The sequence below is a fragment of the Taudactylus pleione genome, unplaced genomic scaffold (genome assembly GCF_031769625.1).
Source record: "Taudactylus pleione unplaced genomic scaffold, aTauple2 ptg000615l, whole genome shotgun sequence".
NCBI classification, from domain to species: Eukaryota; Metazoa; Chordata; class Amphibia; order Anura; family Myobatrachidae; genus Taudactylus; species Taudactylus pleione.
In genome coordinates, this window is record NW_028285017.1 from 2,934,372 (window position 1) to 3,006,460 (window position 72,089).

At 42.1% G+C, this 72,089-nt stretch overlaps 1 long non-coding RNA gene across 1 annotated transcript; it reads left to right on the forward strand.

Moving 5' to 3' along the window:
* The first annotated feature begins 6,405 nt into the window (after positions 1 to 6,405).
* Positions 6,406 to 37,010, forward strand: LOC148479688 (uncharacterized). The gene is made up of 4 exons (XR_015871983.1): positions 6,406 to 7,920; positions 28,811 to 29,032; positions 35,642 to 35,725; positions 36,355 to 37,010. It is a non-coding gene; the product is annotated as an uncharacterized LOC148479688 (long non-coding RNA).
* The last annotated feature ends 35,079 nt before the right edge of the window (positions 37,011 to 72,089 follow it).

Genomic DNA, 72,089 nt, shown 5'->3' on the forward strand with positions numbered 1-72,089 from the left:
GGCCCAGCAGCCTCTTCCATGTCATCCTCCTCACCTATTTGTTTAAATGTTGAGAATTGTAAACTTCACAACTTGCACTATATTATGTTTAAAATTGTTCATTGTTTCCAAATGCCTGAAATACTTACCGCCAGACTGTTGCCCATTGTTTCCCTGGTCTGTAGCCATGTCTTAGCTCAAAACAAGAAATACACCAGAATTTTTGGTTTGGCTCATGACGTATTTATACATGCGTCCTTATTTTTCGGCCGCATCATTGATTGTGCGTTCCTATGATCCCTCCTTAATTTGTGCGGGAAACTAAACACTATTTATGGCTTGGGGCGTCTCGAGTCGAGGTGGCGTTTGTTGATTGTTGGAGGTTACGTTGGTCGGAGTTGATTGTTGGCGGCTTTTGGAGTTGGCGTTGGTGGGAGTAGTTTTTGTTTGCTAAATTTGGTTTGTGTTTTTCCGTTCGCATTTTTTCTGTTGGTTTTGTTTTTGGTGTTTCTTTATTTGGTAAGTTTTTGGCAGTCTAACCTTTGTTCAATTTGTGTCTCCTTCTTTTTCTGATTTTTCAAACGTTATTTTTTCGTAATTTCATCTTTGTTAGGTTTTTTTTTGGCTCTGCCCCAAAGACCTTTTGATCCAGAATCTGATATATTATCTATTGGTAAGTTCATTTTTTCACTTGGTTAGTAAATGTTCATGTTTGTATTTACGCAACTTTGTTGGACCTTACACTTGTAACCTTTGTTTTTCTTAGTCAGAAATGTTTCTAAAATGTTGTTTTTTTCTAGCTGCGTATTTTTTAACTTGTATTTGCGAACGAATTAGCACATTTTTATCTGTTTCTATTGTGACTTGTATTTGCGAACTAATTAGCGCATTTTTATCTGTTTCTATTGTGACTGGTATTTGCGAACTAATTAGCGCATTTTTATCTGTTTCTATTGTGACTTGTATTTGCGAACTAATTAGCGCATTTTTATCTGTTTCTATTGTGACTGGTATTTGCGAACTAATTAGCACATTTTTATCTGTTTCTATTGTGACTTGTATTTGCGAACTAATTAGCGCATTTTTATCTGTTTCTATTGTGACTTGTATTTGCGAACTAATTAGCGCATTTTTAAATGCTTATTCAGACCCGTTAAATTGTTTGTGTTTTCCCTTTAGCATTTGTTGCTTACATTTGGCCCCAATTTGACGTAGTGTGCGCAATGTCGTTTTGCTCTTTGGGCAAATGTGTGTTTCTCCCCTTTTATGTTTTGTCTTGCACCAAATTTTGAAACAGAAATGCCCAGCATAAATTGATGTATTTTTATATTGTGATTCTTTACAGTTTGCACGTATCATGACAATACCCCGGCATGTAAGCATCAATGGATGGTATCATCAAGCTAAGTTAAATTCGTTTTTTGGGGGGGTTAAAAAGCCTTACATTCAAATCTTGCCATTTCAGGTTGATCTGGGTCGGATTGTTCTGGCCATGCTCCCGGAAGCCGACCAACCTCAATCTCGTCCCAGGCGTAGGCATCGTAGGGTGCAAGGCCCCAGATATTTTGAACACGTGTCACCCTTTTTGGAATGCCCGATGATGAGGTTTTAAGACGCTACCATCTTCCTCCCAAAATCATCATAGACACTCTCTCATTAATAGAGAGTGATCTTGAGCGGCAAATTGACAGTCCTACAGCAATACCACCACTAATTTATGGCGGTGTTACATTTCTGTGCCTCAGGATCATTTCAAACAACGGTGGGAACAGTGGCGGGCATCTCACAATCCTCCTTTTCCCGGATCCAGAGGGCAGTGATGGAGCACTTTTCAAGCACCTCCATCATTTTATTCAAATGCCTTTGGATATGGGTGCCCTTAGTGTGGCCAAGGCCAATTTTTACCAAATAGCTGGCTTCCCACACATCATAGGGGTTGTGGATGGTACTCACATACCACTTCAGCCTCCAGCACGGCTGGAGGCCATATTTCGCAACCGGAAACACTATTACTCCCTGAATGTAATGGTGGTATGTGATGCCTCCCTCCAGATCCTGTCCCTGAATGCAAATTTACCAGGAAGTGCACATGACTCATTTGTCATCCGGCAATCAGGGATATGGCACAAATTAACCAACCTACAAGCTGGTGATGCATGGCTTCTGGGTAAGTGGAGACCTTTAGTACATAACAATGTTAAGCTTGATACACAGTGATCCTGATGTTGTCTCTTCTTTTTCACAGGAGACAGTGGCTACCCTTGCATGCCCTGGCTGCTCACTCCTTATTTGGCTCCCACACCAGGGCCACAAAGTGAGTTTAATGCCGCACTTACAACCACCAGGCAAGTGGTGGAGCACTGTATCGGCCTTTAAAAAGGCTCTGGTGGCGAGCTCATGTATTTGCCGGATATGGTTTCGAAAATTGTGGTCCTGTGTGGGATATTTCACAACATTGCCATAAGGAGTGGTGTCCCAATGCAGCCAGAGGATGCCTTACCTGAGGATGGCCCCCCCGAGGTTGGTCGGAGGTCAGTATGTGGGGGGGCCATACGCGATGATGTGGTGGCCAGATATTTTAGGTAATTATTGTCAAAACAACAGTGTTTATACCCAATGTGGTACGGTTTGTTTGAGAACATCTAATTAATTGTTTTTTTTTTCTCCATCTTCTGTTTGTTTGCATAATCTTTGGCACTCCAACGATAACTACTTCCTGCTACCCTTAAAAAACCTTCAGGTGGAAACTTTGGGAATATATTATGGAACCCATATTGCAACGCCACATTTGTGGAAGCATGGTCCTTCGTCAACCAGTTCTTGATTTGTTGTGTGTTTTTTTTTTAGTTTTTGGTATGTATTGTATTTATGATTATCACTGTGTGTTTTGTTTGTGAGTGACCACTTTGTTTTTTTAGTTATGTTGTGAATAAATGTCTTGAGAGTGTAATTTTGTTCCTTTTTTTGCCCGTTACAAGCAAGTGTAACCAGGTTCACACACGTTACATTTGCCTAAGGGGTAATCCAGTAATGACGCAAGTTGAGCTAAAATGTAATATGTTTTCTGGGTCCAAACCAACACCCAAAGGAATCCTGTACAATCAGTTGGCTTTGTAATATCGGCCTAAGCAGCTTGCCCCCCAAATAGGAACCTGTAAAATGTAGTAATATATAATTTTGACAACACCAAAAAAGGGAAATGAGATTGTTACTGTTAGGTGTTTCTTGTGCCTGTTTTCCTTAAAAATACAACACACAATCTTAGTGACAATAATTGCAAATCCTTGCTGGAAGAGTCTACTTATGTCAGTGTAAACAATCTCTGATTTTGAAACAAGGAATGAGACAGAATGTTAAGTTGAAAATATTAATTTATTTACATTTTGACAATAAAAAAAAAAAAACTAGTTCCTAAGGAGGACCGACATATGGTCAAGGACCACCAGCAGACCGATGATGTGTTCCCGCATACGGCCCACACAGCCGGCTAATTCAGCCCTACGCCTCTGTTCCTCTGTGGGTTAGAAAAGTGTGGGGATTAATACATCAATAATGAAACCACATTAAAAAACAAGCCAAAACAAGCTAACCAAAAATGAAAATATTCTGGCACAAAGCAGAATGACACGATAAAACCAAGCCCCCCAAAATGGTCTAGCCCAAAAATACAAGTCCAAAAATCAGATTCAGACAGGTGTGATATGTGTATGGTGAAATCAGCAGTAACAGGTAAAGACAACCCGAAAAATCCCAAAAAGTCGACCAAAAAACACAAAAAAAGGGAACGACACATGATTACATACAAACAGTTTGTGGCGCAAAAAAAACAAAATAAAAAACATACCGTTCGAAAAAATGCCCGCTCCAGAAGCCACTCCCTCGTCCTCCTCGGAGGTGCCTCCATTCCCCAAAGATCTTGGCGGGGTGATTTGTGATTCCGGGGAGGGGGTAGTTCGAAGAGGGGTGGTTGGAGGAGAGGGGGAATTGGGATGGAGGGGAAGGAGCACCGAAATATCCGCCACAGGGTCTTGGCAGGCTGGGGAGGAGGGGGAAATAGGGGAATTTGGGGTTGTGGAGGGTTGGCTTGGGGTTGGGGAGAGTGGGTGAGAGCGCCGTCTTGGATGGCGATGACGCCGTAGTCTTCGCTGTGCCCCTAAAAGATGTGAAACAAATTGTGGTTAGTTTCAACCAAATCCGAGAAAAACACTAATTTATGACAACACAAATCGGAAAACATGGCCATGCAGATATGAGTACAATGAATAAATAGGACATACATGAAAACATGGCCATGCAGATATGAGTACAATGAATAAATAGGACATACATGAAAACATGGCCATGCAGATATGAGTACAATGAATAAATAGGACATACATGAAAACATGGACATGCAGATATGAGTACAATGAATAAATAGGACATACATGAAAACATGCACACGCAGTTAGGGCCACAAAGATAAACATGAAAACCACAGTCCCAAAAACTTACTTTCAGCGATCTGCATGCGAAAGCATGCCAGCAAGCGGGGCGTCCACCGTCGCAGGTCCAACCACCTGCGCTCCAGCTGGCCGATCTGGCGGCGTGAGCCGAAGGAATGCAGGCGGCCACGTACCTCCGCATATGCGGAACGCTTCTCGTGATTTGAGATGGGTGGAGGCTGCCTGGTGATCCGCCTATCCATCACCTCGGTTAGCACCAGCAGCTCGCGCCTGGTGAATGCCGAGGCTCTCATGATGGCAATGGTGTATTTGTTAAAAATCATTTTTAATAAAGACCTGAAAATAATTTTGATTGGCTAATGTATTTGGGTAATTAACAGGACCAATTCTATTGGTTAGTGTATGAGTCATGTGTTCGACAGGGCCAGAAATCTCTTGAGAGTTATGATAGGCTTGATGCAGTGACATGCGTATGCAAATTTAAATAAAGAAATGAACCCCGGGAAATATGCGGGGATAAAAACAAATAAAACAATTGTTTAATTGGGGCTAACATGTCTTTTGACAAATAAAAGCGAATGTTTAAGCCGTACGTATTCTGCGGGTAAACACAAACAAGGACAAGATTAAAGTTTATTGCATTGTGTTAAAAAAAAAAAAAAAAAACAATTAAGCTAATTGATATAGTGATTGGCATGATACGATTGAGGGAGGTAGGCAGAATAAACGAGCAGTTAATCGAAATCTGACAGTTCCACTTCCGGTTTGTACTTGTGCGTGCATTCCCTTCAAGCCATTTCGGGGATGTACGCTCGCTATTTGGCACGCTCGTTAGTTAGAGGAGGGGTCGGTTGAGTTTGGGGAGGATGTTTGGCTGCGTTCGAAAATACGAGCGAGTGCTTGAATTTACATATTTTTTTACGTACGCCGAACGTACGAACGGCCACTTGCGTCCGGGTCTGAATGAGGGCCTTTGTGTTTGTGTTGTTGAAACAAACAAGAATAATGCATTTTAAGAAGAATTTTAAGAAATATGCAAATATGCTTAAAGATAAATTGGAAGTTCAGCTGGCTGATTTCCAAAGAAATCATAATGTTGTTTTTTCACTACCTGAGAGTAAAAATAGTGACATTTTACCTACGCCCATATATGTTGGGAAGAGAGAAGGGAGCATAAAACCTATGCAGAACAATGCATTGATAAGAAAGCCTATCTCACAGATAGAGAGAGAAAACCTGAATCTGTGGGCCTGGTTCAGACCCGCTCGCGAGCGCTGAGCACTCACAAGCGTGTCGATGTTGGGCCAGTGCGCATGAGCACGAGGGAGCCGGCCCCATCGTGCGCATGCGCGAGACCCGCATAGCGATGGGTCTTGCTACAAAGGGGGTGTGCTGTCGATGGTGAGTGACACCTCGCCCCCTTTGGTGGGCATGCCGGGGGCGTGGCTGCCCAGACAGAGGCATTCCCAGGGGAAGGCCTACCATCTGGGGCCGGCCCCACTGACATCACTAGTGATGTCAGTGGGAGTGCTTTTGGCTCTGATAGAGCCAAAAGCACTCCAGGGCTTGCGGCAAAAAGACCCTACCGCAAGGGTCTCGTCGCAAGCCCGATGGTCGCGATGGTCTTGACCATCGCAACCTTTTTTTTGGCCGCTTGCTATAGCTGTGGGTGGTCACCCACAGCTATGCGAGCGGCCAGGAGGCCGCTCTAAAAAAGAGAAGTAGGGCCCTGATTCAGAGCGAGCGCTCTGAAAGAGCGTCCGGCTCTGAATCAGGCCCTGTGTCCCCTGAATTCCCAAGGGAGGGGCAGTGAGGGGATTTATTTAGCAGCAGCTGCTAGTGAGAGTGAGAGAGAACACTGTAAAAGCACAGCTTCCATTGTGAAAAAAGTTCTCATATAGAAACTTTGAATTAATCTGTAGATTCTTGTGTCATTGCCGAATTTTTTGATAGTCACACAATTTTAGAACAAGAGTTTTATTCTGATTTGAATGGAAATCAATGTGTGGATGAAGTAGCAGAAAATAAGGTTCTGTCAAAATGGCATTGGTTTGTGGCACTCCTGAGGTGAAGGATAGTACACCTGAATTACCACATAGTGCCCCTGTTTGTGGTGAACTGAACAAGAACCAGGAAGTGTCTGAGTGCCCATTAGAAAAGGATGGGCTAAGTAATGATGGGGGAGCGATTATGATGCCCAGTGAATGAATGAGATTTACACAGAGCCAGGGAGTGGAAAATGGGCAGGATTGCAGTCAAAGACCATACCCCTGAGACAGAGAATTACCCCCATGATGATAATGATTACAAGAGAGCTACTGTGAAGTTTCACAATAATGAAAATGCATGCTTTACAAATTATGTTTATGAGTTATCAGACATTGATAAGACATTAGTGGTGGGAAACACACTGATACTGATAACCAGTGAGCCATCACATATGGCAATTCACAACAGCTTTGCACCCACAACATACAAACTGAGTGGGGAAATTAAAATGTTGTTTGATAACAGAGAGCAAGAGAGGAAAATTTGGGATATAAACACTGTGTTTTGTATTGTAGATAGTCTGATTGTGAATGGTAAGAAAGATCAGACCCCAGTGTATTCCCTGATAAGACCTTATCAGTCAGTTGTTTTAAAGCAGCTGATTAAAGAAAATGTTTAATTCTGTTTGTTTAGTTAGATTTAGTAAGGGTTAAGGTGTAGATTTTGCTGTTAGACAAATACACTGAAATAGTTAAGTTGAAAATTATATCTATATAACTGATGTATTATATTGTATTATATAGGGCCGGCTCCAGGGGCCTGAGCACCCTGTGCCGGCCCGTTACTATGCACAGACATTACCATAGGCCACGCACCCTAAGTGACATGATTTGGAGACGTGCCCACATGGCACGCCTCCAAATAACGTCAGGCAGGGGGTAAAGCCCAGCCCTCCGTCACTGGCTGGGCTTCCCCCAGCCCTCACCTATCAGTGATTGGATGCTGCACACATGTGCATGATGCATCCATTCACACTCTGGGGGTCCAGCACTGATGCAGCTGTGCGGGGGGTCTCCAACCTCCTAATTTGACCACCCGCGGGCCACTTCAGTCCACAAGTGGAACAGCAGGACAGTGGTGTCCCGCTGAAATCAGGATGTTGGGGAGGGGTGCGTCCTCTATGGGTGGCACCCCTGTGTGACCGCACTTGTCGAACACCCCTAGAGGTGGCCCTGGTATTAGATATTGAGACTCACCCTGTTTTCCTTTCTTTTTCAAGATATATTATCAAGAAAGATGGCGTCCCTCATGGTTATTCCCGGATTGTCAAACACAAGCTGTCTTGTACTACTATTTATCAAAGACTATCTTACAGTGGCAGTGATAACAGTGAAAGACTGTTAAATTGTATGGATTCACTCACAGTGCAAGGGTGGGGATATCTGGTGTGACCTCACACAGGACAATGACAGATACCATCAAGGACTCAATATGTCCAAGTGTTAAGGTGAGTACACACTATACAGATATATCTGCAGATGATGGTTGTTCATACACACTTAACAACCATCATCTGTGCCTGCTTGCAGGTCCCGGCGACCAGGGGACGTGTCACGGCGGGTGGGGGAAGTATCCCACCCCCCTCCTCATGGCTGCCGCCATGTGTGTACGGGTGGTCTGCCGACTGCCTGTACACACCTTCCGATGGACAGATATGTCTGCAGACATATCTGTCCATCGTCTGTGCAGCACAGCCAATGCGATATGTTGGTGAATGCTGACGTTCACCAACATATGGCGGGTACACACTGCCCAACGTGCAGCAGATACATTGGCTGATCAATTCATCAGCCAATATATCTGTCAGTGTGTACCCAGCATTAGAGGATTGTGGGCCTGATTCAGACCCACTCGCAAGCGGCTGTCCGCTCGCAAGTGGGTCAATGTTGTACACTGCGCATGCGCACGACGGCGGGTGCTCCGTCGTGCGCATGTGCCAGATGCGATGAGCGAAGGACTTTCCTTCGCTTGTTGTGTCTGATCAAAGGGGGCGTGCTGTCGATGTTGATTGACAGCACGCCCCCTTTGGTGGGCGTGCCGGGGGCGTGCCTCCCTGACGGGGGCATTCCCAAGGGAACGCCTACCGTCAGAAGCCGGCCCACTGACATCACTAGTGATGTCAGTGGGAGTGATTTTGGCTCTGATAGAGCCAAAATCACTCCGGGCCTTGCGGTTGAAAACCTCAACTGCAGGCTCCGGCTCACAGTGGCGATGATCGCGATGGTCAAGACCATCGCGGCCATCAAACTGCACGCTCGTATAGGCTGTGGGTGGTGACCCACAGCTATACGAGCGTCCAGGAGGACGCTCCATAATTATGGAGGGCGGCCCTCATTAAGAGCGTGCGCTCTGCTCAGAGCGTACGGCTCTGAATGAGGGCCTGTGTTTGTACATGTTTATTTACCTGATAATATGTATTATCTTAGTTGTAGATAGAACATTATATACATGTATTCCACATCATAAAGCCAGGGGTGGACTGTAATGAGAGAGCAAAATGGCTATTTACAGACATTTTTATTCATTGTCTTTATATGTGTCAGACATTAGGTGGTGTTTTAGCTTAATACATCTGTGTTCAGCAGTTTCATTTATGTGTATATATAAGTTGCTGTTTCAGGAATAGATTAGCAATGCCCAAAGTTCACTGTTTAATCCCAAGAGCAAATAGTGTCTCATTGTGGCCAGACATTACTAAGCCTCTGTCAACAGCGTCTTACCATCATAAACATATTCATATGTCTACATGTCCAACTTTCTTAATTGAGGCAACAGTGCCCCCTACTGTCTATTCTTTCCTCTTCCTTTTACCTATATTTCCTAACATGACCTTTGAACTTGTTAACCTGCTTAAAGCATGGGGTTTTCTCCCTATATAAGAGATAACCTGTCAGTATACAGTTAGCCTTTTGTCTATGCTTAATGTATGATATCCCAACTCCAAGGTGTTGTAGAGGCTCATGGAAAGACAGTAGATGTAAAAAGCAAGTTAAGTATTCTTCCTTTTACTTTGTAATAAATGTCTTTTTTAACATATATTACTTGTGTGGCTGATTAACTCTTTGTATCCAAGAATCGTATTCTTGTTCCACTGAGAACATTAGTGGTGTCAGAAGTGGAATACAAAGGGTTAATAGCCATAAATCTGCTTAGAATGTGTAGTCAATGGTTTTAGCATTGCTGTGCAAATGTAGCATTGTGCAAATGCGGGGTTGTTCAAACTCATGTAAAAAATCCTCTGTCTTATATATAATTAAACTGGGCACCCACTGTACAATTTTCTGTCAGATAACGAAGAAGAACTCCAAATAGTGTTAAAAAAACTATTTTAATAAAACATAGTTCAAATAGTAAAATCCAAATGTCACTGCCCGGGAAGTGAAAATATCCATTTAAGATTCTACATGCACCATATTCACTGGATCCTGGTAGGAAGCTTCCCTTATCAATATATCTCTCTGGATGTATCAGCTGTGAATACTTGATCTACATTCACATATTCTATGATATGTCTACAACTTTCTTAATTGAGCTAAACAGTGCTCCCTACTGTCTATACTTTCCTCTTTATTTTACCTATATTTCCTAACATGACCTTTAAACTTGTTAAACTGCTTAAAGCATGGGGTTTTCTTCCTATATAAGAGGTAACCTGTCAGTATACAGGTAGCCTTTTGTCTATGCTTGATGTATGAGATCCCAGCTCCAAGGTGTTGGAGGAAGAGGCTCCTGGGAAGAGAGCCACTGAAGTTTTAAGTAGATGTAAAAAGCAAGTTAAGTATTCTTCCTTTTACTTTGTAATAAATGTCTTTTTTAATATATATTACTTGTGTGGCCTGATTAACTCTTTGTATCCAAGAATTGTATTCTCGTTCCACCGAGAACATACATATTGGTGCACAAATCTGTCAGTACTGTGCAGCACTCCAGTATATTCATCTCATGCTGGAAGACACCGGTCCTGCAGGTACTTTGCTGTGGTCACCTAATGCATGTCTCTGCTTACTACATTTCTGAGTACAGTATCAACAAGAGAATATACTTAATGTGATTTTGGTACTCTGTCTAGTATATTCCTGAAGACTGTATTATATCTGTTTGTTCTCATATATATCCTACTAGTAGTGGTCTGATGAGTATGAGCTTTATCAAGGCCTCAAGCTTCCATTACTCTCTCACATACAAAGCTAATCCCAAGGATCCTGATCCAAATCTTTAAAACCCCAGTGATGTGGCATTAACATTCTACACCTCGACAGTGGTTGTGGTGTTAGAATGAACTCTTGATACAAGATATAGATTGCAAGTTCCAGCATCAGTTCACTTTAGAGAAATACATAGCTTTTAAATAATGTTCTGGGAATGGTCAATAATTTGATTTGGAAAGCACACAAATGTGTAGTGAGAGAGAAATGCAATCAGATGGGATTCCACCTAATAAAAATAGAAGGAACATAAAAAAGGCTCTTCTTGCAAAAATTTAATCTCTGGAATACAAACTTAAACAATCCCTTTCTATGGTGGTATAAGAAGAATCGGCACAAACTGGATCATCTCTTAATAAGTTACTTACAGTGGTGACAAGACCAAACTTGCGTTTAGAAAATGTTTCTTAAAATTCTTTAGGTGGGGGAATAAGCTTAGCAATTCATCAGACCTTCCAACCAGTAAACTTCTCTCCAACTTGTGATGTCACAGAAGTAGGCAGACAGTGGGCCTGATTCAGACCCGCTTGCAAGTGCTATGTGCTCGCAAGCAGGTCGATGGTGGGGCATTGCGCACGTGCACCGTGCGCAAGCACCGGAGCGGGAGAGAAATTCTCTCGCTCTGAGGCTTGCAATAAATGGGGCGGCTGTTGATGTTGATCGACAGCTCGCCCCTTTTTGTAGGCGGGATGGCTAGACAAACGGACAAACGAAAGAATGCCTGCCATTTGTGGGCAGCCCTCCTGACATCACGAGTGATGTCAGTAGTGAGCTTCCGAAAGCTCACTGGGGCTTGCGGCAGACGAGACCCTACCACAAGGGTCTCTTCGCAGGCCCGATGGTTGAGATGGTCGCGACCATCACCTGGCTGCTCGCTAAAGCTGTGGGTGGTCACCCACAGCTTAGCGAGCAGCCAGGAGGCCGGGTTATTCAAAACAAAGTGGCCGCCCTGATTCAGGCTCTGAATCAGGCCCAGTGTCTGCCCACTTCTGCATGTTTAAATACATTTTTAATAAATATTTGTTTGTTAAAAATGTTAATGTCAGTTTGTGCAATTATTTATTACTTTTAAACTGAGGGCGCTGTTAACCACTTAACTGGCTAATATTTTTCCCCAAAATTGTTGATTTTGGGCCTGATTCAGCATGAATCGCTATTGTGATAGTGTACGCAGATGGCGAATTTTTGCATATCATCCATCCATATGTACCGCAGTGCGCTTGTGCGAGTTAGCATTGTGATCGCACTGCTATCACTCACGCAATTACAAAGCCATCACAGATGGAGGGACGGGACGTCAGCATTTAAGGGTGGTGATGGGGGAGTGGTCGGAGAAACAGACGTGCCTTCCCATTTGAATGCCGTATTATGAGCATGCATAAATTAGCCACTGCGATGGCATACACAGCTTAAGTGCTCAATGCGTGTGACAAGGTTAGCAAATTCTGAGTAAGGTCAGACCAGTTGTAATTGTTCATGAGGGGCTGATGTTACTTTATGTTCCCAATGTATACGCAGGATTGCAAGGTATTATGGATGTGCGAAAGCAGTAGTTGGTGTCTCTATGCTGACTTTGGGCATCTCTGTAATGGCTTTGTGATTGCAGTCATTAGGATATTTTTGCAGCACACCTGCGTGCGTAATCGCAGCTGCAATTGGATATAGTGATCTATGCTGATTCAGGCCCTTTGTGTATTAGTAGATTATATGAATAATAAATATTTAAACCCTATGCAGTATTATTTTAAATAATACAGAATAAGGGCTAAATAGCTATTATTTAAATAAATAATTTAATCATTAAAAAATATCAAACATTTTGGGAAAATTTTGTTTTATACAATTAAAAATACTTGAAATTGATATATATTTACTATCTACTGTATATACACACACAAATCATATATTTTTTTAACTACTGCATAAACCACTGGTTGATAAATTAGGGGTCTGAAGCAATGTATGGCCACACAGGGTTCCAAACAGGGGAGAAGGAGCTGGTACTATATGGATACACATGTCAGGTGTTGCACAAGGGCATGGGGTGATAGGCAGTACGATAAGGACACATTGGGTAATGAGCTCACTCCTTATTTCTTACCCTGACTGCTGATCAGTTCACTCAGTGGTGTGTAGCCAGCTCTACATGGCATGAGGGTGATTTGTGAGATACACAGGGGTGGGTTGCAGGGTGTCACACTTATGCAGGGTACATGGAGCAGGGCAGGTTTGTCGGGATGTCACAGATGCAGCACATGGGGCTGTTCTCACCTCAGATTATAACATTGCATGTGATGGCTCCTCATGTACCCTGGCATCATGCCAGTTAACTCTTACACAGACCAGGGCTCCAGTATCCGGGCACCTGTAGGCAGCCCAATTATACAAATAGAGTGAAGTACTGTACCTTCAGGCATTGGGATGCCGCTGTCGGCATCCCGACCACCAGGATCCTGTACCCAACCCCACTACAGTACACAAGCACAAACCAGGAGAAAAATAATAAGAGTGGCGCTAGTCAATTAGCAGCTGTTAAAAGTAGGGTGTTGAGCTCCTTGGTCAAATTTAAATAACATAAAAGACAGAAACAGCGCTAGAGGGTATTTGAGAGAACTCAGTAAAGAATTGTATAAAAATCATACGGCTTGGTTAAACTTAAAACATACACATTTATTAAAACACAATATTACAAAAGATCCTGTTATCTAATACAAGGATAGTTTTATGAATTATTATATAAAATATTCATAAACTTATTGAGAAAGCAATGAAAATATGGTTGTCCATTGAACTGCTTGGTTAAATAGCACTCTGGAGCTTGTGGGAATCACTGATTCTAAGACAAGATTATAATGATAGTCCCGGTCTATTATCCAGCAAGTATAGAAATTGGTATTACCCCAACTGGTTTCTCCATATAAGCAGCAGCTAGCAAAGTCTTGCAAAGTTCACAGTGTGCAATATTAGGAGTCATCCAGTGGTGTATCTGCATATATCAGCTGGTCCGGATGAAGTAGGAAAAATCCAAGATGAGGCTCTACAGATGGGCTTTCAAATCCAGGCAGTCCAGTATACATTCAATATACTTTAGGATCTCATGTGGTCCAGCACCGATTAAATTTATAATAATCTAAATTCTGAGAGAAGTGTCCACATTTAATATACGTACAATATGTATAGTCTAACCTATATAACTCCTATAATGGAACAATAAATTAAATACTCGGAGGTGCCCCCAGACCTAATTTGTACAAACTACTTGCATATCAACAAAAAAAGGGGGGGAAGAGGGAGAAAGGGAAGCAAAGACAAAATTTCCTGTTCTGGTACACTAATAGGTTTAGATATAGACTGATCTCGTAACCTCAGAAAAATAAATAAAATATAACTTTTATTGGATATTTTAAAAGTATAATTGTGAGGTTCTGAATTTGTTGTGGACCCGGGTGGTGATAGGAGCAGACACAGAAGCAGACTTAAATGAAAAAGTGGAGTTTTTAATAAGTGACTTAGAGGACATGGGAATGGCAAATAAAAGTCCAGATATAGCACTAAAGTGCACTTGATAACTGTAGTGGGGGTTAATGGGAAATGTCCAGATAGTGACAGGCAGGATAAGTCCAGTAAACAAGTATGGTGAGCTGTAACTGAATGCAGGAATGATGAGCTGTAACGAGTGCAGGTATGGTGAGCTGTAACAAATGCAGGCTGAGGTAATGAAGTCCAGCTGGGAGTGAAGGGAGGCCAGGCGCAGGGAACAGCAGGTGAAAGGTATGTGGAGGGTGCAGGGTAAATCCAGCAGGTTGGAGCAGGGAAGGTTCAGGCTAGTAGCATTTACAAGCAGGCAGATAAGGCACAGGTACTCCCTCTCAGCCACAGCTGAGAAACACGTTGCACTGGCAAGGAAGGAAGGCTCTGGACCTTCCTAAATACTCAGTGCCACGCTGTGACTGGCTGGAATGAGCACATGACCTACCAGGATTGGACAGCCGGAATCACATGGCCACAGGCAAGATGGCGGCGCCCATGACAACAGAATGGAAACACCGCCAGACCTCACCAGGCCTAGTGACGTGCAGCCAATGCCCTTCGCCAAACACCTGCGCCGCTGCCAGAGACCCCCCGCTATAATGACCTCACAGGCAATACCCGGTGACTACCATGCCGAGAAACCCTGGCCTTAACAATAATAGTGTGTTCAGATGTGGGTTAAAATATAAAATAAGTAAAGTAAAGTAAAGACAGTGAAGATGTAATGAAAAATAGTGATTTAAAACACCTCCTGCTGTTACCGGATTATTAAAATCTTACTATAAAGGATTGTCACAGTAACCTCTGTATCCAATTCTTCACTATATATATAATATTATAATAGTGACAGAGATACACTGATCTGTAGTGTGGTATAATAGTTATATGTATACTCCCCACTCAATGTACTATAAACTGAGTGCTGAATAATAATGCCTGTTGGTATTCTCGCTCTATTAAAGACAAAGTTCTTATGTTAGTATAAATAATATCAATCGCATCACGTAAATAGTAACCTTGTACATATAGATTTTATAGATGTGTTTCACTGTTGTGTCGGTTCAGCCAAAGAACACAAGTATCATTGTTTTAATATACAAAGACCCTGTTAGGGCCATATATGACAGTATATTGTTCATATACATGAGGGTGACCGCACAGAAATCCCCCATATATATTCACAACTTATGTCATATGCACTCTCATTCTATAAGGAGCACAAACTATCTATATATAGATTGTTAGGCAGAGAGTCACAGTCGCTCTTAGTATCTGCTCTAATTCTTTACAAATATAACACACTTATCAACTAATTGCCGTGATATTTCAAGAGCATTTGGGGATAATCAACGTGTAGAGACTATGTTAACATTCTTATTCATTCTAACTCATATTCAGTGTTAAGGTGATGGGAACCCTATCTACCAAAAGCCTAATGTGGGGAATAAATTCAAATGATACAGTTATGCTCCACAGATTTGTTGAGGCCACTTGGATGTAAAGTATTCAACTTAAACGTCCAGTAAACTTCTTGATGACACCTCCACATGATGTAATCGGGATATGTCCCAGGCCAGAGATGGATAAATTACTAACATCACCATTATGTACTTGGGTAAAGTGTCTTGAGACACTGTGATTAGAAAATGTATTAATGATATTATGGCGGTGTTCCATAAATCTCCTTTTTAATGATCTGGTGGTGCGGCCCACTTATTTATAACTGCATTCACATAAATAAATTCACATATAGATAAATAACATAGACCAAATCACAGTTTATAAAACTCTTAATACTGTAGGATTAATTTTTTGTGTTGATATCTATCAAAGTTGTTCTTCTAGGAATGTGTGTACACATTGTGCATCTATTCTTACCACATCTAAAGAAACCCGGTGTTCTACAGGGTCACCATTGGTGAGCCTGGGAGTTAGTAGGGTTGTTTGTAGTTGGTTTTTTTTGTTTTTAAGTGACTAGGAGCAAGTACATTTTGTAGTGACTTATTCTTCCTGTAAATAAGAGAGGGTTTATTCAGTAAGATATCTCTCAAAATTTTATTATGGCCTAGTATTTTGTAGTTCCTAGTAATAAAGTATCTTATTTCCTTATGGGACAATTTAAATTTACAGATGAATGCCAGATCTCTCTATGGGGAATATTCTCCAGGATGCTTGACTTTATATTATATTAAATAAGATCTATTCTTCTTAAGAAACTCTGTGAGAGCTTTTTGTAAAATAGCCTCAGGGTACCTCTACCTCTAAAAGTATTCTGCATCTCTCTTCCACTTGTTGTTTGAACACATCTTCAAGGGAACAATCTTGCATGACCACATAAGTTGTCTCTTTGGGATGTTAAATTTCCAAGGTTTAAAATGAGCACTCTGGAAGTGGAGGTATGACTGGGTGGTCACAGGTTTAACATAATTTGAAGTGTGGATGGTAGTGCCAATGGCCTCCAGGGTCACACCCAAGAAGTAAATGCGCCTCCTATCATATGTGAAAATGAAAGAAAGATTAAAAGAATTAGAGATGAGAGAAGAAACAAAATGTTTTGCAGAAGAGTAGTTCCCATCCCAAATAATAAATAGGTCATCAATTTAATACCCATATAAGACCAGAGATGCACTGAGCTCACAACCCTACACATGTAGGTTCTCAAACTCTCCAATGTATAGGTTAGCATAACTCAATGCAAATCTGGTCCCCATGGCTGTCCCCATGACCTGCAGATAAAAAGTCTCTGAAAAAAGAGAATAATTGTGAAAAAGAATAAAAGAGATACATGACAGTAAAAAGGTTTCCTGCCCCTGTGTGAGATCCCTAGAGAGACGTGCTGCAATGCTATGAATCCCCAATTATGGGGAATATTGTTAGATAATGATTGAACATCCAATTTTAGAAAAGCATATGAATTCTTCCAAATGATGGTTTGGATAAGTTGTAAGAAATGCATATTATCTCTGAGGTGGGACCTCAAACCAGGGACATGAGGTTGTAGGTAAGAATCAACATAAAATGATAGGTTAGAGGTGAGTGAATTAATCCCAGAGATAATGTGGTGACCCGGGGGTGAACTGAGGGATTTGTGAATTTTGGGTAAATGATAATACACTGGAATAGTGGGAAAGGGTTGTGTAGTATCTTCTGGCTGCAGCACAGATGTTGTGCAGCTGCCACTGGCCACAGTCCGGTGGTGCAGAGAAGCAGTCCTTGCTTTTGTCAGTAAGTGATCTCCTGCAGCCTCCAATATAACATGACTGCTGTCACCGGCTGATTTTCAGAGGCTCAGGCAGGCTTGTGAGTGTAGTGTTGTAAGTATAGGGGATAGTGTGTAGGAGCCCCAGGGTGACCTGCCATTAATCCTGCTTTGGTGGCTTTTGTACTTGAGGAAGTGCAGTACCGCTTAGTACTGCGGGGATGGGGGGTGCAGTGCCAGTAGTACTTTGGGTGGGGAGTGTAGTGCCAGTACTACTGTGGGGGGTGGAGTGTGCAGTGCTGCTAGTACTGTGGGTGGGGAGTAGTGTTGGTAGTACTGTGGGGGTTTTAGTGCCGGTAGAATTGTGGGTAAAGGTGTAGTGTCTGCAGTACTTCAGTGCCATGGGGTAGTTGGAGGTACCATCTTAGCTGCTGCTGCTGTCTCTCCCCTCTGCAGTAGTAGCTAAATGGCATCACTCAGCATAAGAGCCCAGGCACATTTTCCCCAGCCAGCCACTCTCGCTCCAGACTGGCAGGCTGGGAGCCATCAGTACTGGGCCAGGATGATGCAGAGAGGCAGCAGTGGTACTTGATTTCAGAGGTGAGTAATGACTGTGACTTAAAGTAGGCTGGCTAGTGTCCGCCTACTTATCATTCAGTTGGGGGATAAATTTGAAACTTTCCCCCTACACTAGAGTGATTAGTTGGGAAAAATCAAGCAAGTTTGATTTTCCCAACTAGTTGGACAGACCATTTTTGGCCTTTTTTAGGCAAGTGGGAGCAAATGAATGATTATTGTTTGCTTCCACACACAATATCATTTCAACCAGCCAACTTGTTGTCCTAATGTATGGCCTGCTTTAGAAAGAGCAAGTAGCTGTGCACCTTGGTAAAACCATGCTGCACTGCAGGTGGGGCAGATGTATAATGTGCAGAGAGATTTAGATTTGGGAGGGGCGTGTCCAAACTTCCAAACTGAAATCTAAATTGCAGTGTAAAAATAAAGCAGTCCAGCATTTGTGGGCTACATGCAAAAGAAACCACTATTTACCCCACATGCAAAACAAATGTATGTATTTACACCACTTGCATTGCAGCATGGTTTGTCCAGGTACAGTTACAGTGCTGTCTATATTTTACTCTATTCCCAACTCTGAATCAGGCCCTAAATTCATAAGTACAAGGATGACAAGGGTCCCCTAGGTCATCAAAGTGCAGGTTTTGCTAATATTTTCCAAATGCTTTACACTAACATATAATTTAAATGGACCATTATCAGAGGAAGATCTTTTACATGATAGATGATAAATGCTTATCTGAAAATTATCATCCAAAAATTCCTGCAGAAATTAGGAAATGTTTAGATTGCCTATTTTCAACAGTTGAGCTGAATGAAGCTATAGCATCCTGACATCCGTTGAAAGCTCTGGATATGATGATTTCAGTGCATTATATTATAAAATGTTCAAAGATCAGCTTAGTCCTATGCTTCCTTAATCAAAAGTGGAGAAAGCTCAATGTTAAGAATAGGAAAATTGTTACTGCCATTTTATTATCATTATTTCGGAGGGCTGATTGCTGTCCATTTTTTGTTAGTTTTTATTTTTAGTAACCCTAGGATTGACAGACAAAAGTTATCCTGTATTCCTTTAGCTGTAAAAATGCAATAAAACTTTGCTTTCTACAATGAGGCGTGTTTTTATTTACTTAATTTAAAAAAATAATAATAAACAGTCATTGTTTTGTTATATTTTTCTCTAGTGCACTACAGATGCCAGCAAGCTCAGGTGTCAGAGGATGCTGCCATTTGTGGTTCCCAAGTGGAGGCATTCCCTTGCAGCTATTTTTGCACCCAACCACCATTTTTGTTCTGGGCACAAAACAAACTTTCATCAAGCCTCAAAAACTTAATGCATTACCTGACAACTCATTTCTGTTTATCAAATTCCAGAATCACCCACATAACCTATACAACCTCCATAAGCTTTTCTACCCCATTATCTCCCCTGTACACAGTTTACACATATCTTTATGTATGTTATCTTTCTACACTTACACAACCTACAGACCTTAGGACAACATTGCTTTGTGACTGGCTCATATAGAGCACCAAGAACCTTTGCATATGGCTTGACCATTTCAAGTATATAGTATTTATCTTCATGTATCAAAATCTATTTCTCTATAGATAATAATTTTGTGAGAAGGAATTTCTTAACTGTCTGTTATTTTCCAGTCATATTTTATTACTGTTCCCCATTGTAAAGCACACCTGAATATGTTGGTGCTATAAAAATAACTGTTAATTAATAAATAATAGTGGCTATGACCCCCAAACGATGGGTCTTCCCAGCCCTGGATGGTTAAGCCTTGTAGTGGCCAATAGAAAATAGGGGGGTGTACATGCTTTTTGTTCAACAATTTTTTTAAGTACCAGCATACACTTCAAATCCTAGGTCTGGTTATTAGGTTTGGGGGTGACCACAAGATTATTATTTTTAATTATTCAGTTTTTGTTAAATATAGAGTCACATACAGATTATAGGTATCTGTGTGGTGCTTGAAAACCACAGCCAATTGGTGGCGGGTTTGTGATGGGATAAGGGTTTAGAAACGGATAGGGAACAATTGCAGGTCCTTTCCTTTTTGGAGAGGGAGAAAAATAAAATATGTCAACAAAGTTGTTCAGCTGTTGCTACAAATAAAAGCAAGTGTTGGTGAAGGGATGCAGCAGTGGGCAGTCAGAGAAAGGGTTAATAGAAGAAAACCCAAGTGTATTTCTCATTAAGGAAACAAGTGATCTCATTAAAGTTGTGTGTAAAGCAGAATAAGATTTGCAAAGACAATTAAAGGGATAGTAACTGTGACTCATGCTGGTAGTTGTAGTACCACACCTGCAGTGTCAAGGAGAAAGGATTGCCATGTTGAGAATACTTTTGAAAGCAAAGTGTGACACAGTAAAACGAGAAAAAACTGTGTCCAGATAATCATGGGGAATAAAAAGAAGCACGCTATTAGAAAAGCAAGGTTACCTGCAAAGGTTTACCATCAAGCTGGAGAGTTGCAAATCCAGAACTGGAGTCTAAAGTCTGAAAATAAAACAAATAAGCAAGTGCAAGGAGATGATTGAAAGTTTTTGTATTTCCTCTGTGATATGATGGAGGATAAAGCTGGCCATACACCAGACCATCTTTCATCCAACTATTCAACTAGTTGGTTGGTTGGAATGAAAATCTGGTAATGCATGGGAGCAAATGACAATAAGCTTTTTGCTGCCAAACACTGGAAAACAGAAGAAAGCTGTTGTTCAAACAATTTTATTTTTAAATCAAACAGATTTAACCAACTTAGACAGAAAAAGATGTTGTAGCGCTCAACCTGCGTGAAAGCTAATATAATAATGGAGTGGTGTTCTCAATTAATCCTTCCTGTGATATAAGTCCAAATATATAGACCTGAAAGTGCCTGATAATAAAGTATATAAACTGGTAACCTACTTAGTTGGCTTATACTAAATCACATACAAGAATGGAGGTAGAGACAGTATGCTGTATGTTATACAATAATATGAAAATATGCCAATACAGATAATAAAAAATATATAGGTGATTTATTGAGTCATGCGCTACACCAAAGTAAGCCAGAAAAGATGCACATGCAGGATGGTAACAATGTCACTCAGTTCAAGATGTAAACCAAAGTGATGGGTGATTGATATCTGGACTGCAATTGGCAGTAAACCGGTGTATGGTTAGATGAGTGCTGTCCAAAAAATGAAGAAGGGGGAAGGAAAAGGAGGAAGGTAAATCTGCAAGCGGCATCCCGCTAAGGCTGTATCTAAGTGGAAAGTTGGAACATGGGTGCCCGGTGTGATCTTCTTAGGTCAGGGAGTATGGTGTGTACTGTAGGGGAGGAGAGGCTGCCTCACTCCAGCACGTATGTAACCCTCCGGCACAGCGCCGGATGGCGCCTGACTGAACAGGCTGCCTCCGGCGGATCACACCGAGGTGTGCGCTGTGGTCCCAGCAGGAGACAGCACGGCCCCACCGCTTGTTAGAGTAATGAGCGGTGGGGCCGTACTGTACTCTGAAACTCCTTGAGGAGGCTGAAATATTGAAAGAGTCAATGGTGAAAAAAGAGCATTAAAAAGATGAGCATCTTGCAGAGATAGAACAAATTTCTGATTTGCTGCAAAAGTGTGTGGTACTTTACTTCATCAGGAAGTGGAAATATTTAAATTATGGGTAAAGGTATATCAGAGTGATGCAGTGCACACACAAAGTGGCAGATTTAACTTTGGTGTTGAACGAAAAAGACTCTTTAATTGTGTCCACACAAGCAAAACTTGCAAAATGTAAATTAGAGACACATTATCTAAGTGAAAAGCTCCATGAATGCTCTGGGGGAAAAAGAGGAATATCTCCATAAACTGCAGAATCATGATCAGTGGGAAAGAGACAGGGATGCAAAAGTCATGAAGTATGTTCTGTGGAGCAAATACAGATGTTCCAGTCCAATTTGGCTACTTCCAGAGGGTATACAATCGGGAAGCCAGCTGCCTTAATACTGGCAGCCGGCTTCCCGACTGTCATATCCCGGCGAGGGATGAAATGCCGGCCGTCTAGATGTAGACATCTGACATTTCCCAGATGCCGGGAGACCGGCATCCCGATCGAAGGGATGCCGGGCGCCGTGAGCAGACAGCCACGGGGGGGAGGATTAGGTTTAGGGCACCCGGGGGGGTCTTAGGGTTAGGCACCCCCCCGGGAGGGTTAGGGCTAGGCTAGGGGGAGGGAGGGTTAGGGTTTGGCACCCCCGGGGGGGACTTAGGGTTAGGCAGTGGGAAAGGGGGGGGTTAGGGTTAGGCACTTAGAGGGGGGATTAGGGTTAGGCACTTGGGGGGGAGGTTAGGGTTAGGCACCCCTAAGGAGGGTTAGGGTTAGGGGGTTAGGTTAGTTAGTACTTACCTATCCACGATCGGGATTTCCAGCGATGTCGGGCTTCCACTGCCGGGAGCTCTGCTGTTGTCGGTCAGGTGCTGCCAGGAATCGAACCGCTGGCCATTCGGCCAGCGGTATTTCATACCGATTCCTTCCAGAGCAACTGTAGAGTGTCTTGCTGAAAGAAATACATTTGTAGAGAAAATTCTGCATGAAGTAGCAGAACAAAGTGAAGTTTTGGAGAAAGTACTATAAACTTTGAAAATTGTCTATCAAGTGCACATAAACAGTTGTACAATCTCCAGATAGATTTGAATGCCAGAGAACAAGATCTTGAGTGTAATATAAAAGTTGCAGAATCTGATATAGCTGAACAAAACTTGGGACTTGTTAAACTTGCAGACAGGGGTAAATGTAATAGGCTGCGGAGACATCGGCAAGTCCCATGCAAGATTGCCTGATGTGTTAAAGTAGCAGTCTTTTAGTAGGCAAAACCAGGTTCATTTTGCCTACTAGAAGACTGCTACTTTAAAACATTGGGCAGTTTCGCACGGGACTCGCTAATGTCTCAAAGTCGCAGCCTATTACATTTACCCTATGGAGAGCAATCTTCTGCAAGCACAGAACAAGTTGGAAATGGGAAACATTATCCATCTGGAAGAACAGTTCTCTGCAACTGTGGCAAATGCAGAAAAAGAAAAGAAATTGGACTACACTCTGGAATATGAATCTGGCCATGTTGATATGATTCATCCATTTTACTATTAATGAGTCAAAGCTGAAAAAAATTCCCCAAATAATATGTAATAGGAATTTAAATTGAAATGCCTTGCAGTGACCTACAGCTCCTTATTATATGTAAAAGTGTTCAATAGTTTCCAATTATAAAGCTGTACCTAAAGTTATTCATGTATTGGCTAGTCTTGAGAGGGTTTTTCCAATGATGTTGGTTTTTGGGATTATAATAATTTATATCAATAAGTCATTTCAGTAGGAAAATGTACCCCCTCTTCCCTTCTTCTGTACCTATTATTATGTGTTCCTTTATATAATAATAATAATAATAATAATAATAATAATAATAATAATAATAATAATAATAATAAGTAATAGAAAAAAAAGAGGAAGAAGAAGAAAACTTTGTGCATCACCTTTTCTTTGTAAACTGTGCTGGTACTTAATAAACCTGAGATTATATTAACATTTAAAAAGAAAAAAAATTGGGCTTTTTGGTTACATTTTTGTTTGATGTTAACAAAGGAGCAAAAGGTGTTTGATTTTTTTCTGAAAATTACTTGGAAGAAACCATGTAATTTGTGTGGGTACTGCGTCAAAATTTAATGTGGAATATGATGGACATCAACATAAAAAATGGGCTCAGCACATGGGTAAAAAAAAGTCTCAGCAGCAAGAAGGGTTTACAATAATTCCAGGTGCAAGAATCCCATAAATTTTTGAGACCCGGGACAATTAGCAGCTATTACTTTCTAAATTAAACTTATTGTTCGATATTAGCACCTCCAGTGTGCTTCAAGGTGTAATTTTGCATTTAGAGAGTAACTAGAATACAGAAAAACATGGTACTCATGTTCTCACACATTTAAAGAAAAGCATTAAGCAAAGTAAATATTTCAGTAAGAAGCAAACCACAAATCAGCTTCTTGCAAAATCCTTCCTATAGGTCTATTGCATTTCTTTTCATTATAAAAATCTGAACAACTGTCTTAAAATGGAGACATGCAGTAGATGTGCCTCTATTATACCAGCACTGTGATTAATGGGAAAGACATACAGAGACACAAAGGAGAAGGCAGAGGAAACTGGTGCAATACATAGCCGTGACAAAATCAGTACTGAGGTATGATGGATGGTTTCCACTGTAAACTCTCTCCATCGATTTTTATTTTATACAAGCTCAAAAAGATACATTTTACTTAGGAAAAAAAAAGAAAAATAACCAATGTGCAAAAGGTCACTGCCTGATTCTGGATAAGAGCAAGGGGTTACTGGTAAATAATTAATTTAGTCTGTATTAAGGTAAAAGTGTGTGGTTTGCTAGCTGCAGTCCTGAACTAAATGTATTGAAAAGTGTTTTTGAAACAAGTTTTGCCTGGGCATAAAAGTAACTGCATTCTTATCTAGTTTTTTTTATATCTTTTCTGGAGGAGTATCTATGAGAAGACAGCATACAGTACTGTAGATGGGCATTCATGATGTCTCCTTAAGTGGGAAAGGCAAGATCTACTGTATGATAAAGCTCAGTGTTCACGGGTTGATGCAAATTGCATTATTAAGTTGAATGGGTATGGTGTATGATGGCACTCAGCTGCAGTCTGTATCATTATGACACATCATTTCCCACTTTACAGACAGGTGTCTTATTTTATGCAGTAAACTATTGTCTTTGATCTCTTCACTTGCTACCTGTATTGAAACAGAGATAAATATATCAGCTGCTCATTTTTGAAATGTGAACACATGTGGTGCTCCCATTATAACTCAGAAAGGTCAATTAATAAAAATTGCCTCGGGAAAGGTTAATGAGTTCCAGTATTTGGAATGGTGCACTCTGATCAAGTTATTTATGATTAAAATATAAAAAATATTTTATTGGTATTTGTTACTCACAGACAATCTAATTTAACATAAATGTTTTTCAATATGTCATAACCCCCAAATGCACAGTATAATTTATTAGGTTTAGAAATATGTTTAAAAACAAGAATAAGATAGAAAAGAAAAAATAACAATAAAATTGAACAGAGGCTAAAATTGTTGAACATTGTTCTAATTTGTCCTCCCATATTACAATGTATGTGTTGAATCCTAACATTCCATGCCCAATGAATAAAATAAATACATACACTGATAACTGTATCTAATTCAGGTTTTAGCCTTCACAGTTTGCTTCATTTCACTAGTATCAGATGAACAAGTGAAATATTGTTAAGGTAGATTATTTTATGTTGATAATCCATATATTTAGTCTGGAACACTGGTCAGATTGTAAAATAAAGTGCAGTGTTATAACATAGGAAAGGTTTATAAAAACACTAGTCACAATATCCATGTAACTCAGTGTGATAAGAGGAGATTTGGAGAGAGATAAAGTACCAACCAGTCAGCTTCTAACTGTCATTTTTCAAACTGAGGGGCCCATTTATCAACAAGTTTTATCATATGCAACAAGTTTTTATTTTATCATATGCAATGAGAATTTACTGTGGGCGGTGCCAAAATTACAAGTGGGGTTAAAATTATTTTTTCGCAGCAGTGCAAAAGAAACAAAATAATTACATTGCCACTACCTACATTTATCTAAACTTTAGAGTATTCAAGTAACTGGCAAACAATACAGAGAGCATTCTAGTATAAAAAACAGACTATCCTAGTGACAGCCACACAATACAGAGAGCATCCCAGAGACTGCCATACAAAGCAGATATCATTCTAGAGACTACCATATAATGCATATATAATCCAAGTAACATTTGGAGGTGTACTCTACATGGAGGAGTAGAGAATGTAATTATTGTAAAGGAAAGGGGGGAACAAAAATGGTGACAAAGTGGAAATATACAAAAAGTGCATCACAGGTGAATATGGCTAGCTTTAACCCCTTTGTCATCAGAGTCCAATTCTTGCACCAAGCACAGACCGTGACAGTCCACTAACCTAGGTTACATACTGCCATCCATACACTACATACATGTACATTATAGGACAAAAACACTGGAAAGGTTGTCAGTGATATATATATATATATATATATATATATGTGTCTGTAATCAGTAACTGAATAACAAACTTGTCAGTCTCTCACTGCCTGGGTAACAGGTCAGAGGCCTGTGCTAAAGACTTCAGTTTTTTGAATGGGATGTTAGGTCCTTCCACTTTAAGATAGTGATTCATTTTGTTTAGAGAGATCCGGACAAGCCAGAATTTACAGTTATATGTTTTGTTTACTTTTGTGCTGCTATCAAAACTAGTGCAGAAATTTACCAAGGCCCTGGACTTGTGTACCACTACTTAGCTGCTGCATGGAATGCATGTAACCCCAGGGGATGGCACCCTTACCCTGATCTTGCCATAATTACATATATGTCACTGTAGTTTCATCATGCAGCCATCTGCGATGTATATTACTGGAAGCATTCTGATGGAAAACAACATCAGGTAGCCAAGTGTTGGCTGCCCAATATGCCTAACACAATTTTGAGCCATGTCTAGCACTATCTTCTTGGCATCAATACCTCTTCTAATCAACATGTCCTCCTAATCACCCAACATATCATGTCTCACACAATCTTCCACCACATTATCATATCACTATCATCACTATCAATTCGCCTAATTCACTTGCCTATGACCATATTATTCCCCACGGTAGTACCCCCAATTCATAATATGCCAAATAGATGCATATCTCACTGCATTGTTTACTTACTCACTGATGTCTGACTGGGCACACACTCTGGGCCTGATTCAGAGCCGCTCGTAAGCGGCCGCTCGTTCGCTCTGAGCGATGTTCACACAACTGTGCATGCTATGGGTCATAATGTGCATGCGCAAACCAGTTATTGTGGTCGGAAATCGTGCGCTCGCAAAACAGCGAGGGGCTGCTAATTTGATTGACAGAATGTACCGTTTGTGGGTGGTAACAGGGGAAGGTGCTTGAAAACGGGGGAGTGGAGATCCAAACGCAGGCGTGCCTAACGGTCAATAGGGCGTTTAATGGGAGTGCATAATTAGTAAAGGAGCGTCATCGACCACGTCACTTGGTTGTCTTGTAGCCTGAACTGCTCGCAGTGATAGCAGTAAGAAAAAGCTACCACAAGCACTGCAAGCAGTTCAGATGCCTTTCGATGTACCTGATTAATCTAATAAATACCGGAGATGAAGTGTGATGCGAACGGCAAAGGGCGTCTTTACAAAATAGCGAGCGCATTTTTCATTCGCTCGCTTAGACATAGAGGCATCAACAAACCGCAAAGAGCGAGCGCTCAATTTAAATAACCGGCCCCTCTTTTGGAATGACCGTCCGCAAATAGCGTCTGGCTCTGAATCAGGCCCTCAATACTGTAGTGTATGTCTATGCAGTAAAGGGGTTAATTCTGTTCAGCCTCTAATGTGATATATGAGGACTACAGATAATAGCAAAAAAGTCAATGTTGTTAACACTATGCCTATACATTTTAAAAAAATCTTAAAATCATTTGAGGGAGTGAGATATGAGGGAGAGAAAAAGTGAGGAGTGTTGAAAGAGAAACAGAGAGAAATGATAGGGTAATAAGGAGAGAGAGAGATGGAGGTATAAGAAGGAGAGAGAGGAAAAATGAAAAGGACAGAGATGATGGTTTAATGAGATGAGAAGGCAGGGTTATTAGGCAAAGAGACAGGGGATGAGGAGAAAGAGGGGGCTGAGGCAAAGAAAAAGAGGGAATGAAAAAGAGGAGAGAGATAAGGAAATAAGGCAGTGAGGCCACCATTTACTAACGAGTTTTATCACCAAAACGAGTGATAAATGTTACTGTGTATGATAAATGGTGCTCCAGCTAATCAGCTCCCAACTGTCATTTTTTTAACAGTTGACAGTTGGGAGCTGATTGGCTGAAGCACCATTTATCATACACAGTAAAATGTATCACTCGTTTTGGTGATAAAACTCGTTAGTAAATGAGGCTGAGTGAGAAGAGTGAAGATGGGTATGATGGAGAGAGAGATGAGAAGTAAAAGGCAAATAGAAGGGATGCAGAGGAGTGAGAGGGGCAAATGAGGCAGAGAGAGAGAAGAGGGGGAATGAAGAGAGGAGCTAGGAGGGATAATGAGGAGAGAAAGCAGGGGGAATGAGGCAGAGTAAGGAAGAGATAGAGGGGGCATGAAGCAGAGAGAGATGGGGGAATAAAGAGGAGAGAGAGTGACTGAGAAAGAGAGGGGGAGGGTGAATGAGGAGGTGAGATATAGAGAAAAAAAATATATATATTTATATAAATAGAGAGCGAGAGAGAGAGAGGATAAAGCAAGGGGTATGATTGAGGCAGAGAGAGAGATAAGGGGGATGAGGAGGGGAGGGGGTGAGGCATAGAGAAGGAAGTGGTATGAGGCAGAGAGAGATAAGGAGAGAATGAGTAGAGAGACAGAGAGGGGGCAATGAGGCAAAGAGGAGAGGAGGGATGAGCAAGAGCATAAGATGAGATAGAGGCAGGAGTGAATAGGGAATGAGACAGTGGGCTCTATTTACTACAATCTGCATTAAAATGCAGATTGTAATGTGATTTGAATTCTGAATTCAGGCAATATCACAGGGATTTATTTATGAAATATCCCTTGCAGGGACAGAGCTTGCGATAAAGCTCTGTCCCTGCCAATCCCCTCTGCAGCCTTTTCACTGTACTTTTTGGAAAGGTACAGTGAAAAGGTTCCGCGCATGCTGCTTTAACCTGTCACTCTTTTATTTTCCCAGAGATCTCACTCCTAAAACAGGCAAGCCAATCAGTAAAAACAGAGTGGCAGCTATAATGGGAAATCATCTGCCTGGCACCAAGAGGTCACTTTTGGAATGTGAAAATAGAGGAGAGAAAGTGAAAACACTGTGAGGCCTTGAAAAAAACCCATAAACAGTTTATGTGGTGTCAGGAGAGTCAGGCTCATCATGTAGGTGGAAAAGCAGATATATGTATCGCAGGTAGGTATGACATTTTGTGACTTGCAAAATATATAACATAAGCACATGATTTGCTGTGGATATAAACAAAGCACTATGAACACCTACTGTAGATCAACCTTTGACCTTATCTACCTCTCACTTCTGCCTATAAGTCTTTTCTCATACCAATACTACTTATGGAATTCCCTACATAGGTATTCAAATATGAGCCCGTATTCAATTAGTTTTGCATACGCGATAAAGTTTCGCTTGCCGGATTGTTCGCCTACAACGCGTATTTGAGCCGCGGAAACTTATCTTGCGTGTACCCGTGATTCGCCCTATTCAATTCCAAAAGACACGAAAACGGCGACATGCGATGTCAGAACAGACGAAAAGTGGTGTCAGAATCGGAGAAATCAGCCTGAACCCCAAAAAGAGATGCAGAAACACTGGGGATCAGTGCCCAATTAGCCCTAATACTACTGTTTGGGGTACTTAAGTTTGCAAAACTGCCACTTATTTGTGTCTTTGCACAAGTGGTGAAGTATAGCATAAAGCAGTATTTATGGGAGAAAACAAGTAGTCCTGTCAATTTGGGGTACCTGAAAATGGGTGCTAGCATATTCTAATGTCTCTAAAGTGCAGTTTTAAAAAATTGCAAATTTCCACCCTCATAAAAGCACCTGCAATCCCCAAAACACTTGACCCCTTCTTAGTGCACCCCCAGAACCTTATTTTGCTGGTTTGAGAACTTGTACCCTCACTTTGTGCTTTGTCACCCCATAATTCAAAGTACTTTTTTGGGGTGTTCTTAAGGTTTTTTTTAGGAATTTTTTGATGCAGTTGTCCATTGGGGGGCTGCTCCAAGGGTTCTCTGTGGTTTCCCCACCTTTGCACCCTCAAACAAAAAATTTGCACTTCTTTTCTCCAGCTATTAAGAGGCAAATCTTTTTCGCCTACTACATTGCATTGACTTTCCGCATATGCGAAGAGCGGATGGAATTGAATACGGAGATAAGTTTTCACCTGGCCAAAAGTTGCAATCGGCGATACTTTTTCATGGATCTCGGCTTTTCGCTTCTAATTGAATATGGGCCATGGTGTGCATACCCCCTAAACCCTGCACATACTGTATCATAACTAAGCACAAATATCAGTAGTGTACCACAGAGTGGGACTGTGCAGCAGTGATGTCACAGGCATTCAGTCCAGTGCTGCTATGTCATTGGCTGGCCCCCAAGAAGAGCACCTATGAGTGAAGAGCTGAGGTGCAGATGGAGCATGACAGAGCAGTGATCTAGGAGCAGATAAATGGACTGTGGGCCTGATTCAGCAAGGATCACTATTGCGATCGCAGCTCCATAATCGCACGCAGGACTGCTGTGACAATATGCTAATGAATGCAATTGCAATGCCGTCGCACTGCCAGCATAGAGACGCCCACTGCCTTCCACTACTAATACTTTGCAAACCTTCACAAGCATTGGTAACATTGAGTACCATCGGACCCTCATGCAGATTCACAGCAGCCCTGACCTTACTTAGAAATTGCTAACTTCATGCACGAAGAGTACTCAAGCTGCGTATGCAATCATAATGGCTAATTTATTGCCGCCCATGCAAAGCCATTCAAATAGTCAGGCACATCTGCTTTTCTCCGACCAACCCTCAAACGCTCACTTCCTGTCAATCACTCTGCAATGGTTCTGCACATGCGCAGTACACAACAATTGGTCATCTGCGTGTATAATCGCAATAGCGATCCATTATGAATCAGGCCCTGTGTCTGGAAGGGAAAAGGTTCACACAGGTGAGCTGTTTGTGTCCTGGAGGAGCTTCATGCAGCAGGTGATTGGTCTGTGTCTGGGGGGAATGGCAACTGTTTAACAAACACAACCTTTATCAAGACCAAGATATGATTCGTTACCACTCCAATCAGACTCTCCGACAGCCTTCAAATCTTTAAAAGCTCCCTAAAAACACTTCTTTTACTAGAGCTTACCCTACTCCCACCAATACTACTATCTCTAGTGCATCCTTAAAACTGCACTAGTCTTCACTCTAAACCAAACTCGCTATGTCTGCTGTGCTTTCCTTCAAAATGATTGTAAGCTCTATCATGAACCAACAATTTATATTTATTTTGCCTACCTTGTATGCCCTTTTATTATGTATGTCCTGTTTTTCCAACAGTCCTTAGCAGAATAGTAATATGGTGCCTTACAGATAAAAAACAATAATAATAATAATTTTAATTTGCCCAGTCATCTGCCCAACAGCTTCTATGACAGCCAACATTTTCTTGTGGTCAGAGCCTTTAGTTCAGTGAAAATTGGAAAAGACCAGGGCTACAGGCAGTCACTAGGGCACCATTTGCTGGCCCCAACCAATAAAGTAATGTTACAATGAGGGGGCTGGGCAACTGTTACCAGGGGGAGAAGTTGGTCACCCAGAGTGTCATTAGGATTCTCCAAGCAGCTCTGCGGCAGCTTGCCACTGGGGCTAGCGGGGAGATGAGCACCCAGAGTGTCCTGAGAATGCTTCAGATGAGTTTGCCGTGGCTTGTTTCCAGACTAGGGGAGAGCTGAGTGTTTGTAACATCCAAAGGATGATGCAAGCAGCTGCTTTCTAGGTTGCTGTTCTAAGTACCCTGCAAGCCAAATTGTGTTTCAACAGGGCAGCACCAGTGCCTCCCTCTAGGCTCTAAACCCTCAGCAGCAGCACTGCTCATCCACCTCTAGTTAAGGGTCTGGAAAAGACCAATATAAGTAGTAGGTACAGATCAGCATAGTCACTGCAACATTTTCTGTCAATTGATCTTTGCGAAAGAACAGCCAATTTTGTATAGGTACAAAGTTCTTACTATACAATCTTCAAGTTTGACTTTTCCTTTGCTATTACTGTAGTTACACATTTGCATTTCATCAACTCAACAGTCTAGGACTACAGCTGTGATGTGTGGATGGGGTAATACCGGGAACACTTAGGCCAAATTTCATTGTATAAGAAAATTCATGGCCAAACGCAGAATGGGCCAAATATTTTGTGGAATATATTTGAAAATGTCACTTTTCTCTAGTGTCAGGAAACTGTGGGAGGAAAAAATATTACATAGATTGTTGGCTAACTGAAACAATTTTATTAGTGTTTTAATTTTAATATTGATTATTATTATTATTTATTATTATTACTAGTATTAGTAGTAGCAGTAGTTACTATTGTTGTTATTATTATTGTTATTATTATTATTATTATTATTATTACTGTTGTTTGAAAATTCTCTAATAAAGTGAAATTTTATTAACAATACAGTACACTAACCAGCAGAAATAATGTGGTAGTTTTTTATTAATCAGTTATTTATTTGTTTCATTATTATTTTGTAGCTGCATATTATACATCTTCTCCAGCTTCAGTAGATGGACAGCATAGGGCTGTTTTGCTAAATTATTACTGTTGGGACGCTACACCACTCATCACCACTTATCACAGCTCATTGCACTACATTGGAGGATTTAAACTTGACATGGATCACCAAGTATAGCTTTTCTATAGCTATTTAGTAAATTACCTCCTAGTGTGATGCAGTGAGCATCGATTAGTGGCAATTATGAATTATTAGTATGAGGATACCATTCAAACTGGTGCTATGGTTATCTTTTGCATCAGCCTGCCTTTATAAATAAGCTTTTTATTATTTTCTATGAGTTTTCTCTTAATCTTATAACAAGAAAACAGAAATAACTTCACCTTTACAAAGTATATATATTATGCGATTCTGTTAGCTAACATGCTGATGACTTCTGGTCAAACTAAGGGCCTCATTCAGCAAGCTATTTCTAAAGGGTATGCAGATGGCCAATTGTTGTGTACTGCGCATGCATATGCATCGCAGTGTGTGTGCACGAAGGCCCACTGTGATTGCACTGCGATCACAGAGGCCACGTAGAGCCATCATAGAATGGTTGACAGGCAGTGAATGTTTGGGGGTGGTGACGAGGGGGTGGTCAGATAAAAGCTGGTATGTCTGTCCGTTTGAACGCCGTTGCATGGGTGTTGACAAATTAGCCACTGCGATTGGATACTCAGCTTGAGTACTCAATGCGTGCAACGAGGCTAGAAATTTAGAGGTAAGGTCAGGGCTGCTGTAATTCTGCATGAGGGGTCGATGGTACTCGATGTTTCTGATGTTTGAGGAAGCTTGCAAGGTATTACGGATGTGAGAGAGGGGAAGTGGGCATCTGCATGTTGTCCGTGCTAGTGCTTTGTGATTGCAGGCATTAGCATAGTTTCGCAGCAGACCTGCGTGCACGATTGCAGCCGTGAACGCATCAGTGATCCTTGCTGAATGAGGCCCTAAATACAAATCTACTGTGTAGTTTACATTTATATACCACATAAAAATATATCTCACTGATACCGCTTTAGTGAGCATTACCAAATAGTTTTACAGTAGGGCCATTCTTTTGTCATTGAGTTCTTCAACCTAGTGTTCACAATTTACAGTGAACTAAAGGTTTCTGGAATTTAATTCAAAATAAACCAACACATAAAGAGAAACTGAATGAGATTGCAAAAATAATATATTGCTGAGCTTCCATTGACATTTAAATCTGTAATGGAGCGTACACACGGTCAGATTTGTCAGACTTGTCAGATTTGTCAGATGAACGACTGAACGATTGAACGATTTGAACGATTTTACCAAAGTTTTGAACGATTGAACGATTTTTGACTGCATTAAAATGAATTTAATCGTCCAAGTCTGACTGCAAACACATCAGATGTCAGAAATCGTTATCTGACCATCGGGAACGCGCATCGTTGATCGTCCATCGTTCAGGCATGTCAGATATGAACGATTTTCCTTCAGATATGAACGACTGAACGATTTTTAAATCGTTATCGTTCATATCTGAAGGAAAAATCTGATCGTGTGTATGCACCATAAGAGTGCAAAGTTCAAATGATTCATGGTAGGTGGAAATGTAGTAGTCAAAACTATTTATTTCACTGATTCATAATCGGGAAAACTGAAAAAAATGTTTGGTAAATAAATGTGCAAAACAAAATGTTGTTGGATCAAAAAAAGAGTTTTGAATGATATATGCACCTGTGAATGATGCTCTGTAACACAGTATAGTTTATGATATTACAGTATTAATAAATACATGCAACAATATTTATTTTTCAAATGTATTACAAAAGTAATTTTATTAAATTTTTAAAAAAATGTACGAGGTGATCTAGGCTTCCTTGTGGCAAGTGGTATCCAAATCCGCTAGTTTACTCTATGCCTTTGTATACCCACCAGTTCTGAGTTAAGCTCCTTTGACTGCACTTGATGTGCCATGTACCGTATGTGACCGTTTCCATGGATCTTTGTCTTACTGCATTGTTCTCCGAGGGTCTCTTTGTAACTCTACAAGCCAAACATCAGTATTTGAGAGATGACACTAGCATATGTAAGAATGAAATCCTGAACTAGGGCACATATTTGGCTTTCTAGCCCTAATGAGGGGCACACCTCTGTGGACTGTTTTGTGTATGGCAATGCACACACCAGTGGTATTTGTATTTGACTTATTCACAAATCCAGTGGCTTAACCAGTAGTGTAGTTTTTTGATAAGTGAGGGTAAGCCGTACTCACTTTTAGATTGTTAGAGGTATGAATCAGAGCTTTTAGTGGAGCGGGGTTGGGACAGCTCACCAGCTGATGACTGTCTTCTATGTGTGGGGAGCGGTGCAGGGTGCAGGAACAGCAGTATATCAGGTTAAAGCAGCAGGTGTCTTGGAGTTAAGGGGGAGACGTCCATCTCCCGCTATGTTGATCTACACACATGAATCAAGATAGCACCATGAATGCACAGTAGTAACTCTGGCAGTCATCTTGGTAAAGGTATGAAGCATCATCTCTGGAGGAGCCATATTGGAGAATGCGTAGTAACTCTCTCCCTATCCAAACACCACCCTCGCTACAAGTTTCTCCATGTTACTGTACATAAACTCACAAATGAAGCTTTCATGTAGCAACCTGTAAGAAATATGAGGTAAGACACATAAAAGAACATCAACATATCTAACTACTTTGGCTTGACCTTCTTGATAGGTACATCAGCAAGACTCCTCATTCTTACAGCAAATGCCTTGGCAACAGTCTCTTGACTCACAAATGTTGGACTGCTGTCACTGTCACAATTCTTGATGTCTTTTGTACTTTTGATTTCCAAATCCTGCAAAGTCTGTTTCCTACATTGGTCTTCCACTCACACCAATCAGTCTTTGACTTTGGCTCACGAATATCTAAAGGTTCACTAAATGCTATATTTGCAAATTCCTCATCATCTTTTTGGTGGCTTGCCAACATTAGGTCTAGCAGACAATCTTTCTGTGTTTGAATTTCCACACTAAAAGTCTTTGGTTCAGATATAGCTTCAGCTACAGGCGTGTCCAGTGACACATACTTTTTCTGCATGTCAAAGTCCTGCTTTTTTTGAACTTGTTATGTCTCTTTAAATACAACATCCCTTCACTTTACAAGTTTGCTTGTAATTGGATTCCACAATCTTTAGCCTTTACTGTGATTGCAATAGCATTGTGCACTTAATTGATTTTGAATCCAACTTGCATCTTCTCTCTTTTAGTTTATGGACATAAGCAGTACTTCCAAAAGTTCTTAGAAGTTTCACACTTGGCTCCTGGAAAGCCTTGTTAAAATAGAAAATAAGGTAACTTTCATCTTCTATAGTACCATATGTAAAGTATAATGCCAACAAATAATAATTCATTGTAGCATTGAAGTTGTTTTTTGGGGTGGCTTGTATATTGCCAATTTCTGGTCCTCTCACACTCCTCACAAATTACTGTTTTTTGTTAAGTCAGCACAATTCCACCCAACAGTCTTTTGTATGGCTGCCTCCTTCCATGTTTAGAAACTTTTGTCTCCAGGAGGGACAGGTAAAATCCCAGAAAAAAATCTCAGACTACCATTACATCCCTCATAGTACCACCTTCCATTGGGTTTAATTTTGTTCAATAAGAACCTCTAATATCAAATTAAAGATAGTGTGGCAGACCCTGAGAGATGCTTCCTTTTTGTAATGTTAACTCTTTATGATTCCCTCTACACTTTGGCTGTTATTTATGCCCTCACTGGCCCTAATGCAGGTTTCTTCTCTAAGCTCTATGCGCAGTTACAAGACTAGGCAGAGGAGGAACTTATAGTAGGGGAAGACTTTAATTGTGTACAATCTTATGGCCTAGATAGGTCAGCAGCAGCATGTGGTGGTGATACACTCTCTCTAGATCCATAATTCATATATATACCCATTTATATACTCTGTATGTATATTCTTAGTGGGATCCTGGCTCCAATTTCCCATTCAAAGATGGCCGATGACATTACAGCAGATGGAGGATATCTTCTAAGATGGCCGACAAACCAGAAGTCCATGCATTCCATTGTGTGCTCAAGATTCAGGAAGTGCCCCATTGACAAGGAAGTAGAGATCTGGCTTATTGCGTTCACTGCTGGGAGAGGCACTGTGAATATAATTGAAAGGGCACTGTTAATGGAGAACTTGTGACACAAATATGGTTATGTTGATGGCCAGGGTTTCTAAAATTGCCATCACCGGAAGTTAGAGTGACGCACTTCCAGTCCGGTGTGTATTAATTATCTTTTATGATTGTCCCTGCCATTCCTGTTACACTACCTTGAGGAAGGGAGAGGCCACTCCTGAAATGCGTAGGTGAAGTGTGACAGGAGAGTACTCCATACTAGGAATTGACTAGAGTAGCCCCTGCTAAGGAACCTGGAAGAGGTTGTTGTAGCAATAAGCTTAATGATTAAATACATACACTCATCTGGAGACCTCATCTTATAACATCTATGGGCCCTTATGAGAGGGATTTTTGGTAATTCCCCATTGTTTATCATAGTAATATGCAAAATTAATTTGGAATGTTTTTAGGAGTGTGTATTATGCTAAATACACTATTTTTATTGCCAAATGTGGATAATTAAAATTCATGTCTAAATAAATTTTATGTTGCTATGTTACACGATGTCAGCTGCTATGTGTATGTCTTACATGTGACGAATCACTATCATCTGTGAAAGATCTAACTATTCGTGGGACCATACTTTGTTATATTAAGAGAAGTATTCTTTTTTAATCACTTAACTGTGTGGCACTAGCGCATCTTGGTTATCAGTATTTTGTGCATGTTTGAGTGGCTACAAGGGTATAGCCTATTTCTAGCTTCTAGGTTGCTGCTTTATTTTGTGTCAGAGCATCCAAGGCCACTTCAGTAACCATTATATATACAATTTTTAATTATGTAGACGATAATGTGGAACATGTGGATGATAGAAATTTGTTCTGGGCCGGTAATGGAATATGTGTCCAGGAAGCTTAAGTTATTGGTCTCCCATCTGGAGGTTTTTAGTAAAAATGAGCAGGTTCGGTTCTCAGAGAACTGAACCCACCAGAATTTGGCAGATCCGAGTCGGATCCAAGCAGACTCAGAGTTTCCTGCCTGACTTAGATCTTGAAACGAGGCAAAACCATAGAGTCGGAAATCTCACGGTTTGCGAGCTTATGTCTCTATGATCAATGTAGTATATAGGGACTATGCAGCGGATGTCATTTCATTCCAGCTGTGGAGACTTAACAGGGAGGGTGGGTAGTGTAGGGCTGGGAGAGTGGTGCTGTGCTGTCTGCTGTGTCCTTTGTCCTGGGCTGGTGCACTGCTGATCCATTCTGGGCTGGTGCTGCTGAGTGCTGATCCATTCTGGGCTGGTGCTCTGCTGTCTGCTGTGTCCTGGGCTGGTGCAGAATACATCTGGGCTGGTGCTGCGTCCATCTAGGCCCAAGTTGTGGACAAAAAAAAAAATATATATATATATATATATATTGTAAAAAAATAAAAGTGTCTTTTAGTGTAATATTTTTCTATGTGTGTGTGCATGTTAGGCTTAACCGCACAAGATCCAGCCAGCAATGTAAGTTGCAACCTAGTGCTGCTCGACTCCAGTCGTGATCAATCGCTGCTCTGGGCCCAAGTTCTTGAGCATACAAAAAATAAAACTCAATTGTCTTTTTTTTTTATCTTTAACTTTAAAAGTCTGTGTGTGTGCATGTATCCAGCCAGCAACGCAAGTTGCAACCTAGTGCTGCCCCACTCCAATCGTGATCAATCACTGCTCTGGGCCCAAGTTCTTGAGCATAAAAAATTTAAATCAATTGTCTTTTTTTGATCTTTTACTGTCTGTGTATGTGCATGTATCCAGCCAGCAATGCAAGTTGCAACCTAGTGCTGCCCCACTCCAGTTGTGATCAATCACTGCTCTGGGCCCAAGTTCTTGAGCATAAAAAAAATTAAAATCAATTGTCTTTTTTTATCTTTTACTGTCTGTGTGATTGCGTGTATCCAGCCAGCACTGCAAGTTGTAACCTAGTGCTGCCCCACTCCAGTCGTGATCAATCGGTGCTGTGGGCCCTGGTTTTGAGGCTGAAAAAAAATAAAAATCAATTGTCTTTTTTTGTCTAATATTTTTGTGTGGGCGCATGACTGGACATGTGTGAAATTTGTAACCTCACCTTGGCTACACTATTGGTGCTTGTGACACTGCTTCAAGACTACAGAAAATATGGAGGGCTGTCACATGACAGGAGAGCAAGGCCAAGAAACACATGTTGTAGCTGCCACCAGCAGTGCAAGGCAGTCAATGTCCTCTATGAAGGCCCATGCCCCAGGGTTTAAATTGTGTCATTGGTATGGTAAGGCAAGTTTTACTGAAGTTAAGAAAAAAAACTTGAAAGGATATTCGCCTTTAGTTAAACAAAAAATTGGCAATATGTCATTCACTACATGAAGTGGCAAGGAAAGGATAAGGCCTTGGCCTTTCTTTATGAAGACTGCTGATTCTGATAGCCCTTCTGCTTGTAGTAGTAGTGGTGGTGGTCCGATTAAAAATGTGAAAGTTGTTAAGACAGCTCCAGAAAAACCAACTGTGTATCCTGAGAAGTCAAAATCACAAATCCCCGAGGAGAGTACAAGTGTGTCTGCGGTTGCCATGTGTGAGCTAGACCTAAATACTAGTGTACTGGAGGATCTTCCAAGTTCCAACATTTGTGTGCCCTCTGTAAATGTGGGGAAGGGTAGACAACAACTTGCAGACATAGGTATTGGAATAGGGATATAGTTGTTCTTGTTTGCACTTTAATTTCCACAGCTCAGAATTGGTAAAGTAAAGTTGGGTGGGTATATGAGTGCTGGTGTAAGAATATACAATTTCTGCCTATGAGTCTAAAATATGTTGGTAGATGATGGTGCGATTGCTACTGAAGTCAAAATAAATAATTGGATAATAGTGAATGCAAAAAAAAAATTGAAAAAAATAAAAAAATATTAAAAAATGAAAAAATAAATAAATAAATAAAAACATAATGAAAGTTCAGAAATAAATAATTAATAAAAAGCAGTGAGAAAATGAAAGAAGGAAAAAAAGAAAGGAGTCAAGGAAAGAGATTGGCATACAAAAATATTAAAATAATGTTAAAATAATGTTTATAGTCTTAATAGACTATTCAGAGGTGTGACAGTTCTGTAAGTAGCCCAGTTGGATCCACTCTGATGCAATCCTAGTGCCACCTAACTCACCCTGAGTACCTTTGTGTAATAGTAGACTTCAGCTGCGGACTCCCGTCGGAGCCGTGAGCAGGTGACATGCCGGGTTGGCGCCGCTTGATGACGTAGCGTGCCGGGGGATGTTCGGTGGACTGGTAGTGGTGGATGCAGTGTTGTTCTCCGGGCACTTCCTCAGACTCTCTAATGTGTTTCAGACCTCCAAGGGTCCTTTGTCAAGACGTAGTCATTGAGGATGCTTCTGTGGAATTGCATATGGAGGAGGATATTTTGGTAGTTTAAGGCGCTAATGATGATGAGGATGTTGATGATGAAGATGTTGATGATGAGGTTGTTGATGCGAAGGATGTCCTTTGTGTAAGTAAGGCAACAGCTGTTGCACATGAATTGAAAAAGCCAAAGCCCATTGTTGTCATGCCAGGACAAAAGACAAAAAAAATCTACTTCTCACGTGTGGAATTATTTCCACCCTGATCTGGACAACAGTTGTCAAGCCATATGTGACCATTGCCATGCAAGAGTGAGTAGAAGGAGGGACCTAAACCATCTAGGAACCTCCTCCTTGTTACGTCACCTGGAGCGCATTGCTCAAATATTAAAGTGTTTGGCACCAAGTTCCAAAACTCAAAAAGTAACAAGTCCTGTATCACCTACATCATCAACATCCTCATTTGTCATCGGAAGTAGTCCTGCTGCATCCAATGTTGGTATTCAAACCATGATTGACTCCTTTTCTATCCATGATTCCTTAGAAGGATCCTTGTCGACTACACCTGTTGCCGCTGCTGTTGCTGTGACTGGATCTTAATCCCAGAAGGGGACCAGGAGGAAGACTACTTGTAGCGTATCCTCCAAAAAACAATTAACGGTCAAACAATCGTTTGCAAAGTCAAACAAGTTTGACAGCAACCACCCAGTTGCACAGCAGATTACTGACACCATAACAACTATGCCGGTATTAGATGTGTGTCCAGTATCCACCATTACTGCAGTGGGTTTTGAACAGGTAATTGAGGTCCTGTGTCCTCGCTACCAGATCCCTTCTAGTTTCCACTTCGCTAGATCAGCAATTCCAAGTCTGTACAAGGACATTAAAAAAAATCCTTACTAATGTCCTCAGAAATGCTGTTGTACCCACTGTCTACTTGACCACTGATATGTGGACAAGTGGGACAGGGCAAACTAAGGTTTACATGACTGTGACAGCCCACTGGGTAGGTGTATTGCCTACAACAGCAGCAGCAACATCTACCAAAAGACAGCTGATACAGAGGTAGGCTACTCTCTGCATCACCGGTTTCACTAAGAGGCATACCGCTGAGAACCTTTTAGAAAAACTCAGGGAAATCATTGCTAAATGGTGGGATTTGTGATTTCGGACAATGCCAGCAATATTGTGAGAGCATTACATGTTAACCAATTCAAACACGTCCCATGTTTTGCTCACACAATTAGGTTGGTGGTGCAATGTTGTTTAAAATCTGACAATCTCGTGCAGGAGATGCTCTCGGTGGCCTGCAAAATATCCGGACATTTTAGACATTTGGCTACCGCTTGTCGAAGATTGCATGACCAACAGGTATTGTTAAATTTGCCCTGCCATCAGCTGAAGCAAGAGGTAGTACCTCTGTGGAATTCTACCCTCTATATATGCTTCAGCGGATGGAGGAACTGCAAAAGGCCATCCACGGCTATACAGCAGACTATGACATAGGCTGTGGAGGGGGAATGCACCTTACTCAAGCGCATTGGAGAATAATTTCTGTGTTGTGCAAGGTTCTCAAACCCTTTGAACTTGCCACACGTGAAGTTAGTTCAGACACTGCCAGCTTGAGTCAGGTCATTCCCCTCATCAGACTTTTGCAAATACAGCTGGATAAACTGAAGGAGGAGGTGAAATGGAGTAATTGTGCAAAGTATGTTGGACTGGTGGAACAAGCCCTTTATTCACTTAACCAGGATCCACGAGTCGCCAATCTTTTGAAATTTGAAACATATATTTTGGCGACCATTCTGGATCCTAGGTTTAAGTCCTACCTTGTGAGTTTTTTCCAACAGGTCCAAATCTAAAACTATGCAATGAGCTGTTGGTAAAAAAAAATTGGTAGCTGCAGCTGCATGTGAAATGCCATCGTCTCCTCCTTCAGTTTCTGCAGCTGCCAGGAAAAAAAACAATTTTCTTCACAGCATGCCTTCTGGTCACGCAGATCGCTCACCAAAAAACTACATCTGGTTGGGCCTGAGAGAACTGTCTACTAGTGACATGTCTTTTACTGTGGTCTCCATTCACAGAATGGTGGAGGACAGTCCCTTTCAGTACTGGCAGGAAAAAGAGGCATTTTGGAGTCCCATACACAAACTGGCTTTTCATTACTTAAGTTGCCCACCCTCCAGTGTGTACTCTGAAAGAGTATTCAGTGCAGCTGGCAACCTTGTCAGTGATTGGTGTAGGAGGTTACTTCCTGAAAATGTGGAAAAGATACAGAGGTGCCTATGGTGGATTCCAGTGGGGACAAATTTATATTGTGTGAAGAAGAGGATGTACACACTGATGGGGATTATGAGGAAAGGATGATGACAGCTGGTGTTGTAATGTAAAGCCAGTTTGTGTATGGGATCATTTCCATGTCCAATGCACATTGGTAGATTGTTTTAAGGGGGTCCAAACAAACCAATCATTTTAGCCACAATTGGCAGTCCTTGTCGCTGAAATGATTGGTTTGTTAAATTGTGAATGTCCTGTTTCATATACAACACAATTGTAAGGGTGGGTGGGAGGGCCCAAGGACTATTCCATCTTGCACCTTTTTCTTTTCCAATATTAATGTTATGGTTGTTTTAGGAACCAATGATTTGTTTTAAAATTGATTTATTATAAATTTTACAGCTGGGGCCTGCACCAATTAATTTCTTTTTATTAATTATTCAGTCAGGGGCTGCACCCAATGAATTGTTTTTTAATTAATTTATTATCAATTTTAATGCTAGGGGCTGCACCAATGAATTTCTTTTTATTATTAATTATTCAGCCTCTCGCTGCACCAATGAATTGTTTTTTATTTAATTTATTATCAATTTTAAAGCCAGGGGCTGCACCAATGAATTGTTTTTTTAATTAATTTATTATCAATTTTACAGCCAAGGGCTGCATCAACTATGAACTATCAATTCTTCAATCCTCAAGGGTATCCCAACCATCATCTTTGCACAGTCCTCAACTCTATTAATAATTATATCAATCAGTTTTGAGCCAGCAAGCTGCATGCAACCTTTTGGTCCTTTAACTAGATGGAAAAATCAATATTGTGAGCTGTGAGGTGGTCAAAATTGACTGGAAATGAGTGGAAATAAATGTTATTGCGGATATTAATACTGTAGGAACAAAAAAATGCCAATTTTATGTGATTTTAGCTGTTTTTTTTATTTTTTAAGAAAAAATCCAGATCCTAAACCAAAACACAAAAACAAAACACGGAGGTGAGGTTTTGGCAAAACCAATCCAGATCCAAAACCAGGGGGGATCCAGATCCAAAACCAAAACACGGGGGTTGGCGCACATCTCTAGCTTTAGTCCTGACTTGACTAAGGCATATGATGCACTCTTGATGAAAGACTCTTCTGAGAAAAGGGAACAATACAATACTGTGAACCAGTTAAATGATTCATTGTGCATTGAATGAGCTAAATTTTCCTATGATAGTCAGCTAAATAAGTTTTTTCATAGTGGCAATAAATCAGGTAGATTATTGTCAAATTTAATTAGGTCTTATTTGGCCCCTTCTAGAATGCTACAACTGAACACTGATACCTCATCTGTTGCTACTGATTCAGCGACTATCACTGAGGCATTTCTGCACTATTATCAAACATTATATGCGGCGCCACTTGATGACCAAGCTTTAGGTATGCAAATTCTTGAGAAAGCGGGCATACTGGTTTTGACGTGTGATGAGAGAGAGCTTTTAATAGAACCAGTTACAGAACCAAAACATCTTTCTTTAATTAAATAATTAAAAAAGGGGAAATCCCCTGGCCTCGACGGGTTTGGAGAAGATTATTGTTGGCTCCTCACCTAACGCCTAGCTTGTTAATTTTAACTCATTGATGGAAGGAAGTCCTTCACCTCCAGACTTTAATGAAGCTAGAATTGTAGGCCTATATCACTGTTGAATCAAGATTTGAAACTGTTCACCAGATTGATTACTCAACGTCTTCAAAGTATTTTTCCACATGTTCTTCACCCAGCCCAAAATGGGTTTGTAAGGGGCCGAACTTCGGTGCACAATGGACCTCATTCAGAGCCGGACGCTATTTGCACTCGCTCGTTCAGAAAAAAGGTGTGGCTATTCAAATGAACCGTTCGCTCTTTGCGGTCTGTTCACGCCTCTAGGTCTGAACGAGCGAACCAAACATGCGGTTTTTTGGAAAACTACGCCCCCTGGCCGCTCGCATCCTACGTCATGTCCGCTATTTATTAGATTAATCGAGTACATCGACCAGCGTCTGAACTGCTCGCTATTCTTGTCGTTGATTTTTCCTACCGCAATCTTGCAAGCAGTTCTGACTATAAAATAACCCAGTGACGTGGTCAATGACGCTGCTGTATTAATTATGCACACCCATAAAACACCTGTTTTGACCTTTAAGCACGCCTGCGTTCGGATCTCCACTCCCCGTTTTCAAGCACCTTCCCCTGTTACCACCCACATACGCCTCCTCCTGTCACTCAAAATAGCAGGCATTCGCTATTTAGCGAACAATCGATTTTTGGCCGCACTGACTGGTTCGCGCATGCGTATTATGATCCGTACACATGCACAGTTGTGTGTTGTCGCTCGGAACGAACGAGCGGCCGCTTACGAGCGGCTCTGAATCAGGCCCAATGTTCATACTTTACATGCAGCTATGGCTACATGCAGTGTTTGGCTATTCTTGGGGCTATTATTGTCAGTTTTGATACAGATAAAGCCTTTGACCGAGTTCCCTGTTCCCTGTTCCCATATCTTCATATTCAGCAGTTTCCCTGTTCCCATATCTTCATATTCAGCCGTTTGGCCTGGAATTTATCCATATATTTTTAATGCTTTATGCTCAGCTTATGGCTTTTCTCTGAATTAATGGTCTCAACAACCATCTTTTGTTCCGCATAGGGTCACCCACCAGGGGTGTCCCCTCTCTCCATTTTTGTTCAACATAGCCCTGGGTCGGTTGATCCTTTCATCCGTGATGTTTTGTAGAGGATTAGGATGCCCCCAATAGTAAGGCCCCTGTAATGCCCCCTGTAGTGGGCCCAGAAGTAAGCTCACCTGCTCAACATGCACACAACACTTACCGTAATCCCTGCTCCAGTGCCTATTTCATTCCGTCCCCGGTGCCCGCTCCTCGGAACTATGGGACTGACATCATGACCTCACACCCATAGTGCACTGCGGGACCCAGAAGCCGGAGCTCAGGAGTGAGGTCCATCCTCTGGCTGTCGCTGGCGCAGGTGGGGTGGGGAGAATGTAGAGAAGGAGCACCGATCAGCGGCGCTCCTTCTCCATGCAGCTCCTCTTCAGCAGTGCCAAGAACGGCCGGGTGACAATGGAGCCAGGTGCCCCCTTCAGGGCTGGCGCCCGGCGGCAAATGACTCCATTGTCTCCGTGAGTTCTGCCACTGGCTACTAGTATTATGTGTAATTAAGAAACCCTCAGCAGCTATCCTTTAGGAGAGATGTGGGCTCTCCATATGTAGATATAAAGGAAAAAGATGGGAATTAAGGGAAGCATTCAGAGTTTCTATAACAGTAAACTGCAAACTGTAAAAATTATCCACTTGGAGTAAGTGATGATATATCACACAATATTTAATAATAGCAGTCTAAAAGCAAAACAAGTAAAAACTGTGGTCATTTGATATAATATATTCACTTACAGTCAGACTTCTGTTTCAAATATCTAATTACAATGAAGACGATGAAGGTAATGATTGCAGTATTTAAACTTTTCTTAAAAATTTAAATGTGTAGACAGGATAAATTAATTTCCAGTAAAGTTCATGATGTTATGACAGTTTCACACAAAAAATGGAAGTGCATATTCGGCAATTTCATGGAGTGAGATGCTGTCAGTCAAAAAATGATGGAGCTTCTAAGTCACAGATTTGTGCGCTCACTGAATGCACACATGCAGTCCATGCAACTGAAGGTTAGAGCAGTTGTGTGGCACACCCATCCCACTCAGTGCCCACAAACATCCCATCGGAGCACCTCTCATTGGTCCCACCCCTTCACTGTGACATCATGATGTCAAATATTTGGAAGAGGGTCTGGTACAGGGCAGATTATCAATTTGCCTTTGGTGTTATGTATAGACCATATCTGGTGCCCAAAGATAGAATATAAAGTTAACTACCACAAAGTATACTCTGGTGGCTACAAATAAATAATAGATTTCCATATACAGATGGGGTTATAAGGAAAAAACAGTTGAAACTGCCTATATATTTTATATTTCTTTAATATACCTGACATAAAATTATAATTAGGAAATTAGTACTTAGTATAATGACAGTCATCTTGATAAGACATGAATGACCATGTTCAGGTTATTGCTGTACAATTTATATTAGCAGGATGCAACAAAAGAAAATGTATTTCCAATAACATATTTTCAGCTGAATAGTCTGTTATATGTATAGACTTTTATTTACTTTTCAACACTGACAGAAAAATGGTAAATGGGCATTATCTTTTTCCAGTCTTGCTGGACACTTGAGTCACAATTACAGATAATTAGAGATACTTAAATACCAATTAACAGTGTTTTGTCTAGCCAGCAATTATGTGTGTGTGTCCAGTTGTTTACACATTGCCCTGAGGTCATCAGAGGAAAAACAAGTTATTGAATCACAACATTTTTGTTTAGTTGAGGTAATGTATTATATAATGAACTTTTGTCAAAAAATGTTGTACATATTTTTCTGCTCGAGACTGTCTGTGTTTAACAAATGTGCACCTGTTGCAGAAGTCACATACATAAACCTACCTCTCTAGTGATACATTTCAGAACCCTACTTTGTTATGCATAGTGCATGCACAAGCCGGTAAGTCTGCTCATAAGCACAAAACATGCTTCTGTTTTAGGACTGTGCATGAATGAGTTGGTAATGCCACATAGGCACCAAATATATTCTGTAAGATTTTGGACTGCGCTTGCACAAGCTGGCAAGAGTTGAAGTTGTGATTATATGTATATTCGCAAATATGCAAAACGGTGTGCTTCTCAGGATGCTAAAAGTCATCATCGCTAGTAAATATAGTAAGTACTTGTATTTGTCCTATACTAGGTGCAAAAGATATGCTTCATAAAAGGTGGATATTTACTAACGTCCTGGCCTGCTTAGTCTGCTTATCCACATGAGGTACAAATAAAGTAGTAGCGATGGTCTGTAATTTTTGCAGTTTGTAAATGACACTTATGATAACTTTTTGATTAGTATGCAGACAATCAGTTTAAAATTTTTTTTTGCCAGAAACGAAATAAAGACTTACGTATTATTTTTACTCAGTACAGTGCCCAAAGGAGCAGTATTCTAAGTCAAAAACAACCAAGGTGTAATTTTACTAAGCAGCTACTTGGAAAGCATTGCTTGGAATAGTTGTGCCATTTCACACTAAGAAGCATGTTTAAAAAGGTTTAGTAAATATAGAATAGTTAGTAAATTTACCCCCAAATCTTGTTCACAATGTCTCAGAAACACAAAAAACAGTAATTGCATCCTCATGGGGCTATACTATCATTTAATTTGACTATTTCAAATATTCTCATAACAGGATAGGTTGGGTATGATATATTGGCAATCATAATCTCAACATTTATAATGTTGACATGAGAATGTTGACATGATCTAATGTCGATGTTGGCTATGTCAACATTCATCATGTAGACAGTCTTAGTGGCCAAGTGGTGACTTACCTGCTCCCGGCGGCTGCAGAGGCTCTAGCGAGTCCTGTCAGTCATGTGACTGTGACTTCCGTGTCAGACCTCCAATCCTCTGATGTTCAGTTGAGTATTGCTGCACTATCCCTACCCCTAGTCCCTATCCCTAAACCCCTCTAATGCCAAACCCTATCCCGTAACCCCCTACAGTGTAATGCTAACCTCCCTTGTAGCCTAACCCTAACCCTCCTGCCCGCAGTCTAACCCTAACCCTCCCACCAGCAGCCTAATCCTAATGTCAACATTTGGACAATGTTGGCATTTCACCTGTTGATTTTCTGAGAATGTCGACATATTAACTGTTAACATTTTAGCAATGTTGACATTATAACAGTCGACAAAGTAGAGTTCACATGAATGTCAACATTGGCACTGCCGACCTTATGACTATATCCCCCATAGGATAAACTGGGGTATTGGATGCAATTGCCTTGCATTATGCTTACAAGTGTTAATGAACAATATATACCTGGTCTACAGCTATCTCCTAACCAAATCCTCACATGGGTGTACTTGAACACTTGCATCCATTCCAATAAAAACAATATTAATAGAAATTAGAGATGTGCGCAGACCCTCGTATGTTGATTTTTTCAAAACCACCCTCAAGTGTTTTGGTTTTGGATTTATTTAAAAAAAATATATTAAAACAGCTAAAATCATGTCACTTGGATCTGTTTTTTTTTCTTATAGTATTATTTACATCCATAAGATTCATTTCCAGTCAATTCTGACCAATTTTGGCACCTGACTTACATGCAACCAAAAACAGACAAGGGGCCAAATGTAATAGGGTGAGAGTTTAGAAAATGTAAGAGTTTAGCAGTAAAATCTTACACTATTACATTGGTCCAGTTGCATCGAGTTTACAGTAAATCGTGAGAGTTTTATGAGTCTGAAAAACATACGAGTTTACCTGTTCTTGGACTTTATTACATTGGCCGAGTTTAAAAAGTGCGAGAAAAGTCTCATATTTTCTATACTCTCACCCTAATACATTTTAGATCCAAGATCCGACTTGCGGGATGACCCAAGCCAGGGCCTGGTTCTATGCGGATCCCCAAAGTTCAAGTGTGTTTGGTTTTCAGTAAAACTAAGTCACTCATCTCTTATAATAATCTCTATGTGATATGTGCATTTGTCTGTATGTACAGTAATACTAAAACACATTTATAGTGTTCTAGGGGAAATATGTATCAAAAATCAGGTTTTAGACCCGATAATTATGATTTCTTATTGCCACTATTCACTACAATAAAAAGTTAACATTCGCCAGGAAGTATAAGAAAGAAGCCCGTCACTGTGATGTGCTACAGGTGAAGTGGTTGCATTAGCGGTCAGTTAACTTCTCTTTTGTGCCTCCACAGCTCTACTGTGCATGCACGCTCTGCCGACCATGCATATGCAGCGGCCATTGCCGGTGATAACCCTCTCCCAGTCATTTTTGTGGAATGTAGCCCATGGGCCAAACTACAGAACGTGAAGGAACTGCAAATATATCTGTACCTGTTATGAGGCTTGATCCTGGACACTTGATATGTGTATTTATATATCAAAAAAGATCACTGCAGAATACTTCAATCTGTTGCCCTTCAGAAATTCTGAGACAAGGTACAAACATCAAGTGCCAAATATAATAGGGTGAGAGTTTAGAAAATGTGAGAGAAAACTGTCACATTTTTAAACTCAACCATTGTAATAAAGTCACAGAACATGCAAACTTGCATGTTTTTCAGACTCAAAAAACTCTTAAGATTTAGGGGCATATTCAATTAGCCGCGATAAGACGTTTTTGTGGAAAAGTTTTGCCGATGACATCATAATTTGCCAGGCTAAAGTTTATCCCCATATTCAATTCCAAAGACTTTTCGCCTACGCGGAAAGTCAAAGCATTGTTTTAGGCGAAAAAGATTCGCCTATGAAAGCAGGCGGAAAAATGTGCAGAATTGCGGTTTTGGGGTGCAAAGGTGGGGAAACCACCCTGCACTCTCGGGACAGGCTCCCAAAAGGTTAACTGCATAAAAAAATTGAGGAACACCCCAAAAATTTACTTTTAAAAAGGGGGCGAAAAAAAGTACAAAGTTGGGGTACAAACTTAAAAACTAGCTAAATAAGCTTTTGGAGGGGTCTGCAAATATGGGGGAGGTGTTTTTTGACTGCATGTGCTTGCTGAAGGTGCCTTTTTAAGGTTTTTTAAAACGTCACTTTTGCACATTTTAACCATGCTTGCACCCATTTTCATGTACCCCAAATTTGCTGGGACTAGTTATTTTCTGCCAAAAAAACTGCTAAATGCTATTCTTCACCACTTGTGCAAACACACTAATTAGCACCAACTGAGAGCATTTAAGTACCCCAAATCGCTTCAGTAGGGCTATTCGGGAGCATCTACATTGATCCCCAATGTTAGTGCATCTTTTGGGGGGTCTAAGGCTGATTTCCCCAAGTCTGACAGGACTTTTTGGCTGTTTGAGTTTCGCCGGGTTCCGTTTTCACGTCCTTTGGAATTGAATAGGGCGAATAGCGCGACTGCGCATGAAAAGCTTTCACCTCCAAAATACGCAAAGTCAGCAAAAAGTAAGGCAGGCAAAACCTTTCAGACTTTTCACGTCTAATTGAGTATGCCCCTTAGGAGCCTATGGGGTCTATTTACTAAGCAGTTTTAGGAGACAGAGTGAAAAGTGATAAGAAAGGTATAAAGTGATTTATATCTCACAATTTTCTCTTTCATCAAGCTTTGATACATAGGCCCCTTAAACTTTCAACCAGGTGTTTCCTGTTTTGAAAATACAACTCGATCAATGTATTAGGGGCCTATGTATCAAAGCTTGATGAAAGATAAAATTGTGAAAGATAATTCAACAATCAATCAGCTTCTAGCTTACATTTTATAGGCTGTGTTTGAAAAATGACAGTTAGGAGCTGATTAGTTAATACTTTTTCATAATTTTATCTCTCATCAAGCTTTGTTACATACCGTAGGCCCCTTAGTGTGAAAGTTTTACTGCTAAACTCTCACCCTATTACATTTGGCCCTAAATGTGAGAATAGAACAGGCAGCACTCAAGCCTAAAAGTTAATCAACAAGGGTACCAAAATGTGTCACGTGTGTATCCTTGTTGATTGCTCACCTGGTCTGCCAGACCAATGACTCTGAACACCTTCCTATTTAAAACTGCACCTGGAGTCAGCACATTGCCTGAGCAACTTCATTCCTTCCAAGATAGTTCAAAGCTCCAAGTCTCAGTACTCCTGGTTCCCGTGTCCCCATGAACTATTATCTATTCCTCTGCGGACTGCACTATATCTACAGCCTCCAGGTACCTCTGCTTCATGCATTATTTCAAGTGGACTCAGGGCCTGATTCTGACCCGCTCGTGAGCGCTGAGCGCTCACAAGCGGGTCGATGGTGCCATAGTGCGCATGCACACGATGGAGGGAGCTCGGTCGTGCGCATGCGCGAGAACCGAATAGCGATGGCCAAGCCATCGCTATGGGTCTCGCACCAAAGGGGGCATGCTGTCGATGTTGATTGACAGCACGCCCCCTTTGGTGGGCGTGCTGGGGGCGTTGCTGCCCAGACGGAGGCGTTCCCATGGGAACGCCTACCGTCTGGGGCCGGCCCCACTGACATCACTAGTGATGTCAGTGGGAGTGCTTTTGGCTCTGATAAAGCCAAAAGCACTCCTGGGCTTGCGGCAGCGAGACCCTACCGCAGGGTCTCGTCGCAAGCCCAATGGTCGCGATGGTCTTGACCATTGCGACCATTTTTTTGGCCGCTCGCATAAGCTGTGGGTGGTCACCCACAGCTATACGAGTGGCCAGGAGGCCGCTCCAATAAGAGGTAGGAGGGCCCTGATTCAGAGCGAGCACTCTTATCAGAGCGTCCGGCCCTGAATCAGGCCCTCAGTTATCTGCTTTCCAGCCACCATACTGTACTCTATCTAGATGCCTCTGCTTCATATGAACTTCAATACCTGCACTTCAGCCACCATACTGCATACAACTCCATTTAAGTGCAGTTGCTATACCTGTCTCTGACATCCACAGAGTCGGCAATACCATCTGTGGCTTACTACCATATGCTGCTGTGTTTCACTGCCAAACATCCATCGGCATTGGGTAAGGGATGCCAGCGCTCGGGATACCACTGGTCAAAATCCTGCCGCCGCCATTCTGACAAGGTTAGGATACCAACACTTGTTGCTTAATATCCTAACACTCCACCTCTCCCTAACCCTAAAACTTCCCCCTGTTGCCTAAACCTAACCTTCCCCTCACCGCACCCTAAACCTAACCCTACCCCCTTAGTGCCTAACCCATGCCAAGATCTGACAGATGTTGGGATTACGGCACCGGTATTCTAAGTGCTGGCATCCCATGTGCCGGTATATTGACCATATCCCCATCCATCACTGTGGAAGTATGCCTTGCATCTGAGACATCTGGATGCTGCACTTTTGGGACATTGGACCTCATTCAGACCCGCTCGCAAGCATTGAGCGCTCGCAAATGGGTCAATGCTTAGGCACTGCGCACGCGCAGTGGCCGCACTGGGCGTGTGCAAGCCCCGGAGTGAGAGAGAAATTATCTCACTCCAGAGCTCACTACAAAAGGGGTGGCTGTCGATGGTGATCGACAGCTCGCCCCATTTTGTAGGCGTGGCGGGGGGGGTGGTTTCACAAACGGAGGCGTTCCTTAAGGAATGCATGCCGTTTTGAGGGCAGCCGCACTGACAACAGCAGTGATGTCAGTGGGGAGTTTCCTGCTCAATCAGAGCAGGAAGCTCCCTGGGGCTTGCAGTTGCCGAGACCCAACCTCAAGGTCTCGTCGCAAGCCTGGTTGGTCCCTAAAGCTGTGGGTGGTAACCCACAGCTTAGCTAGCAACCAGGAGGCCACACTTCAAAAGAGAAGTGGCTGCCCACATTCAGAACGAGCGCTCGCATTTTGCGAGTGCTTCTGAATGAGGGCCATTGTGTGCTAGCCTTATTCTGTTCTCCATTGTTGCACTCCGCTCTCCGCAGGTCTTTCTCAGGTAAGCAATTACATTATTCTGTTGACAGAATATTGATTTCCCCTTCGCTGTGTTATCTGGGGGTGGCACTGAGAAAGGTGTGCACATCCCAGAATACAGTATTTACACAGGATGTAGTTACCGACATCCGAATCCCAACAAAGGAGTTAAGATAGACATTGAAATACCGATGCCTATCTTAATCCTGATGCCGTAATGCAGAAGGATGCCAGACCAAAAGAGGTAAGTCCGGGGTGCCCTTAGCGTTAGCTGCAGGGGGAGGAGGGTTAGCTTTAGGGACCATAGCGGGGTTAGGGTTAGGTTTTCAGGGGGGTTGCATTAGGTACCTCTAGGGTTAAGCACCCATCAAGGGGGAGGCTTGGGTTAGGCACTAGGGGGGGAAATTAGGGTTAGGCACCACTAAGGGAGGGTTAGGGTTAAAGGGGAAGAGGGGTAGGGATAAGGTGCATACATGCCATGTCGGGATATTCTCACTTCGGGCTGCCGACGTCAGGATATGAACCGGCGGCTAATCAGCTGCTGGGGACTTCATACCCATTCCTAATTACACTGGGGTGATTGGCAAATCTGTATTTCTTATCCTGATCCCTCAGTGCCTGAGTTGCTAACCGGGTTCAGGTTACAGGTCTTGTGCAGAGCAGTGCCAGAGTACTTGCTTCCTCAAGCTTGGCTCTGCATACATAAGTTCTTAGTTTCACTCTGCTGATACTATGGGGTCTATTTGCTAAGTAGTGTTAGGAGATAGAGTGAAAAATGATAAGGTGCCAGCCAATCAGCTAACTGCCAACTCACAGGCTGTGTTTGAAAAATGACAGTTGGGAGCTGATTAGCTGGCACCTTATCACTTTTCACTCTGTCTCCTAACACTGCTTAGTAAATAGATCCCTACATTTTCCTGAGTCCTGAGGTGGCCACCTTTGTCCCTGGAGTGTGTCCTTAGTGCTACTGGCCTTATGTAGTCAATGGCCTAAGGGCCACGCATAGGACCATGAGTTGATTCTCCTCAGTTCCAGGTCATATCCCAGCATAACTCCAGTCTTTGGTTCCTACTACTGTACCTGTCTGACTCATGAGCAAAACTTATATACCTTCATGTCTCCCCTGTACTTCAGTTTGACCCAAGAGTCCCAGGCGAGATCTACAGAATTCTAAACCCATGGCACCTCCCATTCAAAAGTGATACCAGCAGTCATAGATTAGGCTGGTAGCAGCAATTGCCAGTAAATATACATTGTGGGCACCCACAGCAAATTTTTTTTAACTAGCGTTTAGACAGGTTGTGCTAATGACTCTATTACAAGAAACCTGTGGTGTGTGGCCCCCAATAATAATATCAAACATTCATTGTCTGTTCATACAGTGGTTGTCAAACTCGGTCCTCAGGACCCCAAACAGTTCACGTTTTCCAGATCAACTAGCAGGTGCACAGGTGTATTCATAATTCACTGACACATTTTAAAAGATCCACAGGTGGAGCTATTTATTACACCTGTGATTCTTGACCTAATTCAGAGGCGGTCGTTAGTTGCAAGCGGTCGCACTGAATCAGGGCGGCCGCTTGCATCATGAACGACCGCCTCCTTGTCGATCGTTAAGCTGTGGGTTACCACCCACAGCTTAATGACCAACCAGGTTGATGGTCGCGATGGTGATCACCATCACGACCATCGGGGCTTACGACCAGACCTTAAGGTTGGGTCTGGGCACTCGTTAGCCCCAGGGAGCTTTCTGCTCTGATGGAGCAGGAAGCTCCCCACTGACATCACTGATGATGACAGTGCGGCCACCCACAAAACGGCAGGCGTTTGTAAAGGAACGCCTCCATTTTGGAAACCACCCCACCGGCCCGCCTACCAAACGGGGGCAGCTGTCGATCAACATCGACAGCCGCCCCTTTGGTAACGAGCTCCGGAGCAACAGAGTTTCTCTGTCGCTCCGGGGCTTGCGCACGTGCAGTGCAGCTGCTGCGCTTGCGCAGGATTAACCATCAAGTCGGTAACGAGTGCATTGGCGCTTGCGACTGACTCTGAATGAGGTCCTCTGTGAGGAGACCTAGAAAACATTCAATGTTATATACAATCATCCCTCATCAAAAATCACCACTGAGGGGGGTGGAGAAATGCAATAGAAATTCGGTGTATATGCCATTAACACCTGGAAAGAAACCTGCCTCTGTCTGCATCAGTTATTTGAAAGCCAGAATCCACAGTCGCACACTTCCATCCCTGCACCTCAGCATGTGATCCAAGAACAGCACTATATCCCGGCTGGAGGTAAGCAGACCAGCTGCTAACTGCCGAGTGCTGGAGAAAAAGGAAGGTGGAGCTAGATGCTGTGCTGTAGGCTAATTTGGGGACTGCACAATAGCACTATTACCAGCTGTCCCATCTGGTGTCCTGGGATTAATTTACCATGCAGGTACTGCCACATGATGTTTGGACAGAAAGCTAGTTCTGCAAAACTCCTTTCTGTTGAAAGATAGTTATTATTGGATTTAACTGGCCAATGAAATTCTGCTAAACACATCTGGAATATATAGAACTTTTATCCTATTTGGTAAGTTATATTTAAAGTACTAGCACATAGCTTCATTTCCTCAGGTGGATTTAATTGTATTGAAATACTTTTTTGGGATTGTATTTACAATTGTATGTTTCACTATTAATAGAATTACATTAACTTTTATTACACATTCTCAATATGTGATCTTTTTGAAGGTTATATATACTTGTAATTAAATTTACATTTATTATCAAATAATTATCAGAATTACTAAGTAGGAGCTGCTATTTGTAAAAGTGATCATCAAGTATAAATTTATATATTTGCTCAAATCTATATATATATCTATATATATTACGCTGTATGACATACTGCCACTTACACCTGCCACTTCCAGGCACTGCTGGCTGCTTCACTGAAGTGATCAGCAGGACATAGCCATGTACTTGATCTAGGGAGCTGGCAGCCACTATATCTTCCTGCACTGGTGGCTGATGCAAAAAAGTTTTTGTTTATTGTTGGGGCAGCATGCATTATGTCATGACATCACACCCTGCTGCACAACTGAAAGGCAGAGGAGGCCCAAAAAGAATGAGGAGCATCCAAAAGACACAGTCGAAGAAAGTAAGTGTCTGAGGGCATGAGCTGGAGGGATGTGGGGGCTGGAGCTAAAAAGACCCTGGGGCTAGAGAGACAGAATGGGCTGGAGAAACATAATGGAGCTGTTGGGCTCTGCTGAAGAAACAGAAGGGGACTGGAGCTGGAGAGACTCTGGGAGGCTGCAGCTGGAGGGACTGGAACAAGACTGGGGGGCTAGAGTGACACATGGGGGGCTGGAGACAACTGCCAGGATTAGAAGGAAAATGTTTGGGGACATTAATCTTCATTAATGCACCAATTCTAAATAATCTTTACTGATACCTACATTAGCAAATACAGTTTAATAATATCACATTTATTGATCAGGAAAGTTCACATTTTGCCCAGCACAAGGTCTTCTGTTACTATGTATTATATGGTTGAATCACTGCTATATGATGATTGTATTGGTTATATTCCTACACAAACAAGTGTCATCTGGACCATGTGATCTCCTAGGTGAATAGTGAATACCGACTGAAGTAACCATCTGCCCAAAAAAATTAAATTTCTTCAGAAGTTCCCTGTTGCAGAGAAACCACATATAGATAAGGAAGATTCTTAAGCAACTGGCCTGTACCTGCCAGAAATCTGGGGATTCATCTCATATTATCAAAATCCTGAAAGCTACTCGGATCTAAGGCAGCCCCCGACCCTTGCTGTTCTATTCAAATTTCCATACTCACATCTCTAAATTCCCACTTTGACAGATAATTGTACAAATGTACCTATTTTATGTGGGTTGGGTACAGGATGCCAGCGCTCGGGATCCCTGCAGTCAAAATCCCAACACTGGCATCCCAACAGGCTTAGGATACCGACACCTGTCAGTAGGTATCCTAACCCTCCTCCTCTTCCTACCCCTTACCCTAACCCTCCCTTCCTATTGCCTAATCCTAACCTCCCCCTTTAGAGCCTAACCCTAACCCTCCCCCTATCGCCTAACCCCTAACCCTAATGCTAACCCTCCCCCTAACCCTGCTATTTACCTTCTGGATGCCAGCACCGGGATTCTGACATGTGTTGAGATCCAGTGCCGGTATTCTAAGTACCAGCATCCCCTTTGTTGGGATATTAACCGTATTCCTTTTATGTCTGTGTTTGCTGTGTAAAATGCATCCAATTCTACAAGACTCTTGCAGCAAATCTCATTGACTTCCTTACTTCAAAGTCTGGTGTCTGTGTCTCTGAATAATCCAGGATAATGCTCATAATATGCTAGTAGCCCAGGTTAAACAACATAGCAGTTAGTAATTCTCTGCATTATTATTTTTATATCATTCCCTTGAGGTGTTTAAACATATCTTTCATTATTTATCTTTTTTTCTCTCAATTTCACTTCTTTTGCTACCAATGTGTTTATCTTTGAAAGTAAGAGATATAAAATAAGAACACAAATCCTAAACTTTAATCTCCAATATTTGTAACGCATAATCTCTTGCCATTTCATTATTTTAAAACCTTTTTGATACAGTTTTGCTTACACAGTATGTAACAATACAAATACCAACAGGAGAAATATATCTTCTCAGGGCAGACGCTGAATGTGGTGCTGAGCCAATCTACTCTCTCGTCAAGTAATTAATCGAGCTTCCCCTCATTAGTCTATCTCTTGATGGAGACTGGTGCGGCCTGTTGATATGAGGATATTTAACGTCGTCATTAAAGAGCTGATAATCACTGGACAAAAGGGAGGTGGCTCAGACCATTAAGCACACAATGGAGCGTGCCCATCATTATTAAGTGTCATCACTAGAGCAGATTACTCATCTCAAAAGAATTACTCTGAAACATTGGTACCATGGAACATATAGAAAATGTACATAATACTATTTTGACTATCATAATAAAAAAGTTATGTCAGTTGTATAGCAACTATGATTGTTCTAATTTCTTTGGTTTAATTGTGTTACCACATTTCTTATTCAAAAGATGCTAATTTAGTCACAGATGAATACTGATTTGATTTGTGATTCACTGTTAATTTAACTAATCAGCATTACAAAGTGAAAACTAATATACAACTATGTCTTCGATAAGAAACATAGGCCTGATTCAGCACAGGACGGAATTGCAAATTCCATCCTTGCAATTATGGTAATGCAGGAGAAGGCATCAAGGACGCAGCATCGGATAATCTGCAATAACATCAGCCGGCTAAGTGACCCATGGGGTCAGGCAAGCCAGCCGCTGCAGATACAACAAGGAGGCTAGAAAATCTCCGTCAGCCGATGGAGATCCTGGCCTCTTCCCTCCCCTGTTCCCCCCCACCGGCGGGGTCATACCTCTGTTTTGGGCTGTCTCTGTCCCTTCCTGCCCACAAAGAGCAGCAGACTGTCAATCACTGACAGTGTGCTGCTGGACTGCGTGTGATCACGCAGAACCTGTACTGTACATGCGCACTACGGGTCTGGAGCCTGCGCAGATTCCCGTCCATCGGAAATCTGCATTTGGCAGCACACTAGCGTGCTCTGCTAAGTAAGGCCCATAGTGCAATGCTACAACAATAAAAAACATTACTGCAATATGGACTTTAATCCTTTCAAATTTTCTTCTCCCAGTCTCCCTTCTTCACAGTGGAAATAGTGTTGAGAATCAAAGGGTCTACACTGTTTTAATGTGAAACATAATATGTGTACCTGTGTGTTGAATACAGAAGTGCCAAGAGGGGAACAAATACTTAATACCCACACCCATGTTTGTCTGAGGGGCCCGGTTGGGTCCTGGCCAGCTATGCAGGAAGAGAAATGACCTCCTCTGTGGCAGTATATCTTATTTATTTTTTCTGAGTCGGTGTGACAATGCCTCCTGGATTTGGCCATGGCCCCTGTATCACTCAAGCCCATGTACAATATGTCGGTAGCCCTGATTAAATATATAAGTTTGTTATGGTAATTAGTGTAAAATGTTTTGTGGTAAATGTACTATAGAGTTTTGTGCATTTATAATTATGTACCCATCTTTCCGCTAGCATTTCCATTCTGGCTGGATTTTGCAATGCATCAAAAAATGTGAGCAATAGAACCACATGGGGCCGTATTCAATTAGGTGTGAAAAGTTGCATTTGGCGAAAAGCATTTGCATGGTGAAGTTAACGCCTCATTCGTCAGTTTTGATGTGATCTTTTAAATGCGCATTCCCACTTTTCGTCCTATCCAATTGCAGAACAAGAGAAAACGCATTTGTGCAATAATTGCGTATGGCGAAACTAGTGAAAAGTACAGCACATTTTTGGGAAATCAATCTGTACCCCATAAAAACCTAACTGACACTGGAAATCAATATAGAAGTGTAGTAATAGCTCTAATACAAGTATTTTGGGTTCATAAATTGAGTCAAATGGCTGTTATATGCATATTTGCATAAGTGTTGAAAAATTATATAAAGCAATATTTTTAAAAAAACTAATAGTTGTAGTTAAATTGGGGGTACATTAAAATGGGTGCTAGAATATTTGTGTGTCTATAAAGTGCAGTTTTAAAAAATGTTAAAAATACACCTGCTGCAGCCACCTGCAATCCTAAAAACACCTGTCCTATACGTACAGCCCCAAAAATACCAGACCCAGTACTTTAAACCCATTTTCCAACACTTTTTACATTTAAGCTAATTTTATTTTTTTTACCTAATTAGCCATTGGGGGAGGTGTCCAAAGGGTTCTGAACAAAGGCCCTGATTCAGAGCCGGATGCTCGCTCTGAATCCGGGCCGGGCTATATTTTTTTTAGAACGGCCTCTTGGCCGCTCGCATAGCTGTGGGTGACCACCCACAGCTATAGCGAGTGGCCAGGAAGATGGTCGCAATGGTCAAGACCATAGCGACCATTGGGCTTGCGACAAGACCCTTGTGGTAGGGTCTCATTGCTGCAAGCCCCAGAGAGATTTCAGGCCTTTTGGGTCTGAAACCCGTGACACCCACTCATCTTAACCACTCGTACACATACGCCAGCTGTTGTGTATGCGATGTTATGCATGCAACTTTATAGCAGGAAATGTGTATAATATTGTATAATGTCAATAGTTGTGTATCATAAAATGCAGCTGGGTGGCATACAGTAGCATAGAAATGGCAGGTGGTAGGAAGTTGAGAGCTATGTTTGGAGTTCACTAGAGTTCCTTAAGAATTTTGAGCTTCAATTGCTCTGTCTTTATTTAATGCTGGGCATGCATTTTCTGGCCAACACATATACTGTATGTATTTTTATAAATGCCAGAACTCACACTCCAGGTGATTTATTTTTAATCCTGTAGTGAAGATTCAAAAGAAAAAAATAGAAAGAAAAATACAAAGGTCCATTGTTCATTCATGACAAAACACAGTCCAGCACTACTGTATAGTGTAATGAAAGACAGGTTCTGTCAGCCAATCAGCAAATGATGCTACAAAAGCTTTGTTGGCTATTTCACGCATGTTCTGTACAGTTTAGGAAAAGCAACATCTGGTGGACAGAAAGTTGAATTACACACTCCGGCTTTCCCAGCACTTCAGTACAGTACGTTGTGCCTTACTGCGGCATTTTGCGAGATACATCTCCACGCATGGCAAGACTAGCATGGCGTGCTACATCGTGTGTGGAGCAAAGATGTTGCAGGACACATCTGTAGTTTATAGAACTATTTATTAGCTATATTTCTTGTTGGTGGATAATTACAAAGTAATGCACCAGAACTGTGTTGCAAAAATAGTCCAATAGAGACATTGGTTATATATATATTTTTTAAAGTACTTATTATATTTGTGTCACTTGGATCCATCCACATTCCATTTCAAGGAGTATTTGGTTGTCTTCACTGCAGGGTTCTTGAGCTGGTGAACTGAAACCCCAAAAACCCAGTCACTGCCCACCACCAGGAATGTATTGCCTAGGCACACACAGCTTGATTTTTTTAAAAGGGTCAGAGAAGCTAACTTCAGATATGCGTGCTGGATCAGCATAATTGGTGGAGAGGGCTGAATGCATAGGAAGGGGAAGAGAACTTGGGGTGATATCTGAAATGACAGGTGGCCAGAGCCATGTGGCATCCATCTTTTAATTAATGAATATGTTTTCTGATTTATGGTATGTTCTTTGACTAGAACATAGCGAGACCTAGTTACCAGTAGCTAATTGATCCTGAAACTGCTAACTCATCCCTGTGGGAACTACAGTATAATTACCACTTCTAAAAGACAAATCAGTAGGAGGTATTGAAAAAGGGGAAAAGCTGCTGACTTATGTGGGCTTTGGTAGTGTGGGACAGTCAAGGTCTTCCTGTGAGTGTCAAGCTTAGCACAGGCTTGGTAGTTGGAAGCAGTTTTGCCATGTAGTGTTGATAGTGAAGAATATGGGGAACCACACCATTATTTTTATTGGAAATTCCAACTTTGTCTTTCACCTAAAAAGATGCTTTAATAGACTTTCAAGGATGCAAGATAAAATAAGATGTATTCATGGCATACTTAGCAACTCTCCCTAAATATCAAGGAGACTCCTCTCAAATAGCAGTGATCTCACTGACTGACAACATAATGATGAAGTTATCATTAGTTCAAAGCACAGGTACCTATCATATTTGTACCACTATTAAGAAGCTGTGCTGTAAGGTAGTACTCAAGATAATATACCACATTATTGGCTTCGGTTCCATAACTAAAAATATCATACTCATTAAACCTAGCAAGGAGAAGAAGGAACAGCACTCATATTTAGATAAAACGTGTAGACCTATTGAAGCATACCCAGGGACATGCCTAGTGTTTGTTTCATTCACTAAGGGCCTGATTCTCAGGTGAGAGCAAAGCAGAAAAGAGCAAATAACTTTGAATCTTGGTAGAACCATGCTGCACTGCAGGTGGGGCAGATGTAAAATGTGCAGATAGATTTAGATTTGTGTCCAAACTCAAATCTAAATTGCAGTGTATAAATAAAGCTGTCCAGCATTTGTGGGCTACATGCGAAAGCAACCAATATTTACCCTGCATGCAAAATAAATGTATTTGCACCCCTCACAGTTCAACATGGTCTTTACCAGGTACAAAAATACTTGCTTTTTTTTTCTTTACTCCTATCTCAGAATCAGCCCCTATGGGCATACTAACCTACTTTCCCAGAAGCTGCAGTAGAATTTGGAAGAGTGGGTGGATTTTTCTAGTAAAGTGGGCAGAATGGGGAGATAATTACCAGGAATTGCAAGTATTTACAGATGTGTCCTCGTACATCTAGCCTCCTTGCATGCTAAACAGCCCTTCTAGTCGCTCCATACCGTGGCATCTTTTCGTGCAACTTTTTACCTTCAAATGCATCTTATCTGCACAGTGATGTGAATAGTTATCACAAGCAGCTTCAGTCAGTGGCTGTAACACTGTAACGTAGCATTTCGCAAGCAGATACAGACGCACAGAGAATATAGGCATGCTGCATATCATTTTAATCAGCAGAATATGCTTGTACTAAATATTCACATTACTGTGCAAATAAGATTTGAAAGTAAAAAGTTGCATGAAAAGACTATAGGCTCTACCAAGTCACACGGAGCTCCCGTGTTATGTGTAGCGCTACTTGTAGTTCACCGAGGGTAGATGTATGTGGACACATCTGTATGGGGTAATATAATGCATTTAGTCGTGATGGGATGCAGCCTAATAATGTAAAGAGCCCAGCCCCAACCCCTAAATTGTAAGCTGCACCATCTCTCTAGGCTTCTCTCTGTTTTAAGTAATACGCATGCATCTGAGGCACATTGCGCATGCATCCTGATTGTTACCACACTGAGACTCAGGAACTGTAGATTTTAGCTGAAGTTCCTGGGAAGGAATAGGGGTGGCAATGCTGACTTGGGTGTGTCTTGGGTGTGTTGCTGACAGCAGCTGCTGTCATGGGTGTATTAATGCCCGAGGTGGTCCGTGTGCAGAGGGACCCCCTCCTGTGAGCAGCGGGGCCCCCTCCTGAGAGCAGCTGCTCCCCTTCCATACCAAGCCCCGCATCTTACCTTGCTCCGGAAAGCAGGGCCTCATCTGATGTAGCGTCATCTTTGGGTTAAGGGCCCATGTGCATCACACACCCTGCACCCATGATTAATATGCCTATGCTGCAAATGGGATTAGCATAAACACGCATATGTGCCAAAAGACGCAACAGCATCTGCGTGTGACTCAGATTCAGGCATTATGAGAGATTTTCAAGCACTACTGCTAGCGGAATTGTCCCTTCTATTTTGAGTCTGAGCCAGCCGGGGATATAAAAATTCTGGGATCAGAGTAGAACCTGTAGTCGTATTAGATATGACAACTTTAGGAAAAGCCCATCTGCCTGTGGTCCCATACCAGGCAAGTGGTTAATCTTAAAATAAATACATATTTTAAAACGTGTTGGGTACGGGATGCCGGGGCCCGGGATCCCGGCAGTCAGAATCCCAGCGCCAGCATCTCAACAGGTTAGGATACTGATACCTGTTGGTAAGTATCATAACCAAAACCCTACCCCTACCCTTAAACCTAACCCTCCCTCCGTAAACACTAAACCTAACCTCCGCCCCTAGTGCCTAAACCTAACCATCCCATCTTAGTGCCTGACCCTAACCCTCCCATCCTAGTGCCTAATCCTAACCCTCCACCTAGTGCCTAACTCTCCACCTAGTGCCTAACCTTAACCCCTAACCTCACTATTTACCATCGGGATGTCAGCCCTGGGATTCTGACTGGTGGCGGGATTCCAGTGCCGGCATTCTGAGTGGCCGGCATCCCGACAGCTGGGATAATAACTTCACCCCATTCAAACTCCACATATTCATTTATATATGCTTTGTATTATGTGTGATTTGTAAACAGGTAAACAAATTAAAAAGCAGGAAAATTCCTAATAAACGTTCTGCTGACAGTGCCGTTATGGGACATACAGAAATGCACAGTTTACTTAATGAAAAGATACTTGGCAAATTTCCAGTCACACAGATTCCCAGATCAAGAAATATCTGAAACTTCAATATCTGTCCACATCTCTGTTTTGTTAGAACAGGGCAGTCAGCAACCTGGATGTCTAATGCTGTAAGATAACAGAGAGCATTACACATCAGACATCCGCTGTAAACAGAAAATTATATTGCAACATGATAAGTCCACCAAAATCATCAATTATGATTATATTTTACAGTGAACATTAATCAGCTAAATGGAAGTGTAACCTTAGCCCCTTTTCCCTTTAGACATTTATAATAGTTAGTTTAATGTGACACAGTACATAGCCATATGGAAGAGGTTACAGAATGTGCCATACTGAGAGAATGGTAAGCCAGGGGATAGAGAGACAAATCATCAAATTGTTCTGTTTTTGTCATAGATGAATACAGCAGGGACCCAGCCATCAACAAACAGAAGACAATAATATCTGAAATACCTGAAATAAAATAAACAGTAAAGTAGTTTTATATTATACTGTGTAAAAATTATGCAGTTATTCTAGAACCTCCTGTTAGTTTTCTTATAAATTGTTTAATTCAAAATTAGCATTCTTTTGATATTGATCACATATTTTTTTAGGGTTATTATGTTCAGCCTCCAAGTGATGTACTGCCATATTTCTTCATTTAACTGTAACACTGACCATAAGCTGACTGTGTGGAAGTGCAGGCATGGTACATAGGGCTGATTCAGCAAAGGAGGAAATTTCAAAGCCGCACACTAGTGAATTTGCAATTCTGTCCTGCTAAAATGCAAATGCAGCAGGAGGTGTCTAACACCTGCTTGTTGCAGCTGTGATCCCAGCGCTGTGTCTGAGGTTGCAGTCTGAGATCCCCATCACGAATGATGAACGCGATGGTTGCTCCTTTAAGCAGGCAGCAGAGGCTGAAGCCTATCGACGTCCATGAATGCAGACCCTGGCCTCGCCACTCCTGGAAAATGGGGATGACAGGCCCCTATTTCTGGGAATGCAGGCTGTCCAGCCCCCGCACCGTCCCGCAAACGCGTCTGCCTGTTAGTCAGGCAGAGGCATAGCAGGGCCTGAGTGCAATGTCGCAGGACCTGTTCTGCACATCATCGGGAATCTGCGTGAGTAGGATCATTTGCGTCCTCACTTGAATCAGCCCCAGAATCAGCAAACAGGAGAATTGTCAGAGCAATTAAAGGAGGTGCAGAATGAGAATATAAATTGAGGTTGGGGTCACAGGCAGAGGTGTAAAACAAGGAATCAAGCCAAAGTTGGGGTCATATACAGAGGTTAAAAATGAGGAAACAAGCCAAAGTCGGTATCACAGGCAGAGATGCAGTACATAGATACAAGTTCGGTTGGTACACTGGAATAAATAAGACAAGTAGAGAAGCAACTGGAGCACAAGCAGGAGACCTAATACTCTTGTGCACAGAGGGGGGTCAAATAGGCAGGGCTGTTTGAATGAGGAACAAACAGACACCACATGTCATCTGCAGCAACTCATAAAACGGCTGCAGTTCACGCGCTGACCACCAGGAAACAGCAGAGCACAGCAGCCATCCAGCGTATGACAGCCATGATTCACTGCACGTGCTATGAAGAGGAGGAAGCCAGCAGCAGACCCCTATGGACTCACCATAGAAAAGCAGACACCACAGACCTACTACTGGATGGCAGCGCAGCAGCACCAGAAACGCCGCCGCCATAGCTGGTAGGTAGTTATCCGTGCTGGCCACATAAGTCAGGTTAGAATAGATACAGTGCCATGTTTATATTGATTTACTATCATTCTGTGATTAGTGTTATACATAATTCTCTTGAGCTCTTCTATGTCACTTAGCACAGTGAAGCTGCTATTCAGATAAAGCACTTCAACTACTTGTGATTACTGAATTGATTAAATAAACCATTTAAAGGTACATTACTGTCTGGAACTAATTAGCTACTCCCCAGAGCCCCAGGGTGCTGCTCCATGCAGTAGTATTACTTAGGAATCCATGGTTTGGCTCCCAGTCCTGTCTAGAATGCTGGCTTGTGTAACAGTGTGGTGAGTGGTGAACAGGAAGGTTATAAAGGAGAAGAGGCCACTGCCACTTCTTCAGCCATTTTAAAGTGGTGTACAAAATATTTACAGTGCCGGCTTACAAAGTAAAAGTTTAAAGCCAAATTTTCCAATTGATGATTTGCAAACATTGTTATTAATTGTTGTGCTACATCGGAGTCGTTCAACATGCGGCCCTCTAGCTGTTGTAGAACTACATCTTAGCATGCCCTGCCACAGTTTTGCTATTAGGGTATGCTTAAACATAAGGAGGCAGTCAGGTCAGCACAGTGGGGGGCATGGCGAGGGGCATAATGTGTGATTGGGGGAAGAGCAGGGGTGTGACTGTGCAATTGAGTCATCATGGCCACACCCCTGCTACACAATGCTGAAATCAGCCCACAAGGGGCTATAGGGGTGGGTGTAGTGGGTAGTGGCTGTCCGGGAGAATTGTCCACTCTTCTGGGCGACCGAGAGAAACACCCGATTTTCAGGAGCCTCCCAGTCATTCCGGTTAGTGTAATAAATGCAATACAAATGAAATTAGTAACCTCATTTGTCCACATTTCTTAGATATATGCAAAGCAGACTGCATCAGACTATCATTTTATTTTTCTTAGTTTACAAATGAAACTGTCTCACTTACTATTAATATTGTTGCTGTAGCAGCAGCAGCTGTATAGTGCCCACAGAGTGACACAGACAGAGTGGCTCAGTGGACTCCACGGAGTGGAGTGCAGGAAGGTGAATGTCAATGCCACTCCAGAACTGTAGCACCATTCCCCCTGCATCTCACTGATTCCCCCTGCATCTCTCCAGCTCCATCCCACCTGCTTCCCCTCAGCACCATCCACCCCACATCTCATCAATGTAGCATCTTTCTAGTGCCAACCCTCATGCTTCTCCCCAGCACCATTCTTCCCTGGTCTCATCAACATTAACCCCACTGTCTCTCCAGTGCTACCTCCCTATATCTCTCCAACTCACTTCCCTGCATCATTTCAGGTCACTCCATTGTGTCACTCCAACTTAGTCCACTGTGTCACTTCAGTTCACACCCCCGGCTGTCTAGGACCAGTCTAGCCCCAGTCACTGACCCACCCCCTTTATCTATATTTATTGATTTACTGCCTGCACTTTCTGTATAATTATTGAGTTTTTCAGTCACAGTTACTGCCCTCCTCCTAATGATGAGATTGCTTTGTTGTTCCCATAACAGGAGGAAGAGGTATAGCACACATCTATTGGGTGACGCATGAGACTCCTCTGACAGGAGAAGTCAATTAATTGCAGCCAGCAGGGACTGTGCAGGGCTACAGTGGAGGAGGTGCTGGAGGTGAGAGGAGGAGAGGGGTGGGGACTCAGGAGGCAAGAGCTGAAGGTGAGAAAATGGAGGGGCAGGGACTCAGGAGGTGGGGTGGTTGCTTTGTTATGGCACAAGGTCAACCATGGAATACTATAGTGAGTCAGTCTGACTAATAATGATTGCAGTGGGCCCCGGTACAGTGGACTTGCTGCACCACTGACAATTCCAGCTCTGAGTGGCAGTATGCATGGGCATCAAGGGTCCACTGTCACCTTCCACGAGTAAAGAGCACAAAAATATTAGACAAAAGACAGTACACACATGACTGTTTTAATATCTTATTAAATAAAGACACCCCCACACCCCTCTTTCTCCATTTTATTACTCACAAATCCAAGGAAACATGTTCTTTTCTTTCCATGTAGCATCCATGGGACTTGGCAAAACAGACACAAAAAACAACCCTACAGCCCCGCCGCGTAATGTCATTTAAAGAATTTTAACATGTCGGCATTAGAACTGTAATTATGGTAGAGAATCGTGTTTACAGTTCTAATGCACACAGTAAAATGCTTTATATAACATTACTCCCATGTTGCGGCATTCTGTACTTGATATTAAGCTGTCAACATTTTGTCTGTCAACAGCATAACTGTCGACAAAACACAACAATCCCATTCTAACTTTTACTCCCTACCCTCCATTCTGTTTTGCTTTTTTTCAGTTGTGTTTACTGTTATCATATATATTTTTGCAATATTTGTAACTTTGTATCATTGTATTTTGTCATTCTATGGTGCTGCAGGCAATTTGTGGTGCCCTATAAGCATACCTACCAACATTTAAGTCCGGCTAAAAGGGACAGTTGCGTGCACCGTAGGTGTGCACCTAAAAAAAGGGGGCCTGGCCAGGTGGAAAATGCCGCACACGTAAGCCATGCCCCCATTTGTCATGCTGGGGTCTTGCCCAGTGCTCCGGGATCTGCTGGACAGCCCCCAGCCTCTTCAAGGCCGGCAATTTGTATATGGATGACGCGCACCTGCTCAGCTATGCAGAGCAGTGGTGTTAGTGGGTCCTCCTCAACTTCCCCTTGCCCATGGGTCACTGCGGCCCATGGGTGCCTCTAAAACGGGACTGTCCTGCTGAAATCGGGACAGTTGGGAGGTATGCTATAAGTAAAAGTTGATAATAAGTAGGACTAGTAGTAGCAGTAATAAAAATAATAATAATAATAATAATAACAAAAATACTAATAATATGCAGATAAAGTAAACAGAGACATATCTCACAGAGAAAACACTGTATAATTTATGCCCATTACAGTAGGTGCTGATATAACTATAATGTCTGGTTCTCCCAAGATGGTGGAGATTCTACACTATCTACCACACAGTTGGTGGAGTCCATGGATGCAGCTCGGAACATTAATGAATGCAGGAGGCATGATGCCTCATGCTGCATTACCATAATAGTGCTTTCGCACCTGCTACAATGGTAGCAGCTGTGATAGCATTACCATCTGACCTTGAATCCACCTCTAGGGGTAAATTTACTAAGATCCGTGATGGTCCCGATTTGTCCCGTTTTTCAACTCGGGGAGAATTGATTAAAAACTGCCATTTTTTTCACTTAAAAAAATTGAAATTTACCAAGATCCCAGTTTTGAAGGGATCGTTTTGATTGATGGTGTATTTGGTCGATGCTGTCCATTTTGAAGTTCCGATTTGAACACCCGAATTTCTGTCCTGAACAAGCAGGCTGCACATATCAGTGAAATATGTGCAGACTGTTTGTTGTTTGTTTTTTTTTTAGGGTTCATTTTTTGTTAAAAAAATTATGTGAAGTCCCCCCCAAAAAGGCTAACCAGCCCTGTACTTGCCAGTCTGTCCTCATGCCTAAAATTACATTGAACAAAACTAGTAGAGTTCCACTGTAATTTAGGTATCAGCACCAGGCTGCAGGGCCAGTCCTGGTTTTAATTATAGGGGGAAAAAATTGCGTAGGGATCCCCCTATAATTAAAACCAGCACTGGACCATTTCTAGCGGGGGGCTGATGCCACAGCCAGGGGAGCCCTTTCACCTGGCCCCCCAGCAACAGCATCAGTCCTGACCGCTATTCAGCCCAGGCCAGGGTTCCCTGGGGAGTTGGGAAACCTCACAACAAAGGGGTCCCCTTCTCCCAAGACCGCTGGCCTAGGCTGATAGCCCAGGGCTGTCCCTGCCACCCATGGGCGGTGGGTGGCAGGTTGATAGTGTATGTGGTGTGTAAAAATAGAATTAACAACATTGTCTTTACAGTAGAACTGCAGGCCGCAGCAAGCCTCCCCTGCATGCTGGTACTTGGAGAACCACAAGTACCAGCATGCAGGGCATTAAGGGTCCACTGCTACCTGTAGTTCACCTGTAAAGAAATGTGTATAAAAACTCACAACACACACACCATGAAAGTACAGTTTTATTACATGCATACACACACACATGCACACATAATCAGTAGGCACCAAGGTCTTCTTAAAACAAAAAAACAAAAATCGCGATCCATGCAACAGATACCAACAAATGGTGGGAACCGCAGAATGAACTTTAGTAATCTGCTGCTCTCCATTGACTTCAATTGAAGAGCCATTCATTGGCTAAGAGAGGCAGGGGCTCACGTCTCTCAGCCAATGAACGCTCAGATATGGCTGTATAAAGTCAAAAGCCGCATCTGAGCATTTCATTTGGGAGATATCAACCATCCTGGTTGGTATCTGTTGTGTTGATAGCGATTTTCATTTATTTGTTTTAAGAAGACCTTGGATGCCTACTTTGGACAAGGGGACCACTCCTGGTAATGTAGGTGAGTGTGTGTGTGTATGTAATAAAAGTACGTTGTGTGTGCTGCATATTTTTTTAAACATTTCTTTACAGGTTAACTACAGGTACCAGGGGGCCCTTAATGCCCCACATGCTGATACTTGTGGCTCTCCAAGTACCAGCATGCAGGGGAGGCTTGCTGGGACCTGTAGTTCCACTGTAAAGATAATGTTGATATTTCTATTTTTTTAGACAATACATAAACTATCAACCTGCCACTCACCGCCCTAGGGTGGTGGGGATAGACCCGAGTTATCAGCCTAGGCCAGGGATGCCCTGGGGAGGGGGACCTCTTTATTGTGGGGGTCTCCAACTCTCCAGAGATCCCTGGCCTGGGCTGACTAGTGGTCAGGACTGATGCTGCAGCTGAGGGGCCTGGTGAAAGGGCTCCCCTGGCTGTGGCGTCAGCCCCCTGCTAGAAATGGTCCAGTGCTGATTTTAATTATAGGGAGACTCCTACACAATTTTTTGCCCCTATAATTAATACCAGGACTGGCCCTGCAGCCTGGTGCTGGTACCTAATTTACGGGGGAAACAATACTCATTTTGTTCCCCATAATTTTAGGTACCAGGACAGGCTGGCAAATCCGGGGTGTCGCGAATGATGTCTGTGACTTACCTGTCTCAGGTGATGAGCGGGATTCAATAGAGACCGGCATGACTAGAACCACAGATGAGGTGGATAGCTCTATTTGCAAGATTTGTTTAGCAGTGAAAACTGCCTTTGATGATAAATGACAGGAACTTGGAGGAACCGGACTGGAACCGGCAGGAGGACTTGTTGAGTTGAACGGATGAACTAGGAACTTGACTCTGGACTGGAACTACGTGGCTTGAACTGATGAGCTTTGAACTTGACTCTGGACTGGAACTACGTGGCTTGAACTGATGAGCTTGGAACTTGACTCTGGACTGGAATAACATGACAATGGCTGAAGGGAAATCAGGTAATGCTGAGACAAGGGTTAAACAGGGTGATCCGGAAATGCTGTGACAAGGTTGGAACTCAGGCACAGGCTGGATTGGATAATTGGGAATAACAGGTTTCAGGAAGGAATGGGTAGGTTTGGGATTTATGTTCAGGGACGGAGTGTGTAGGTAAAAGGAGCAGGAGTTGATCCACAGCAGGAAGCACGATGCAGGTTTGCAGGGTGCCAGGGACCAACCAGGAGTAGGGCTAGCAGAGCACAGGACTAAGGTCAGGATTGACAGGTATTGCTGTAGCAAGTTTTCTGGATTGCACCAGGGGTTGCTGTAGCAGGTTTTCTGGTGCACCAGGGGTTGCTGTCAGCAGGGGTCAGGGATACACTTGTATGCAGAAACAGCACGAACCATACACCATGGAAGTAACGAGATGTTCAGGTCCAGAATGCTATCAGAGGAGGAAATATATACTCTGGGTCTGGCAGCAATTGGTGGATATGGACAGGTGGTCTGGCAGTAGCATTCTGAGTGGTGGAAGGCACAACATGCAGAGGGAGTATTCATCTCTGCAGCACTGAGATTCAGAACCACACCTATGACTCCAATCATGGCTAGCAATGCTCACAGACAGAGGATGCTCAGGTGGACAATCAGTGTGGAAGGGAATGCACACAGAGAAGTGTAGCAGCCAGCATGACCAGAGCAGATCCTCCAGGAAATCACACATACAGATTCACGGAGACAGCTGGCAGTGGAAAGTCAACAGGCAAAAGGTAAAAACCAAACAGGGTCGTGACAGTACCCCCCTCTTTATGGGTGGACTCCGGACACCAAGGAAAACTTTTTTCAGACATCTTCCCAATTCTCAATTTGTTGGGGTACTTGGAGTGGAAAGTCTACAAAGGAGATAGCTCAAAACCTTTGTTGATTCTTCTTTCTGCTGCGAGAACATTTTGTGCCAACCAACGGACATGGGATCTCTGGTAACTCCTGTGGAAATACATGACTGGAATGGACAGGATCAAATGACAGATGGTTTTCAGGGAATGGCGAATTATTATATGCAGGATCGAGTTCAGACTCCGAGTCAGTATCTAAAGGTAAAATTGGAAGGCTTAGTAGGACTTGAACATTGATAGGACTCCTGGGAGGAACTAAGCGAAACATGACCCATTTTGTTGGTGTTTTTGGAGGTACCGCAGTATGAAGAGGACAAGGAGGTGGGCGCACATCTCACATTCAGGGATACT